Source organism: Podarcis filfolensis (assembly GCF_964270895.1).
Source record: "Podarcis filfolensis genome assembly, chromosome: 2".
Taxonomy (NCBI): domain Eukaryota; kingdom Metazoa; phylum Chordata; class Lepidosauria; order Squamata; family Lacertidae; genus Podarcis; species Podarcis filfolensis.
The window spans coordinates 24,483,255-24,540,363 of record NC_139605.1 but is presented as its reverse complement, the minus strand read 5'-3'; the positions used below and the strand labels follow the sequence as shown (position 1 = coordinate 24,540,363).

At 43.8% G+C, this 57,109-nt stretch overlaps 1 protein-coding gene across 1 annotated transcript; it reads left to right on the top strand.

Moving 5' to 3' along the window:
• The first annotated feature begins 10,534 nt into the window (after positions 1 to 10,534).
• On the top strand, positions 10,535 to 56,534 carry LOC310756766 (cadherin-related family member 3-like). Its single transcript, XM_083601474.1, has 17 exons — positions 10,535 to 10,699; positions 12,499 to 12,587; positions 18,275 to 18,375; positions 22,695 to 22,805; positions 23,689 to 23,885; positions 24,966 to 25,143; positions 27,208 to 27,370; positions 28,879 to 28,981; positions 30,156 to 30,254; positions 35,663 to 35,898; positions 46,444 to 46,615; positions 47,242 to 47,486; positions 51,409 to 51,608; positions 52,014 to 52,033; positions 52,166 to 52,197; positions 53,348 to 53,396; positions 54,125 to 56,534. The coding sequence occupies exons 5-17, from the start codon at positions 23,744 to 23,746 to the stop codon at positions 54,286 to 54,288; spliced, it is 1,803 nt and encodes a 600-aa protein (XP_083457600.1). The 5' UTR covers positions 10,535 to 10,699; positions 12,499 to 12,587; positions 18,275 to 18,375; positions 22,695 to 22,805; positions 23,689 to 23,743; the 3' UTR covers positions 54,289 to 56,534.
• Positions 56,535 to 57,109: the final 575 nt, after the last annotated feature.

Sequence of the window (57,109 nt, the reverse complement as noted above, 5' to 3'; positions counted from 1 at the left end):
AGAAGGAGAAGGAGGAAGACTGCAAATGTAGGGAGAGGTGAGCGGGTGGGTGAGGAAGGAATCCGCAGCAGAGAGGGGGTGAGGGATGGGCTGGGGTGCCCAGAACTGCCCTTCCAAAATGTTGGACGGTATGTTTTTCATCATGCGAAAGATCATATAAAATGTGGAAATCATGAGGTAAAGAAATGCTGTGAAAACAGAATGAAGCGCCACTGTTATTTCCTCCCAGAAGGAGAGTGCCTCTCACACGGGGGGGGGGGGGGAACACAACTTTAATAAAATACAGCGGTACCTCGGTTTTCAAACGTAATCCATTCTGGAAGACCATTTGACTTCCAAAGCGTTCGAAAACTGAAGCGTTTACTTAAGGAAAATTCAATACAGAAGCCACGTAGCACGTTTGACTTCTGAAAAGCATCCGAAAACCGAAGCAGTTACTTCCGGGTTTCGGCATTCGAAAACCGAAATGTCCGACTTCCAAGATGTTCAAAAACCAAGATCTCACTGTATATGCACAATCAATTACATGATGTGGTGCACACACATCATTTGAATGGTGATGGCCACCAACTGTGGGGGGGGTCCCACCCCCTCAGATATTTTATGGGGTGGCTTAAAGACCCCTTGGCCCCTAGTCATTGACTCCTATGCTCTCACACCCCCGTAGGGCCTCTCCCAGGGCTCCACCCAAAACATTTCTCCACTGTAGGAGAAACACAAGGTGGCTAGCAACCCCCAGGGGAAAGAAAAGGCAACTCTCTAAAGGCCTTTTGTTTCGGAGACGTTTCTGTGGCTCTTGCTTGCATAAGACACCATCTAAGATTTCCAAATCTCCAACCGTGCCTGAATTCAAGCAAAAGGAAGCTGTTCGCATTCTGGCCCACCTGGGTCCAAGTTTGTTTGCAGAGTGCCAAGACCTGTCATTCACCGGGCCTCCTTGAAACTGCCGCTGTTACGTTGGCAGCAAAAAAGGCAGCTCCCCGTTTTAAGTGGTAACCAGACTCTGCCGTTGGCTTAGAGAAAGAAAAACCAACAAGTTCGTACGGAAAACTTGGAAACAAACCCTGTCACTCAGAACACTTCATGTTAATGCTGTGGAAGAGCTTGGGTTGCCCTTACACTACAGGGTGTGCATCAAAGCAGAAGGCGTTGCTGTACGCGCATACAAATTAGTCAGTAGGCGACTCTGGAAGAAGAAGGAAAAGAGGGGGAGAGAAAATGTTTAAAATTTTTATTATTTTTCTTTGGCTGGAAACCACACAGGGTGAGTGCCTCTACTTCCAATGATACAAACCTGAATACATGGTCATAGTTATTTATTTCACTATATGAGATGACCGGTGCTTGTGTGTGTGTTTGTGTGTGTGTGTGTGTGTGTGAGAGAGAGAGAGAGAGAGAGAACTCACCAGTATGGAGTACCACAATGTCCTTTTTTTGCTGCCTCCGGCAGCCATTTTGTGCTGATAATCACAGCACTTATACCAAATGGGAGTACCAGCCCCTCATTTTTTATCCCCTCTCCCCCCAAAAGCACTGGAGATGGCTCCTCTTTACGGGGCAGAACCCCCATGAGCTAACTGGCAGGTCCCTCATGAGCTAACTCATTTTTCTAATCAACTGGCATTTCTTTTGCTGCCAGACCAACCACTCATACTCCCAAGAGGGACAGCTATTCAGGTTGCTAAAAATGGATGAGTGCTTTGGGGTTTGCAGAGCTAGCAGGAAGAGCCATCCTGGAGCCTTAGCTAGTGAGGAGCTAATTGCCAAAAATGGAATGAAATGTGATAATAAAAGGATTAAGGCTCAAATGGCATGTTGTTATATGAACTGCAGAGCTAGCATCTACACCTGGTTCCCCCTTCTCCCTTTTCTTACTGGGTGTGGGGGGAATTTTCACCAGGATTGGAGTGAATGGGCATTATTATTATCCCACCTTTCCTTCAAAGAGCTCAAGGTGCGGTATGTCATCCTCTCCGCCTCCCCATCTTATCCTCAGAACAACCTGAACTGTAGGGATTCATAGAATCAAAGAATTGTACGATTGGAAGGGACCACAAGGGCCAGCTAGTACAACCCCCTGCAATGCAGGAATCTTTTTGTCCAATATGGGATCCGAACCCACAACCCTGAGATTAAGAGTCTCCTTCTTTACCAAATCCCCATCTCCAAGGTATCCAGACTACAATTACATTCATTTCTTGTCCATGAGGACGCTTTGATTTGTTGTGTCCCAAACCTAGCTGAAATCTGGTTTTGCTTGATCTGCCCAATGGCTGGTTATGAGCACCATTCCAACAGCATCAGCATAGGTGAAATCTCTCTCTGCAAAAGCACTGCACTGGTACAGAGGGGGTGGAATATTAAGTTGGCTGAACTGCTATTGTAGTACTAGTGGGGGTGGGGGTGGTAGAGAAGTGGGTGGCGCTGTGGTCTAAACCACTGAGCCTCTTCCATTTGCCGATTGGAAGGTCAGCAGTTTGAATCTCCGCAACAGGGTGAGCTCCCGTTGCTCTGTTCCAGCTCCTGCCAACCTTAGCAGTTCAAAAGCACACCAGTGCAAGGAGATAAATAGGTACCGCTGCGACGGGAAGGTAAATGGCGTTTCCGTGTGTTCTGGTTTCCATCACAGTGTTCCATTGCACCAGAAGTGGTTTAGTCATGCTGGCCACATGACCCATTTGTCTGTGGACAAACTCCGGCTCCCTCGGCCTGAAAGCGAGATGAGTGCCACAATCCCATAGTCACCTTTGACTGGACTTAACCGTCCAGGGATCCTTTACTGGGTGTGTAGTAGTAGTAGTAGTATAGGTAAAGGTAAAGGGACCCCTGACCATTAGGTCCAGTCGTGACCGACTCTGGGGCTGCGGCGCTCATTTCGCTTTATTGGCCAAGGGAGCCAGCGTACAGCTTCCGGGTCATGTGACCAGCATGACTAAGCCGCTTCTGGCGAACCAGAGCAGCGCATGGAAACGCCGTTTACCTTCCTGCCAGAGCGGTACCTATTTATCTACTTGCACTTGGACATGCTTTTGAACTGCTAGGTTGGCAGGAGCAGGGACCGAGGAACAGGAGTTCACCCATTTGCGGGGATTCGAACCGCCAACCTTCTGATCGGCAAGCCCTAGGCTCTGTGGTTTAACCCACAGCGCCACCCACGTCCCTATAGTAGTATAGCACGTCCCTATTTTCGTGCAGAATGTTGGAGAGTATGTAATACAGTGCTTTCAATATTCAGCGAGTTCTTCACATACATTGTCCCTGCTCTCCTTAGAACAGCCTTGCAAGATAGGTCAGTATTATGATTAGAAACTGGCAACTTCCTCCCAGCTCACAGTGGATCGATTGGCTGAGAAAACAAGCTGAAGTATTTTACACTGAAATAGCTCTGCTTATTTGCCAAAGCCAAGCCAACTTTATGATGACGCACAGAGCTGTGTCCTCTAACTTCCAGAGTATAGGGCATGGCAAGCAAATACAGGGGCATTGCATGGGGAAGAAAGGGGGAGATTAGATGTCTCTCTCCCATGGTCAAAACACCATTCCCGAAGACCTCTGGGTATAGGGCAGTATATAAATTCAACTAATAATAATAATAATAATAATAATAATAATAATAATTGCTGCTGCTGTTGCTGTTGCTGCTGCTGGCCCCAGCTAGTAAACTTTGTTTAATTCATCTTTTTCTTGGATTTTAATGTAAACTGGAAAAGAATTCTGGAGCCTTGTAAATGCTCGGGTCTTCATAGGGCCCCTCCAGACTGGGTTGGGGTTGTTGGTTGTTGTTTTTTTTGCTTTTTTCTGTGGGTGTACTCTTCAACATGCCATTGACACTGTCTGTAATAGTGCACTAATGGTGAATTTATACTGGACTATCCACAAGGCATTTTGCTCTGTTAGTCGTTCTGCGATGCCACTGCATTATTGCCATCTAGAGGGGCACTCTTGCACTATAGCACATCAATAACGGGGCAAAAGCAGTGTTAGAATTCCTGCTCCGTGATTGCAGTCATGGGATTGTTGTCTATCCCATGACGGTATATGTTTTGACTCCACAGAGTGGGAAGTGACGGAGACAGGATGTTTGTGTTACTGTGTTCCATGAGGTGGGACTATTGTCCTTTGTTCTTTTTCTCTTCGCTGTCTGATGCTAGAGAGAGATGGAGCCATGTTGCAGTGCTCCATGTGTGTTTATATGTAAATAAAGTAGATTAGCCAAAATGCTGAGTTGCTGAGGTCTGTTACTCATGGTGTGCAACCTCTGCGGATCCCTAAGTGTGCCAGTGTCGGTTGGCACCGGTCGCTGTGATGTTCGGGCAGAAGAAAGCTTTTGAAGCTCTCGAACAATTGACCAGGAGGGAGAGAACTTGCCAGTTGGGCATGTGTTTCTACCAGGATCCTACTCAAGTGTAGGCTGAGCTCCTGACAAGCAGAACATTCATGAAAAGTTGCAGGATTCCAGCAGTGAATTACAGGGCATGCAGTGATTGGAAACAAAACAGTATTGGAACTTCCACAGGCACAAATGGTATTGAAAGCAGGATACCGGCCCTTACATCATCATGAGTACAAACCTTCATGAATGCACAATAAAATGGACACCTTGAACATTTCTTTGATGTGACCACCACGCGCCCACTGAAGTTTGTAGCTGGACCCAAGCCTGGATTTCTCAGTAGCCTGAATTCTGATCCCCATGGGTTATAGATGGGGGATGAGATTGAGAGACAGGGGCTTGCCTAAGATCACCTAGTGAATTCATTGTGGAGATGATATCTGAACCAGGCAAATCTCAACTCACACTGCAAACGTATCTACTCAGAATTAAGTCCCATTGAAGAAGTCCTTGCAAAAGGCAAGAGCCTGTTTTGCCCTGAAGCACTCTATGGCCACTGGTGGAGAGGACCAGTTAATATACAGCTGCCTGTAGGATTGTGAACTGGGACCGACTGCAGGTTGGCTGCTTTAAAACAACTCGTGTACAAATGTATGCAGTTTTAATCAATTAAAAGATGGATTAATTGGTTAAAGCTCGCAGGATCAATCAAGACTTCTTTAACTGGCTGATCCCCCTTTATCTATTTATGTACTTTTTAAAAGGAACATCTGGTTCAAATAGCTAAGGTGTGATGCAGGAAACCAGCTGCATACACACCAAACATTTAAAGCACATTTAAAGCTCATGACTTCTCCCAAAGACTCCATGAGGATAGCAGTTTGTTAAGGCTGCTGCAAATTGTAGCTCTGTGAGGGGCAAACTACAGTTCCCAGGATTCTTTGAGAGAAGTTACATGCCTTAAACTGTTTTAAATGTATGGTGTGTACACTTTAATCATAAACTCGCTTACCTGAGAGTAAGACCCACTGTAAACAGGATTTACTTCTGAGTGGACATGGTTATCATTGTGCTGCAACTGCCTTGTTTTGTTTGTTTCTAATAAAGTAATAAGTTTAATATTGGCAAACGGACTGCAATGCATTGAAAAACTGAAATAGGTTAAATGATGAAAAGTGTCAAAGTGGTGTATAACTTCTCTTTCAGGTCTCTCGTTACTCAGCGTAATGTCTGAAAGACCTTGGCCTTTGGCAGAAAACGCACCTGAGCATACGGTAGTAACCAACATCACCGTGGTTGTTCCTGACCACAGTTCTTCAGTTGGGGGACCAGCCATAGTTAATGCTCACCCAATAAAGCATCCCTTTGTCATTATTCCAAAGGGCACAGATCAATGGCAGGTGGGTATTTGTACTAAATGGATATAGTTAATTACATCTGATCAAAACCCCACATTGCCCACTGGAAATACTGTATACTCCTTTCATTTGTGGCAAGGGCCTGGAACTTCTTGGAAACTTCCATTCCCAGAGCTTATTTATTTACTTAAGATGTGAGGAGGAAGACGATGAAAGTGTAACAAGATCTGACAGAAGCCAAGGCTTACTGTTTGTCCATGTTATTTGTGATGCTCTATTATGTTTTAGAGGGGCAAATGGGACTCATCAACCCAGGAAGGTAGCCCATCTAGGGGAAGGAAAAGTCTGAAGGAAAAGGGCCTTCTCGGTAGTGGCACCCACCCTGTGGAACACCCTCCCGTCAGATGTCAAGGAAATAAACAACTATCTGGCTTTTAGAAGACATCTGAAGGCAGCCCTGTTAAGGGAAGTTTTTAATGTTTGATGTTTTATCGTGTTTTTAATATTCTGTTGGGAGTTGACCCAGAGTGGCTGGGAAACCCAGCCAGATGGGTGGGGTATTATTAATAATAATAATAATAATAATAATAATAATAATAATCCCAAATCTCCACTGCCTTGCGGCTATATTCATGGAAAGGCTTCGGGAGCAAACTCTGAGGAACAGTGCTTTCCCCCTGGGGGTACTCAAGGGTACACAGTACCAGCACCTTTGTTTTCTAGAAGAAAAGCACTTCTGAGGAACAATCAATACCTGCTACCTTGTGGAGTATCTTTGGGAGAAGAAAGGGTTAAGGAGTAAACCCCAGACAAATCTGGAGTCCCTAAGGCAACCGCCTAAGGATGGCACCTTGTATGCTTCCTTCCGGCAACTCCTGTAGCCACGCTAGTGCTAAATGTATTGTTCTGCTTTCCTTTGGGCCGAGAGGCCGAGAGGCCTTGTCATCCGGGCAGCCTAGGACCTCCATACACACTGCCCAGGTTTGCGCCCCAGGGAGGTCACTTCAGTGATGCTAACACAGCAAAAACGGCATGGGAGGCAGTAGTTATTATGTCTTATTATGATATTATTATTGATTGTTTGTAAGATGCTCTGAGATTCATTTGAATGAAAAACAGAATAGAAATACAATAAATCAATTTATGGTCAAATTATCTTTCAAGAGGAATGCTCAGTGCAGGGCTGGCCCCACCATTGTTGTTGTTGTTTAGCCGTGTCCTCGTGTCCGACTCTTTGTGACCCCATGGACCAGAGCACGCCAGGCACTCCTGTCTTCCACTGCCTCCCGCAGTTTGGTCAAACTCATGCTGGTAGCTTCGAGAACACTGTCCAACCATCTCATCCTCTGGCCCTACCATTAGATGGAGTGAATTGGCTGCCTCAGGTAGCAGATACTGAGGGGCAAGGAGTGGACAGAGCAATGTGTGCCACATGGCCTGCCCTGCACCAGGGCCAACCCAAGTCATTTTCCTGCTTGAGGCAAAGGACAAGATGGCTCACCCTTCCCCAATTCCAAATTTGGAAGCATACCAGACTGGCAGTCAAATACAACCTATAAGCCAGAAATGGAGAACCTTTTTCATCCCAAAGGGCAACCTTCCAGAACCTCTCAGGGGCAACTTTCCAGTGGATGCACATCAGTGGTGGGTGTGGATTAAAGTGATCATTGTTACCATGCGATTTTCTTCATGAATTAACCCATTCATTTGAGGGGGGGGGATTGTGATTAGTGGTTTATTTGCTAACTGATTCTTCTTCAACTAGTAATGTACGATGATCCGTTTGTATTTTTCATTGATTTTTTTCCCCTCATTCAGAAACCGCAAGCTGATTCCTCTACATGTGTTGACGAGTTGACAAACTCGACAGGTGTTTATTTGTTAGTTCATTTTAAAAATGGACTTGTCGCTTAAGGATGAATTTGTAAAGTAACAGTGGAGGAAAACAGTTGCAGTTTACCCTTGCTGCGGCTGTTGCTTTGTGTTATATATTTATTTTTCCCTGACATCTTTTATCATGTATCAGCGAGCAATTGTGCTTTCCTGTATTTTGCATTATCATATCATTACCCATTGTCGAGCTCCTCTCTCCTTGCTCGTTTTACTTTACAATTATTCCTTCCACCTAGCAGGGGGATCTGGGCAGTCAGTCAAATAAAACAACAGCGATTTCGCCAGGAAACAATAGTAAGGCAACAAAATGCACTGATTGCATAGGCACATCAGTTTGAAAAGAGGCACGGAACGCTCTGCTCTATAATCTGCCAATTGCTACCTGTCAGAGCACAATTAGCTGCAGAAAATAAGCCAGGAATGTGGGGTGGTAAGCCGAACTTGGGATGGTGTTTGTGTCTGTCTATTATTAATTTTTATGGCGGAACTAGCACTGAGCTCAAGTAGAAAAGAACCTTGATGTACCGGTCTATGCTGTTATGGTGCAGCTCCTGACTGTGTATCATCCTTTCATTACCTGCGCAGTGTCTCCCTAGACCCCCGAAAGCTTTCATGTTGAAGCATGGGCTTGCTGACTTCAACACTGCTTGACATTAGGTGGGCAATATCACCGTGGTTCTTTAGATGCCTTCCAAAATTTTTCTATTTTGGTAGTCCCATCCAGACATGTGATTTGGTTATGCATCTGTTCTTAAATCTGTTTCAGATGTTTAGATGTTTTCAGCAAATTTTGTATTTATTTTATTTGGAATTGTATTTCTGATTACAGATGCGTTCGCCATACCGGGCCCCTTTGGGAGGAAAAGGGTGGGAGATAAATTTAATAGATACAGGAAGGGAGGGAGGAAGGAAGGAAGGAAGGAAGGAAGAAAGGAAGGAAATTCCTCCAGCAAGGGTCAGCTACTGCGCACTGGGTATAAGAATGCAAGAATGAAATAAAACCTAATTTGACTACATCTAGTTTGGAGTTTACCCCGCAACGGGGTGAGCTTCCGTTGCTCGGTCCCAGCTCCTGCCCACCTAGCAGTTCGAAAGCACATCAAAGTGGAAGTAGATAAATAGGTACTGTTCCGGCGGGAAGGTAAACGGCATTTTCGTGCGCTGCTCTGGTTCGCCAGAAGCGGCTTAGTCATGCTGGCCACATTACCCGGAAAACTGTCTGCGGACAAACGTTGGCTCCCTCGGCCTGTAAAGCGAGATGAGTGCCACAGCCCCAGAGTCGTCCGCAACTGGACCTAACGGTCAGGGTTACCTGTACCTTAACCTTTAGTTTGGAGTTTGCAGGTGTTTGTGGATGGTAATCATAGAAAAAAGTGCAAGAAGCCTCAAAGCTTATATGCATTGCCTACCACTTGACCTCTTTCCCCATCACCAGTGCTGGATTTACGTATAAGCTAAACAAGCTATAGCTCAGGGCCCCACTCTTGTGGGGGGGGCAAAAAATTTAAAAGGGAAAAAACCTGGATGTACATTTCCAAAATATAAGATAAAAAAACAAATAGTGTTTTGTGTTGTGTAGGCTCCTATGATGTAAGTAATGGGCCTCGCCTGTTAGCCTGCTCCCTAAAATATCACATTTGCTCATTTCTATATATAGGGTGCCTACATTCTGCATGGACTGGTTGCAGGGCAACATGTGCAAATGGCTTTAGATACCTATTAGGTCCATAAATTACCACAAGCTGCTCTTACAGGTGGTTACCAAGCAGCATACAAAAATCAGAAGCCCAACTCACTATGTTACCCTGAGGACCGGAAGCACAGATGGCAACCCATCACTCCCTCCAGGACAGGCCCACCAATTCTTGCTTGCTTGATGCACTATTCCTCAAATCAAAGGGGCTGTAAATGGCACCCTTACCCATCACCCCCCCCTTTTTGTTGGTCATCCCCCTCCCCTTCTTCACGTTCTGCAACATAAAAAATAGTGACAATTTGTTGTTGACAAAGGACAGCTGGACATACAAAGGGCCCCATTACCTTCAGTAGCTTAGGGCCTCATCAAACCTAAATCCGGCCCTGCCCACCAGGCATCAGAAGTGCAGCCTCCATGTTGCTGCAGATTAAGGCACTGACAGACATATTACCTGACCATATACACACATTTAAAATAATGTAAAACATCTCTTGGGTTGCACCGGTTGCTGATGCTTCCAAAAAGGCAGTAAAGGACCTGTTTGTGCATGCATGGATAGTGGTGGTATAGAGTAGACGATGACTTCCTCAACCTCGGCCCTCCAGATGTTTTGAGACTACAATTCCCATCATCCCTGACCACTGGTCCTGCTAGCTAGGGAGTATGGGAGTTGTAGGCCAAAAACATCTGGAGGGCCAAGGTTGAGGAAGCCTGGAGTAGACTGTACAATTGGTAGAGCAGAGAAGAAAGTCTGGGCTCCAGGTTTTAGGTCATATAATGACAGGGAACCTGTGGCCCTCCTGTTGTTGGATCCAGCATCCCACGGCCCTGACCACTGGCTATGCTATCTGCAGCTAAGAGTTGGCATCCCAAAAACATATTGAGGGGTTCTCTATCACTGATACAATAGATCTCATTCCCAGAATCTCACCACACCTTTTTTTTTTTAACAGAAGATGCATCTCAGTGGTGCTTTCTTACAGAGGCACTAATGGGCATAGCCCCCTTGGTCACAGTGGGCGAGTTCATATGAATGCCTCTCAACAGTCTACAAATTAGGGCTCAGTATGACTCAGCTCTTGAGGCAGAGAAGACATAAGTGACAGCTGCTGAACTGCTAGCTTCACATCCATCTCAGTTTTGCTGAACAGGGTAAAATAAGAAAAATGCTACAAGCTGGAAATAGTAGTCTGTGTATTATTATTTTTATACTCACACTTAGTTTTCTGAATTTCTAACCTGTCCAGTTAATGACCACTGCATTACCCAAGTTGGATTTTGAAGTCACAAGTCTTTACACAATTCCCATCCTTGTGAGAGATGATAAGGGGAGTTCGGCTTCTCAGACCATCTTTGTCCAGATTGTTGATGTCAACGAACCACCTGTCTTCACTGGGCTTCTGACTCAGCCTAGCCAAGGTATGAAGCAACTACATTTTGATGGCATGATCAATGGCTGGTTTCAAAAGGTTCACACCCTCTGACCTGTCTTTGACCCCCTTCTGCCAATATGATCTGCTCGCATACAGATGAGGCTACTGTAATGTTCGTTATATGGGGATGCCTTTAAAGACAGACTGCAAACTTCAGCAGGTTCAAATGCAGCTGGTGGAGTCCTGATGGGTGTAAAGTTTCTATAGCACCTATATTATACAAGCTACACTGGATTCCATTGCATTTCCAGAACCAATTTAAGCTGCTAGTGTCATTCTTCAAAGCCCTAAACAGTTTGTGGCCAAACTGATGAACATCCTGCACCTCGACCATTTTGCCTGCGCATTAAGATCTCCCCCAGGGATCCTTTTGGTGTGTCTGGGGCCGAAATCTGTAGCATGGGTAACCACCAGAAAGAAGGCCTTTTCTGTGGTGGCACCACACCTTTGAAATACCCACCCAATGAAGCTACACCAGGTTGCCATATTCCCAAAAGTGAACAAAGTTTTTATTTTCTTCTTACTCAAAGTTGTTGAGCTTTTGGGGGAAAATAATATTATCTCCCCTTACCATACATACCATACATTTTGCCCAGTGGCCAAAAATCCACCTGGATGCCATTTTCCAGACATATGGCAGCCTTACGACCAGCAGGCTACATTTCAGGCTTTTCAGAAGGTCACAGGCCCATTTATTTTGATTGCCACTCCCTGTGTAATTTTTTGTCCCAGTCACTCAGTGGAAGTTGGAATTTTTCATTTCATTTCACACTTAATTTGTAAAGCTGAAGAAACAAAAAATGTACACCTTATACCAATCTAATCCAATACAACAATGTGATAATAAAACATAACTTTAAAATAAGCAACTAATATCAAATAAAGTAATATTCAACAATCCATTAGAATAGTAAAGAATATTAAATATCAGCATATGATATTTAATGGACGGCTGGAAACCTCTCCCCTCACAGTTCTTCCCATAAGCACAGCTCCTTTATGAGGACTCCTAGGGCTGGAGGATGGGGCACGTACAGTGGTACCTCTGGATACGAACAGGATCCATTCTGGAGCCCCGTTCGCATCCAGAAGCAAACGTAACTAGCGACGGCACGTCTGCGCACGTGTGCGTCGCTTTTTGCCGCTTCTGCGCATGCGCGTGACATCATTTTGAGCGTCTGCACATGCGCGAGCAGTGAAGCCCGGAAGTAACGCGCTCTGTTACTTCCGGGTTGCCACGGAGCACAACTCGAACATGCTCAACATGAAGCATATTCAACCCAAGGTATGACTGTATTATGTTATTGGAGTTCTGAATTGGCTTTCTCTTCCTGAGTATAGTAGTAGAGGGGAGGTCCAAGTCATGGGGTTGCTACAGAGAAGCAATCATAGCTCCACCTCAGGCAATGGTGTGTTTTGCATTGGCCCTGCCTTTCCTTTGTTCCAGGAAGAACTCTCCCAGACCTTGGTCCCTTTTGCAAATCTGTCCATGGAAGACAGACTCAGGGTCCAACCTTTGCTCCTAGGATGCCTTCTATCCATGTAGAATATCCCAAGCAGGGGTAGGAAACACTGTGTCCTCCAGATGTAACTGGACTCCAAATCCCATCAACCCTAGCTAGCATGGCCAATTCTGTTTTGATTGTTTCAGGATTTTAACATTGCCCAAGAGACAGTGTGAGGGGCAGAAATAGAAATAAATAAGCCCGTAAGTGGGAATTAAAGCTGCCAGATGATTAGATAATAATAACAAATGAATGATTCATCAACAATATTTATCTGCAGCTCCTGAAATTTATATCACAGAGGATACCCTGCAAAACACTGGAATTTTTAGAGTCACTGCCAGAGATCCTGAGGGAGCCCCTCTGAAGGTAATTCTCAATGACTCTTAGACTTCTATAGCTTAATCTACGGAAATAAGGTGGGGTCTCAAATTACTCCCCCCCCCATGTTCTTTAAATTAAATATAGGGGGAATGGACAAGGTTTGTTTGTCGTGTGTGACACAGACACAGAACTCTTGGCAATGTAGCACAGTGCTTAAGAATGTTGGTCTGGGACTGGGAAGACAACTCAACCATGGTCTTGGGCCAGTTGCTCTCCCTCTCTCCTTCTAACCTCCTTCACAGGATCAGTCGTATGCACTGACTTGAGCTTCTTTGAGGAGAGGTGGGTTATACACGTCTTAAATAAATAAATCCCACGGGCGCGTCAAAATTGCAGACATGAACAGTAGTGATGCATATGGTGGGTTGGAGACCATGCCCTCCTGACACGGGTGTCGCAGCTGCTTAGCTGGTTGGGACTGGGGCACTGTGGGGCAGAGTAGCAGCGAGGCACACAGGGTGCTGTTGTGCCCAGGTCCTGCTCACAGGTGTCCAGGGCTGTCTTTAGCATATGTGGTGCCGGGGTGCAAAAAAACTGCCCAGCATCTCCATTGGGGGGGGCAGGCAAAACTTGTTGAGCTTTTTTTTTTGCTCATTTGAGCAGCATGTGTGCACTGGGCAGGCCTCTCGATGGCCTGCCAATCCCAGGTGCCTCAGCGCCCGCAGCAGAAACTCCTGCAGCGCTCAGATGGGCTCTGCTCCACTCGGCAGCAGCTGTCGACTGGCTTGGCTCTTCAATCCCTGGACTCCAAATCTTGGCCCCAGACTCTCAGCCTGGCACCCCTGAGAGCCCAGCGCCCGGGTGCCCCACACCCCTAGTGCCTATGGGTAAGCCAGCCCTGCAGGTGTCCCAAGGGCATTGCAGGCCCACCAGGCATGAAGAAACGTCATTCCATTTTTCAAAAAACAGTTGCTTGTGTTTCTTGCTGCTCCTTAGGCCAACGCTCCCACAGAGAGAGAGGGAGAGGGAGAGACAGGGCTGAGCAACATACTGCAATAATTGGGTGGTTTAAAGTGCAGAATGGAACTGGCTGGCCAGGGGAAAGAGAAGACAACCTGCCCTGGCTCCTGACCTGAGATTTCGCCCCTTCCGCCACATTCTCCAAAAGAAGAATTTTAGGTTCTCCCCTAAAAATTTGGGCCACATATTGTGCCTTGGCAGCCCTGCATTTTGGGGCTACTTTACTAGGAGATTCATTTCAAAAATAAAATAAAATAATTAGTCATCTCCACGAGGAGTAATTATATAGCAAGGAACGATACTTTAGCAATACCTGTAATTAAGGAAGAGTTTGGATTTTAATTATAAACTGCCATCTTCTGTGGTTGATAATTCAGCTATGAAACAAACTTTAAACACAAGCAAGGCATTTTTCAAGGTATGGAACAGGCCATCAGCTTTATTTATGATTATAGCTTGTTCCCTTGGTTGTTTTCTTTTTAAAAAACAAAAAACCTTTGGGGAAATTCATGCTAAGTTTTTCAAATGCTAGGCTAGAATATATATATTATTAAAGAGTGTATGTAATGTATTTTTAAGAATACATTATTCAAAACTGGATGTTCCGCTAATGAGCACGACTCCCTCAGGTCTACTTTTGCTCTTGTTTTATGACATTATAGCACCAGTGGGAATAGTACAACTCCAGCCCAGATTGAATGTTGTTACCTTCTTCAGTGCAAAAAATAAAAATAAAGATATCCAGCCTCAGGTCATAGACCCATTCCCCTTGAACAAGCGGATCCCACATGATAGATCAGTCCTTGTGAAGTGGAATTTAGCATTGTCTTTGGGCAGCTGTGTTTTATTTCAGTGGTGTTGTTACTAGGAATGTCCATTTTGTTTTCTCCCAGTTTCTCATTTTTCAGTTCTTCACATTTCCACCTCAGTTTGAGAGCTATGTCAAGAAACAGAAATTTATTTTAAAACGAACAAACAATTTTAACAAGTGGGACCGGCAGCAAAAGGTTGCAGAGAAGTGTTCCTGTTCAATGTGCCAGCCAAATAGCCATGCCCTTTCAGAGGCTGCACCATTAGAGGGTTTCCCAATTCTATTTTTCAGTTCTGGCTTCTGGGGTTTGTTTCATTTTGTTTACTTGCCCCCCCTCAAGAGTTGTTTGCATTTCTGCAAACATCCCCAAGCATGCTGATACCTCCTGCTCGTTTCTCAGTGGCTCCATTTTGTGTTTGCTACTGGTGTAATTATCCAGTATAGCTAGTTGCATACTGTATATCAGAAGCACAGGCACCCTGTGGATTTGGGGGAGTTAAAATGTGCTGTTAAAGTGTGGATTTGTGGAGAAGGTGGCTTTTCCGAAGGATGCTGAAAAACAGAGGGTGCAAGAGCACGTTTTCCAAATGTAGGACGGTGTCAGGCTTCGAGGACTCAGCTTCCTCCGCCCCTTTGGCCGTAGACAAGCAGGACAAAGCAAAAAGAGTCACTTACCATTTAAAGAGTCTTTAATGATCACAGCAAAAGAACAAAGCAGCCATTCTCGGAATGGCGGTGTTCCCAGTTAAGGTTTCCACCCACTTCCCCCCTAGTCACTTCCGCGCCTTGCAACCTGATCTCGCAACCACCTTGCTTTCTGGGCTGCCACCTTATCTGCTCGTCGTGACCTTGGACTGGGCAGATGTAGACTTTCAAGCAAGAAAGAGAGTCAGTTAACTCTCTCTCTCTCTGTTATGTACTGAGTTGAATAGGATCCAAACTGCAGCAGTCTGATTGGTCCTTGAACAATAGGATCCAAATTGCAGTAGTCTGATTGGTCCTAGAACAATAGGATTCAGAATGCAGCAGTCTGATTGGTCCTAGAACAATGCAGCAGTATGATTGGTTGGCAGGAACCACCCAATCATGCTCCAGATATAAGTGAATCCACAACCTGATTGGCTTACAGTAGAATTCCAGAATTAGCCAATCATGTGCAGCCCATTGTGTAAATAATGTATATAAAGCAGATACTTTGAGGGGACTTTCATTCATTCCTCCTCGCCACTATGAGCTGAATAAAGAGCATGAAATCACTTTGCGACTCTGAGTATATTTCACTCTCCCAGTTCTTCTCCTAGCTGTTCACTCCTCAGTTCGTCCCAACTTTTGTCTTCAGAACTATGCCCCTCTGCAAACCACTGTTCCAAATCTATACTCTCCCACTGCTCCTGGGAAGATTCAGGATCCTGGTCAGGGGAAGGGGGGGCTCCCACAATTCTTCATCAGAGCAGTACTCCTCAGCCTGGTTTCTAACAAATGGTGATAAACCACACACACTGGCTTTGCCCAGCTCGAATAACAGGCATGGAGACATAGAAAGAATAGGAAAGTACTAGCCAGTGTTGTTTCCTGGTCTTGCTGCAACCATTTCTCCTGAACATTCATACCCTCCTTAAGACTCGATCCCGGAAATTTGAGAACTACTACAGCAGAACAAAGGTGGTGGTGGTGAGTTGTAAACCATGTCCTTGGGTTTTAAAGGCAAATTGGCCACCAGGCGGCGGACTAGTTCACAATGCTGCTGACCACAGCAGAAATGCCTTAGCTAATTTTTCTGTGGAGTTTCCATTTTCAGAGATGGAGCTGTGCGCCTTTAGTGCCTCAAATGTCAATGGCCTACTAATCCACTTTAAGAAGTATGTGCACATTATTATTTTTGTTTATGTCCCTGGATGACCTTATCAAATCCCACAGCGCTGAGATAAAGCACTGGTTGTATTCAGCCAAGCCCCACACAGAGTAGACCCATTGAAACCAATGCATTTCAGTGGTTCTACTTTAGGGAAAAGACTTGTGTTGACATTTAAGCACTTTCTGCCCAGGTCCTGTTTCCAACGGCCAAATCCCAGCTATGTCCGGGAAATTCCAGACATATGGCAAGATTAGGTGGTAATACTGTATCTAAAACATAATCCAGATAAATTTAAGCACTTTTAAATCTCACAGATTTCAGTGAGAGGTAATTAACATGTTTGCTCTCTCATTGAAACCATTTGGATTGAAATCACTTGGATTGAAAAGTTGCTTTCAATCCTTAATGTGTCCTTAATGACTTAAAAAAATCTCCAGAGAGCATCAGCCTGTCCATCTGCTGATAAGAAAGTCAAGCCAACTGCTCTAATACAGAGGCTATTTGTGTTCTCGCTTGCTGGCTGTGATGGTTCCAAAAACTCAAGCGGGAAACTTCCTTGTTCCTCCAGCTGACTTCCAGTCTTCCTGTTGCCTAGTAACCATGTGAGTCCTTTTGTAAACAGAAGTATATCAGACTGTAACAAGCCATCAGCCACACTTTGTTTGTGCAGGCGGTGGGGGGAGAAAGCTTTTGTGACATAACTTTTCTCTTTCACATTAAAATAAAGCCATTCCGTATGAATTTGCACAATGGTCTTAGGGGACAGCCGTTGGTCTTTGGCGATGGCATTGAAATAGTAGGCACAGGAGTGGCCCAAGCCATTTTGCTGCCTGAGGCGAAGGACAAGGCATTCCCCACTCAGTGCACAAAAACTGACTAGGCTGATAACTGAACCATCCTTAGGCACTGGTGATGGAACAAAGCTCCACCTCCACACCCTAGGGAAGGAATGTAGACTGCATGGCCCACATTTCTAGCCACTTTCTGCTCCTCAGAATTTTCTGCCTGAGGCAGCTACCTCACTTTGCCTCATGGAAGGGCTGGCCCTGAGTGGAAACCTGGTGGAAGGGAGAGAACCTGTGGGACATGGTTATTGTTATGTACTGAAGTTCTCACCCTGGGCCAGCAGGGGGATACTGTAGATAGTTTTCACTCAGGTCCACATATGCAAATAAGGGATTGAAAGCGACGTTCAGTGATTGGATAGTTACAGAAAGTTGCTACTGTTGCGTTGTACTGGAGCTCTATATAAGCAGGCTGGCTGAACCCTTCAGTTCAGTTCTGTTCTGGCCTGTGAATAAACAAGAGCTGTCTGAAGAATCGCTGTGTCGTCTGATATGTTCACTCACAACTTAACAGTTATCTCCAGCTATAAACTCTATAAGAAGGACAAGGAAGGGTATACCGGAAGTACTCTCTATGTCAAGAAGGAAGGTATTGAGTCCAGCAAGCCAGAGACTCCTCTCAAGGAGCAGACTCCTCCACAGAATCATTGCGGGTGATGGTGCTATTGTCCCCCTGATATAAATCAGAACTGGATCTTTAGGGAGTTTACAGAAGGATTTCTTCTTTTCTCCCCAGCAAGTCCTCCTGTGCCACATCCCACAGGCCCCCGTCTGCTACTCTCCAGAGAGGCTTATGGGAGCAGGGGAATAGAGGGGATGAGGAAATTTCCTTCAATGAACTTCCTTCATTTGACTTACTATAGGATTTAAATCAAAATCAGAAAGTAATAAAAACAGCTGGTGATAACCAAAAGCAAATTCAACCACCCTCCAGAAAGCCAGTCAGAAAATAATTGTTGCTTTATGAGTAACATTTGAAGTGAGAGGGGATAACGTTCAACAGATTTATATAGATTGTATAGAGATCTCTGCTACTCTTACTACTATCCTGTGGGTTCACTTGCATAGGGATGGACTGGGCATTCAAACACAGCAATACTTCTAATATATCAGATTATTCTTTGCTATCCTTGTTTTCCAACCTCCGACATTTTGCATGAACCGTAACATTTTAAAAATTGATGCCACCCTTTCCTACTAGTTCTCTATCGAGATCTCACCGAACCTCACAGTATTCAAGATTGATGGTGCAGGGACAATTTCTACGACAGAGACCTTCAGATCTGAACACAGGGAAAAGAGGTAAGCAGATATCTGTTTTGTAGTTTTATTTTGTTCAGAAGTGGAGAAAATCCCAATTGTTTTTCATTTAAAATTATTTCCCACACGTGGTTGCTTGTGGGGGGAACAAACACTGCAAGAGCATCTGGAGGAAGGAGGGAAGGAAGGAGGGAAGGAAGGAAGGAAGGAGGAAGGAAGGGAGGAAAGAAGGAAGGAAGGAAGGAAGGAAGGAAGGAAGGAAGGAAGGAAGGAAGGAAGGAAGGAAGGAAGGAAGACAGACAGCTTTTCCTGTGACATGAGGAAGGGCAGCACAAGTTGTGATTTTTCTTTATCCACATGCTGTTCCATTTTATTATTTGTGCATTATGCATTTTTCTGGACCATACAATGAATCACAGGGCAGTGCATTTGTTGTTGTTGTTTAGTCGTTCAGTCGTGTCCGACTCTTCATGACCCCATGGACCAGAGCACTCCAGGCACTCCTGTCTTCCACTGCCTCCCGCAGTTTGGTCAGACTCATGCTGGTAGCTTCGAGAACACTGTCCAACCATCTCGTCCTCTGTCGTCCCCTTCTCCTTGTGCCCTCAATCTTTCCCAACATCAGGGTCTTTTCCAGGGAGTCTTCTCTTCTCCTTCCAGTGAGCACTCAGGGCTGATTTCCTTCAGAATGGAGAGGTTTGATCTTCTTGCAGTCCATGGGACTCTCAAGAGTCTCCTCCAGCACCATAATTCAAAAGCATCAATTCTTTGGCGATCAGCCTTCTTTATGGTCCAGCTCTCACTTCCATACATCACTACTGGGAAAACCATAGCTTTAACTCTACGGACCTTTGTTGGCAAGGTGATGTCTCTGCTTTTGAAGATGCTGTCTAGGTTTGCCATCCTCCTTTCTCCCAAGGAGCAGGTGTCTTTTACCGTATTTTTCGCCCTATAGGACGCACTATAGGGAAATCTGTGTGCGTCCTATGGGGTGAATACAGGCTTTCGCTGAAGTTTGGAGAGCGAGAGGGGTCGGTGCGCACCGACCCCTCTCGCTCTCCAAGCTTCAGGAAGCTATCAGCAAGCCTGGGGAGCCCACGGGATATTCCGTAAGTTTTTGTATCCATTCTTCCTTTGCTGGGACTTCTGCTTCTTTCCACTTTGGGGTGAGTAGCATTCTTGCTGCTGTAGTAGCATACATAAATAAATTTCTATACAATTTAGGTAGTTCTGCCCCTATAATTCCCAAAAGAAAGGCTTCTGGTTGTTGTTGTTTTTTAAAAAAGTTATTTTGAACCTCCTTTTCAATTCATTGTATATCATAGCATTCCTGTGACTCATAAGGAGTAACATAACAACAGGTGTGTCAAATCATTACATCACCCACTTCCTGACCCTTTCAGTGTGGAAGTTCCACATCATGTGGTCATATCATGTGACATCGCCCCGCAGTTTAGTCAAGGACATAAATCAGGGGGAGTTGGGAAGGAAAACCAAGGGAACAAAAACATTTTGATTTTGATTTTTGCCCAAAGCTTAGAAGAACAGTTGATTCATGTGTATATGCAAAAATAAATTTAAATTAGGCATTTGAAAACGACAGGATGGAAAAAACCAGTATTGCTATTAATAGAGTTCTTGCTTATTGCAGGGTTTGTTTGTTTTCGTTCATAAGCTTAAAAGTCCTTCAGCTTTTAGCTCTGTATCTATCCTTCTGGTGGGATTCAGGATGTGCCTGAATTCAGAGGGGGGCGGAGGGAGTGTGGGATGTCTAATTAATTCTAACTGCCTCAATGCTGACCTCACCAGCCCTTGCAGGATGCAACAGGGTTATAGCTGTATGTTAATAAGGCTGAACTACATTAATTAGTCATTTCCCTCTACCTGCATATTAATACCGCCTGGTGTTGTTTAAAAATAGAAGGTGTGTCTTTTTTAATCAGAGCATTTCTTACTTGGGTGACTTGGAAATACATGAACATGTCTAGGGAAAGTATGCATAACTCCCCTCTTGCTCCCTCCTTTTTGTCAAGTGGAAGAGAGACCGTTACCCAAATGAGATCTGGAAAGCTCTTCATCATATTCCCAGAGAGACTGCAGAGCTTTCTGCTCAACCAGAGGGAACTTTCTGATCTAATTATTCACTTTCCAATTACAGGCACTCATTGTTTATCATTCTAGTTTTACTCCAGCAGGCTAAAGTGACAATTGAAGCCACCACTTGCTGTACCTTTCAAAGTTGAAACAAAATATTGCGAGAGACAAAATTTCTACTCTGGAGAGTTTTTCAATTACATGTGATTTAACTAGCTAAGACAGACAAAGAGAAGATAGAGAAATGGTACTATACAGAAGGAGTGGAAAGTTGCCCATGGACATATTCGGCTTTCTGTGTAGGTCATTTATTTAGAGGCTGTTTCTGCTGCATTTCTACAACACAATGCCCATGTTCAAACAGTTGTATCTTGGCTTATCTGGCTTATTATTAGTAAAGAGGATGAGATAATTTCATGGGACCTGATTCAATTATCTGGCCCTATTAGCAGAAGCCTGAGAAGGACTTATGCTAGCACAACTGGGCTCCCCTTGCTTCTCCCAGATGCTTAGAAAGCTGATTTGAGTTTTAACTTGCTTTAGTATTCTAGACTTTTGTAGGTCTAAAATGCACACATACAAAATGTGTATGTAGTTTTGTGATTTTTTTCTTTGTGATAATTTTATTGTTTAATCTCTTTTGTAAACTGTTTTGAGGTTTATTGTACAAACTGTTGGAGGAAAGCAAATACACTTCCTTCTCAAGAGGTCACAGTTTAATGATCTAGCCACTCTGCTTATGCTTGCCGTCTAAATTAACTCTAACCCTAAAAGCTGAGCCATTTTGTCTACTGTTCTCTCCAGATAATATGTCCTCTATTTCCTCTTTCCACTCATCCTGTAAATCGTTCCTGCATGAATAAAGCCTTTGAATTCCAGAAACTGTAAATGATTATTCCAATCTAATTCACCCAAACTGCAAAGTCTGCTGACACAATCAAGTGGTGTATAAATTTTATGAGTATGAATCTAACATATATAATACCAAACCTCAGCAGATGAAATAGTGGCAGGGAAAACTAAGCAGTACCAGCCAACCACAGATGATAGAAGCAGTAATCAGTAACTGAAAAAAACTATGCAAACCATCAAACAAAAGCTCTTAGGTAAAACAGAAAACCATCCCTTGGCCCCTGAAGAATATTGAATTCGAGATAGTAGGTAGAGTCGCAATCAGGAGAACATTCCTAGGGTAGAGTTACTCAGAAAGCTCCTTTCCTAGTGGCCACTTGCAGCACCTCTGAGTACAAGAACACAGGAAGTTGCCTTATACTGAGTCACACCATTGGTCCATCTCGTTCAGTATTATCTTCACTGACTGGCTACGGCTCTCCAGGTTTTCAGACAGTTACATTACCAGGCCTATCTGGAGATACTAGGGATTGAGCCTGGGACCTTCTGAATGAAATACAGCTGTTATGCCACTAAGTCATGGTCCTTTCCAAAGCAAAGGCAGGGACATAGGATGGTGGACCTTAAGCTGTTTGGCAGGTTTATATGGGAAGAAGCCTTCTGAGCACCTGGCACCAATTTTTATTATTTTTATTTCTTTCCTGCCCTTCACCATAAGGTCCCAGGGTGAGTTACAACAATGCAACAAGCAATTATGAAAAGTGGTAAAACCTTTAAAATTATAACATCCAATGAAAACTTACCACCCTGAATGGAACAGTATAAATTCATCAAAAGAGGTGGATCCCACAAAAACAAAGACCTTAAGAGTCTTCTGGCACCTTAAAGACCAACAAGCTTATTATGGCATGAACTTTCACGCAACACAGTCCATTTCATCAACTGCACGACTTCTGATCCTAAATTGGCAAGACAGACACATGGAGGGGGGAGGGAAAGAGCAGAGAATGCAGAAAATTGAGGCCAGAGGAAATGAAATGTAAAAAGAGCAGAAAGTGACAGCTACCTGAAAGCAAAATAGTTACAGTAACCAATTAACAGCGCAGCAGAGTGGCCAATTAACATGGTAGTGTTGGTGCTAATGCAAACAGCCTGGCATTAGTAAACTAATTAGCACATGTAGTGTGATTAAAACAAAACAAAACAGCACAGCAGCAATCTTGATGTAACCCACAGGTGACATAATTGAATTGCTTGATAAAGGTCAGTTACAGAGTGTCCTGGAAGATTGATAGGTGTTCCTATTACTTTCTGGATATCCCCATTTCTGATGTCAACGAATGGTGTTGGGGTTATTTGGGGTGGGGGGAGAGCAGGATATCACTGTGGTAGATAAATATATAATTTGCCTACAGCTATTCAGTAAAGGTGACTGTGGCTGATCCGGAAGGTCTCTCTGCGACTGGATATATCAACGTGTTTCTTGTGGAAGTGAAGCACAGTGGGGACGTCTTTCTTAATTGCACGTAAGCATCCAAGGTAGTGCTTGGTTCTATAGGGTGTGTATCTTGTGCTTGTGTATAATTGAAAGACTTTTTAAGAGACCCTTGATGGTGGAATAAAGTCTCTAGAGCTTCCTGTAGGAACATAGTAGGACTGTGGGGCTGGGCTTGGAATGTAGGAACAGCTATCCATTTTCTGCTGTCTCACCTGTAGGAACAGGTCTCATTTCCCCCACCCCACCCTAGTCCCAGTATGGCCTCTGCCAGTCCAAAAGGTTTTGCAGATTTCTGAGACGTTACTAAAACTACTACAGCCAAACTAGGGATAATAGTGGGGAAGATTTTATTATTATTATTACAGTTTCATTATGCTGCTTTCAAGATTGTTTAAAAAGGATAATGCACACAGGCACACACAGCTATCTTCCCTTCACAGCCATGGAAATAAAAGTTCCTTATTGTCATGTGTGGAAAACCATATCACATTTCTGCTTGGGAGAAGAGATTGTCTGAAACTCTGAAATAATAAGAATAATTTTAATTTTTTTGTACCGCACCCATCTTTCTCTCTCTCCCTCTCCCTCTCCCTCCCCCCCCCTCTCTCTCTCTCTCACACACACACACACAACAAAAATCCTTCAGTTATTGACCTGTCCCCACCTAAGCTCCTTAAATAAGTGAAGTGGTACCTGAGAGTAGGAACTATAGGCCTGAGAGTCCTCTATTTCATCCTCATCTTCCCACCGTCAATATGGGAATTATAAAGCTGCCACATCTTGGATAATTACTGTCATATCCACACTTGCTAAAGTGAAGACTGAGACTGTGCTGGCTCAGTTAAAAAGATAAGATCCGCTGCTGAGCTGCACATTGCAACTACTGTTTATAAGCTGTGTTGCCTTTCTAGTTTTTTCAGTATTGGGAAAGGCAGATTGACTCCTAGGACAGAAGACTCGGTTTCAATGGCTCTGGTGGACATTACTTTGGATGAAGAAATTCCCATTGGGATGACAGTTGGCAAGTGCCATGCTGTGGGAGAAGATCCAATGGATCCTATCACCTTCGTTCTCGATCCAAGCAATCCTTACTTCATGATTGACAAAGGTAAGCCATGACGGATGTGAATCCTGGCAAAACCCCACCCCTACCCTAAATCCTTTGTTTTTTATTACAACCACAGGAGAAGAGGATAGCTCACTGTCAGTCTACATATTTCTCCTGGAACAGATGTTTTAGACTACAATTCCCATCAGCCCAAGCCTACTGTGCTGGCTAAGACTGATGGGAACTGTAGTCCAAAATATCTGGAGGGCACGAGACTGGCAAAATCTAGCTTATGTGAAAAACAAAGGTAGCCAAGGTGTGTGGTGCATAAAGTAGAGAGGGATACCATTATTTCAGTGGGCAATGGCTTTAAGAGGACCAACCAAAATGTTGCAAAACATGAAGTTTGTATCTTCTACAAGGGGCAGCATAGCGCATGGAATATGCAAAGAGGCGCTTGGGATGTTACAGGGCAGGCACCAGGCATCAGCATCATACCTTAGGCAGCTGCTGATACCCCAGTTGGAGGCCCACTGCCTATCCCTGGAGCCTCCTAGTCCTGTTTCTGCTCTACTTCCTCTAATACCAGGTCAGACCATCATTCTATGGTAGCTAAATATTGTCAACACTGAACGGCAGCTGCATTACAGGGCTTCAGGTAGGACTTTTTCGAGCCTTAACCTGAGGCCTTTGGGATGCCAAGGATGTGTTGTACCATGGAGCTATGGTCTTTTACCATTGCTGGTGCCCATTTGCTTTCAGGCTTCCCTAGACATCTGGTTGGCCACGTTAAGAACAGGATGCTAGACTAGGTGGGCTTTGGGCTTGACACAGCAGGGCTCCCCTAATGTGCTTATAAGTTAAAATAGGAGTTTCTGAAAACTTAATGAATTCCAGCATAGAATACGCCAAGGAAATGTTAACTGGAAGAGAATTCTGCAACTGTGGGGCCACCACCAAGAAGGCCCCTCTCACGTGTTCATTAACGTAACCAATTTCAGTAGTGGGCACACAAGCAGAACATCAGGCGGAGGTCTTAGATTATGGGCAGGTTCATAGTTTAGTAAGAATTACTAAATGTTCCAGGCCAGGCCACAGATCATTATCATCATCATCATTATCCTAACAACTATTTTGCAGCTCGTGGTACTCTACTAATTGCATCTAGACTGGACATGGAAGAGGCTGGATTTATCAGTGCTCAGTCATTCACCGTTGTGGCTTGCAGCAGTACCTGGAGGTGTGCAGGCATTCCTGTGATAGTGAATGTACATGGAATCAATGACAATGTGCCATTCTGTCATCAGTATGTATACAGGTGAGCTAGTGAGTCAAGAAATGGCAGCAAATGGTTAGCTATGTTTTTCTCATAATATATTTTCCTTCACATAGATGTTCAAAAAATATAAAGAAGCTCATTGACAACAGTCGAACAAATGGGCCAAAGAAATACCCCATGCCAATGGAGCAAATGGAGCCCTGCCCCACCTTATTCAGTCTGCCCCCAGGCAGCCCCCACCTGCCTGCCATCTTTCTGACAAGCAGTTCAGTTGGTGACACTGCCTGTGAGGTTCCATTTCCTTAGTCTCAGGCTGCAAATGCACATTTTTCTTCTAGAACCAGTGGGGACTAAATTATTGCTTTGTCCTACCTAGTTCACACACGGTCTAGACCAGGCATAGGCAAACTCCGGCCCTCCAGATGTTTGGGACTACAATTCCCATCATCCCTAGCTAACAGGACTAGTTGTCAGGGAAGATGGGAAGTATAGTCCCAAACATCTGGAGGGCCGGAGATTGCCTTTGCCCGATCTACACTGATTGCACACACACACACACACACACACACACACACACACACAAACATACACACTGAAAAGCACTTGTCAAGCTAGTTCTGAAAATAAAAGCTCATTGCAGATTGATGCTGTATTACCTCACAGTGAGCCTATTTGAAAACAGATGCATGCTGTCTCAGCAATGGGTGTATGGCTGTGTGTCTATACCTAACCAACGATGACATGGGTGGGCATATACCATGATAGCAAGGGCAAGGTTTTAAAATGCATAATCTAATCAAGGGGAGGGTTTGCGCTGGTGCTGTGGGTTAAACCACAGAGCCTAGGACTTGCCGATCAGAAGGTTGGCGGTTTGAATCCCCGCGAAGGAGTGAGCTCCCATTGCTCGGTCCCTGCTCCTGCCAAACTAGCAGTTCGAAAGCACGTCAAAGTGCAAGTAGATAAATAGGTACCGCTCCGACGGGAAGGTAAACGGCGTTTCCGTGCACTGCTCTGGTTCGCCAGAAGCAATTTAGTCATGCTGGCCACATGACCCGGAAGCTGTATGCCGGCTCCCTCGGCCAATAAAGTGAGATGAGCGCCGCAATCCCAGAGTCGGTCACTACTGGACCTAATGGTCAGGGGTCCCTTTACCTTTACATCAAGTAACATCAACATACAAGGATGTGTGTTGAGAGAAACTGATTTTTCACTCTGCAAAATGGGAAGTGTTGCCCTTGTAGAACTCAGCAGGCAGGAGGATAGGGGCAAAACTAGAATTACTCGCCTCTGTCTGTCTGTCTCTGGCTCCACCTACTGTTGACCTTCCTAACCACCCTACAAGTCCCAATGGGCACCAGCCACAACTGGCCAGCACATACAGTGTTACCTCGGGTTAAGAACTTAATTCATTCTGGAGGTCCGTTCTTAACCTGAAACTGTTCTTAACCTGAGGTACCACTTTAGCTAATGGGGCCTCCTGCTGCCGCCGCACTGCCGCCACGCCGCCGCCATGCCGCCGCCGTGCTGCATGATTTCTGTTCTCATCCTGAAGCAAAGTTCTTAACCCGAGGTACTATTTCTGAGTTAGAGAGTCTGTAACCTGAAGCATCTGTAACCCGAGGTACCACTGTATTGTTTTAAGGAGACTTCAACCCACTTCCCTTTATCCTGAAAATTTGTGAGTAGCACTGTAGCACTTAAGAGAGAGGGAAATCTTATTGGAATCCCCCTAAAAATGTGAGGGAAAAGTAGTCAAGTTAAGTCTTTTCTTTCTATTGAATTGACTCTTACAAATATGTTTAAAAGAAGCATTCATGACAGTGCAGTTATAGGACTATAAAATAGGGTTCCATTATACTCCTGCCATGGTTGCACTTGAACTACTGGGTATAAAAAAATTCAGACAGATTATAGTCAGTATAAATTGCAGTGTGCCTTGTGAAGTTACACATCCAGATTCTCCCAGTCTGAGCACCTCGTGGAACGTTATCTTAAAATGATAGGCGCGATCATTAACGGCTTCTGATTTGATGGACATTTAGAGAAGAAAACTGAGGTCTCTGGTACAAGCATGTCACATTTTGATGACTTCCTTTTAATCAGATATACCAGCAGAGAAGTTATTGCAATTAATACAGTGGTTGCTAATGTCAAATGTCACGATACGGACAATCCCCCTGATGAACTCCATTATGAACCCAACAGTGGCCCGGTTGGCACTGGAAAGCTGTTTGAACAAGTTCCAGGTGCTAAAAATGCCATTCGGGTGAGTAAATGAAGATGTGGGAGAAGATAAGCCAAGGGCACAGGAGCTGAACAAGGGAGGATCCATCATAGCTCAGTGGAAGATTACCTGCTTCGCATGCAGAACATCCCAAGTTTGATCCCTGGTGTGTCTAGGTGAAAGAAGCCCATAGCAGGTCTGAAACTCTAGTCAGCCAGTCAGAACAGAATAAACCTTACTGGGCTAGAGGGACAATTAGTTTGACCTGATCTAAGGGAGCTCATGTATGCTAATAGACCTCCCAGGACAGTTGGGGAAAAGATTCCTTTAGTAAAATGCACAAACTTTAGTCTGGCAATGGTGGGGTTCTCCCCCCCTTTTTTGCAGCAGAATCAAGCCAATTTCTGGTCTTAGCTTACTATTTTTGAATATTTTGTTTTTAACAGTTTTTATTGGTAATTTTATTCTTTTTGTAAACCAGTTTGAAGTTTTATTACAATTTAGCATTATATAAATGTAATATTATAATAACATAATATAATTATATTATAATAATATAATATAATATAATATAATATAATATAATATAATATAATATAAGCATATTTTTTTAAGACGACATCTGAAGGCAGACCAGTATTGGAAAGTTTTTAACATTTAATGTTTTATTATGTTTTTATATTCTGCTGGAAGCCACCCAGAGTGTCTGGGGAAACCCAGCCAAGTGGGCAGGGTATAAATAATAAAATTATTATTTCTTATGTAGCAACAAGCCTGGGTTTGCCACTGAGTGGCAAGTGGGAGCTAAGCCATTCCTGGCTGTCCATCACTGTCCGATAATATGCATAGTTTGAGCCACTCTGGCCTTCTTTTGGAGAAAGGGTGTTGTGTAAGAATAAGATGATGATGATGATGATATTTGCATTCACCTTTTTATTTTTAAGCAAACTGGCCTGTAATTTCCAAGATCCCCCATGTTCCCCACCACCACCACGCTTTTTAAATAGCATTTCCTTGCCATTTTCTAGTTGTCAGGTATGGAAGCTGATCTTAGGGACAAATACATACTTTTGTTACTGGATCAGCAATTTCACATGAGTTCTCTGGGAACTCTCAGGTGGATGCCATCATGCCATCTGGACCTGGTGGTTTAGACCCTGCATTCCAATCAAATGATTCTCAAGGCAGTTTACAAGTAACAGCTTGTAATGATAACACAAACTCCCAAGCTCCCAAGATTCATACACGCACACACAGACAACCCAGCAGCCTTTCATCCTCCAGGTGATGGGTAGGACCAGCACATACATCTTTTCAGTTCTGCATTCCTACGGAAACTGGAGCCAAGTGTTCTTTCTAGCAGGGTGCACCAAATCGCAGTCCTCCAAGTGTGAAATTGCCCCTGGTTGAGTCTTATCCATAGCTGCATCTGCATTTCTAACAGGAAAAGTGAGATACATTTAACTGTTAATTTGAAATATGAACGAGCTTCAATCTGCCTTTGATATTATGCTGCATGGTTTAATTGTTCACTCTTGCTGTGTTGGAAGGTAACACAATATTTGGACTATGAAGACCCACGGAATCTTGCAGTTGGCAGCACCCATGAAATGACTCTCTCTGTTTTTGATGGTGCAAATCCGTCACACACAGGTGAGGATTTTAGTAAGAATCCAAGTGTTTCTTAGCATGCCATGCCTTTTGCTCTTCTGACCATGTCCTCCTTTGAGATTCTTGTGTGGGGAATCCATCTTTTCTCTATGTCTCCCCCCCCAACTTGCCCCAACTTTAGGTTTGGAACCTTTGTTGTTGTTGTTTAGTCGTGTCTGACTCTTCGTGACCCCATGGACCAGAGCACGCCAGGCACTCCTGTCTTCCACTGCCTCCCGCAGTTTGGTCAAAATCATGTTAGTAGCTTTGAGAACACTGTCCAACCATCTCGCCCTCTGTCGTCCCCTTCTCCTTGTGCCCTCCATCTTTCCCAACATCAGGGTCTTTTCCAGGGAGTCTTCTCTTCTCATGAGGTGGCCAAAGTATTGGAGTCTCAGCTTCAGGATTTGTCCTTCCAGTGAGCACTCAGGGCTGATTTCCTTCAGAATGGAGAGGTTTGATCTTCTTGCAGTCCATGGGACTCTCAAGAGTCTCCTCCAGCACCATAATTCAAAAACATCAATTCTTTGGCGATCAGCCTTCTTTATGGTCCAGCTCTCACTTCCATACATCACTACTTGGAAAACCATAGCTTTAACTATACAGACCTTTGTCAGCAAGGTGATGTCTCTGCTTTTTAAGATGCTGTCCAGGTTTGTCATTGCTTTTCTCCCAAGAAGCAGGCGTCTTTTAATTTTGTGACTGCTGTCACCATCTGCAGTGATCATGGAGCCCAAGAAAGTAAAATCTCTCACTAGGACCATGAAATAGTAAGTGGCACTTTTGAGGACCACTCTGCCTTGATTCTGGGAATGAAATACTGGCCATAGCTTAATATTTATTTATCATTACACCTGGATCCCATATTTTGTCCAAGGAGCTCAAAGTGGTATACATAGTTCTCCCTTCTCCATGTTATTCTTGCAACAACCCTTTGCAGCCCAGTGATTGGTTCATGATCTCCCAGCGAGTTTCGTGCTCCAGTTTGGATTGAATTATGGTATCCCAAGTCCTAGTCCAGCACTCTAACCAACACACTGGCTCCCTCTGACACAACGAAGACCTGGGCCTCTTGTTTCAGTTTACTCTCCTGTTGGTTGTTTTCCTATTTGCTGTCAGCTGGGTGAATTCTCAGGTTAATACTTGGAAAATGCTGGTCTGCTTGTTCTTTTATTAGTAACTGCTACGATAATTGTGGAAGTCTTACCTGTCAATGAATTTGGGCCGGCATTTAGTAAAGCAGATTATGCGTTTGTTGTTCCTGAAACAGCTGGAGGTACGTCACAATCTTTGATTGTTCCTTTTTAAAATTAAGTAAAATATATTAAGCGCTTTGCCTTATAAAAAAAGCTCAGAGAAGCATAGAATGATAATACTTTTTTAAAAAAAAATTCAAAGATACAACGAATAAAGCAAAACTTGAGCATAGCACGAGAGCTGCTGTACTAAACTTGAACCAGAAGCTCAAAATTAAGAGAAATTAAGTCATAACATGGCAATGATCATTATACTGTGATAATTGTAACACTGTAATTATAAAAATTGCAGTTCTTTGTGTTAGCGTGTATGGTTTATTTTATTATTATCTATTTCTTAAAAATTATACTCTTATTGTTTCTTGCTTATTATTAGTCGCCTTTGGAACATAAAATTACATTGAAGGCATGGAATAGAAATTATGGGAAGGAAGGAAGGAAAGAAAGAAGGAAGGAAGGAAGGTTGTCACCTGCTCTTAATTATCCATAATTATTCACACTTTTACTGGCCTTGACTTGAAATTTGAACTGGATACCGTTGTCATTAGGCATAGGAAGGCGTCCTATTTCTCCACCTAGCCCACCAATATTGTCAACTTTGACTGAAAGCTCTCCAAGGTCTCAGGCAAAGGTCTTTTCTTTCACCAGCTACTAAATTGTTGCTAGCTGGAGATGTGGGGGATCAAACATAGAGCCTTCTGTTTGCAGAGTTTGTGACCTGTGTACCACTGAGCTATAGCAATGGGCATTGACTTGAATCAGTTGAGGGAGGGTGGAAATCAGGTAGGTGAAAATAAAAAAATACAGGAACATCACGATGCTATAACTTCCTTTATAGCAGTGCCCATAAAAAGGCCAAAAGAACGAGCTGCATTTATTTATTCTTTTGCATTAGTACAAAATTGCCTTGTATGGGGTCTTGGTAACTATATAATTTGAACACAATACAGCAATCTGAAATATTTAAAGTAATTTTCTTTGATGAAGTTTGACATATACACGGATCCATTGCTGACAGCAAAAGAAAAAGGCACACACACACATGAAATTAGTTTCCTTTTAACCACCACCTCCCCATCTTGTTTAAAAAGATCTGAAACAGCTTCACGATAAACGGAAAAGCTCAATCACATTGTGCCGGAAGCCACGAGGGAAATGCAATTCGCTTACCGTAGTTTTTCAAGGAGAAAAGTTGGCAGCCTTTCAGGAGCCTGCATAATGGCTCTATTTTAAACTCGAGCTTGAGAAGTGCTCAGGTTAGCTTTTTATGCTTTATTGAAAGGTTAATTTCATACCCACGTAAAAGTATCGGCTTTCTATTATGTTTAACAGAGTTACAATGTGGAAATGAGAGAAACTCTTAGTACAGTGGTACCTCGGGCTAAGAACTTAATTCATTCCGGAGGTCCGTTCTTAACCTGAAACTGTTCTTAACCTGAAGCACCACTTTAGCTAATGGGGCCTCCTGCTGCCGCCACGCCGCAGGCAGCATCCTGAGGTAAAGTTCTTAACCCGAGGTACTATTTCTGGGTTAGCGGAGTCTGTAACCTGAAGCATCTGTAACCCGAGGTACCACCGTATGTACTTGTGTAATATAAGCTGCATTTTTAACCCACTGTAAAGGGAATTGGGGTTGCTCGTGCGTAAGGGGGCTGCTGCTCTAGGCAACGTTGTCTGGCTAAACCTTTCCCTGGCTGGACAGCCCTTTCTCCGTGGCTGTGTCAGTCACTGGCAGAATCCGTCAGTGGGTGTTTCCTGAACTTCTTCCAACATAAAAGCTGCTTGACGCCAAGTCTCTGCCTAGCCTCCCTGAGTGGAAGTCTTCTGCGCAGAGTGGGCGTGGCCAGCGGAGGTCCTGGGCTCTCCCCGCTGGCCTCTGTGGAAGAGTCTTGGAGCCATGTCTCCGAAGTCCTTCCCTGCTCCCCTTTCTTCCTGGTGTCACGCCAATTTCCTTCCCCAAAGGAAGTGCTCTCTCTCTCCCTGCTGGTCCCTTCTCCTGCATCGTTGGGGAGCCTTACCTCCACTCTGGGCTCCGATGGCAGTTCCCTGACACCCACTGTTGTGTTTTTTTGAGGGGAAGGGCTCAGTGGGAGAGCACCTGCTTGGCATGCAGAAGAGTAATTCGCCATCATCTCCAGGTAGAATGGGAAGAGGCCTCTGACTGAAGCCATGGACAGCTGCTGACAGTCAGTGTGTATACAGTACTCAATTAGGTGGACCCAGTGGCCTGATTCGGTATACAGTGGTACCTCGGGTTACATACGCTTCAGGTTACATACGCTTCAGGTTACAGACTCCGCTAACCCAGAAATAGTGCTTCAGGTTAAGAACTTTGCTTCAGGATGAGAACAGAAATTGTGCTCCGGCTGCGCGGCAGCAGTAGGAGGCCCCATTAGCTAAAGTGGTACCTCAGGTTAAGAGCAGTTTCAGGTTAAGAACGGACCTCCAGAACGAATTAAGTACTTAACCCGAGGTACCACTGTAAGGCATATTCCTATGCTACACACTTTGTTAGCAGAACCAAGGCCCGGTAGTGGACACCTTTTGTCTGACTGCAAAGGTTTCAGCTCAGGCTTCGTAGACATAAAAGGTAGTGGAAACATTTCTTTTTTCCTCCTCTTCTCCTTTGCCCACCCGTCACCCTTAAGTCCTGGTTCAGTTTACAATTAAAACACAATATTATAGGCAGTTTCAAACAACTTACTATTCTAGAAATTAGGTGGGTACTGAGGTGCACCTCTTTGACCTGGCTTTTTATGCTTGAAGTGTGTATTTGCTGAAAGCTATATAATAATAATAATAATAATAATAATAATAATAATAATAATAATAATTTATTTATACCCCACCCATCTGGCTGGGCTTCCCCTGCCACTCTGGGCAGCTTCCAGTAAAATATTAAAATACAATAATTCACCACTTCCTGGTTCCCTGTAACTTCGCTTCTCGCAGTGAGGGAACTGCCAGAAGGCCCTCGGCGCTGGATCTCAGTGGCCGGTCTGAGCGATGGTATACTGGGCCGAGGCTGTTTAGGGCTTTAAAGGTCAGCACCAACACTTTGAATTGTGCCTGGAAACATACTGGGAATTGTGCCCTTCACACATATGTAATGAAGGTGCCAGATGCATCTCTGTGGCGAATGAGTTCCACAACTAGGGGATTACTACAGAGAATACCCTCTCCCAGAGCTTCTGAGGCTAGTGAAACAACCAAAATGGCCCCCTCTGCTGATCTTAACACCTTAAGAATGAAGGAGGTGATCTTTTAAGTGTTGGGGGCCTAAGACATTTAGGAGTTGGAGCACTAATGTGAACCCTTGAATTGGGGCTGGAAATGAACTGCCAACTGGGGCAGCTGTTTTAAAACAGTTCACTAATAAACAGAACCACGTTAGCTAGTCACTACTTGGCATCTGCTTGCTGTGTTTACATGAACACCAGGCACGCTATTTCAGAAATCCCAAACGGTTTCAGGCTGGACTCATGTGGGTCTCGCCTATGGATCTCAGATTTTAATTGGTCAGCATCTCCTCCTGCCGTTGGTCTGGGCTTCTTTCAGCCTTATTATGTTCCATCGCTCTGAACATTTAAAATGACACCGCGGGAAAAGGACAACGGTGGCAGCAACTTACTGAGATCTGATGCAGATGCTGCAAAGAGGTGGAGACCTATGTATGTGTTATGTACTGAAGTTCTCACCCTGGGCCAGCAGGGGGATACTGTAGATAGTTATGCAAATGAAGGATCGAAAGTGACGTTCAGTGATTGGATAGTTTGTATGCAAATGAAGGATCGAAAGTGACGTTCAGTGATTGGATAGTTTTAAAAAATGGCAACAGTTACATTGTTCTGGAGCTCTATATAAGCAGGCTGACTGAGCTCCTCAGTTTAGTTCTGTTCCAGCTTACAAATAAAGAGCTGCTTTGGAAGAATGACTGTGTCGTCTGATATGTTCGCCCACAACTTAACAGTATGGGAGGTAGGATAGAAACCAGGGGCTGATACAAAACATTTTGCAGCTTGAAAGACAAGCTGGAATTCCTCCCCATTCCATGTACGAAAGCTGTTTCGGCTGACAACTGAATTGTACTTTAGCACTGCAGATGGGATAGCATCCTCCATGGCACCTGAGGAAGCAGAGCAGTTTAGGGAGGCCAGGACAGGTGACAAAGCATACGCAAATGTGTCCTTCAACAGAGGGTTTAGGAGGAAGAGCCTGAGAGCTGCTGGTCTGATGGTATGGCCAGAGCCAAATGCAACAGCCAAGGGTGGGGGGACAACTTAAGTCCATCTTTTACCCAAGCCATTGAATCTGAACCCACAGTTGCTTAATCCGACCTCAATTCCTGTTAGGGAATACAAATATTATCCTGGAAGTCCTTGTTTTGTGACATTTTAGGGCTATTTGTTAAGCAGTACACTATATGCGGCCTAGGACCCACGTACCTACAGGACCGCCTCTCCTGGTATGCCCCGCGGAGGACCTTAAGGTCCACATTTTGGAGGTCCCAAGTCGCAAGGTCATTAGATTGGTCTCAACTACGGCCAGGGCCTTTTCAGTACTGGCCCCGACTTGGTGGAACCCTCTGTCACAAGAGACTAGGGCCCTGTGGGACTTGACATCTTTCCGCAGGGCCTTGACATCTTTCCACCTGGCCTTTGGTTTGGACTCAGTCTGGCCCTTATGTTTCCCTCCCCTTACGGTCTTGATTTATCGGCTACTTTAAAATGAGGCTGCATTCTAAATTCCATTTTAACCTGTATTTTAAATTGGTTTTCTCTCTCTCTCTTTCCCCCCTATTATGTTTTTACTGTGATTTTATTGGTGTTAGCCGCCCTGAGCCCGGCTCTGGCTGTGGAGGGCCACAGCCCTAAATAATTTTTTATTATTATTATTATTATTATTATTATTATTATTATTATTATTATTAAAATTAACAGCACTGATGTGTGCAAGAGGTACAGCTGATCTCCATATTTAGCAACACATGGATCCTTCCTCTTCGCCCACCACTCACCTTTGAGTTCTCTCCTTTGCCTGTAAACAAAATGCCACGCAACTAGTTCAGGGGAAGATGCACCCCTAGAGTCTTTTGTAGAGAAAAGAAATCCAATTGGAGAAGAATTTAATGGTCAATTACGCCGCAGTCTCATCCCAACAGCGATAAATGCAGCTTATGCCTTGTACTCATTGTGAGGTAATTAAGGAGCTCCTGTTTGTGTCATTTTTGCCCTGTTATATGGCTAAATAAGAAGGGATTGCTAATAAGCCTTACAAAGGCAGCACAGTAATAGGCTCATTTTCTGAGCGCTCGGCTTTCACTGTTGAAAAAGGAGAGGGCTCCACTTAGTCACTACTACGTTAATTCCAGGTAAATGAAATCGAGTCTGAAAATTAGCACTTGTGAAACACCACTGTCTTCTTACAGCTCACTATAAAGTTGGACAAGTAACTGCCACAGATGAAGACTACCCATCAGACTGTGTGACCTATAGAATAGGCCATGGAGGCATTTTTTACCCCGTTGAGATATTCTGGTTGGATCCAGTGTCTGGAGTCATAGAACTGATAACAGAACCAGACTACGAATCTGTCCAGCAGTACAAACTGATCATTGAAGCTGTTGACTGTGATCTGTTTCATCCCAGAACTGCTAGTACTGTAGTAAGTCTGAGTTAACCATTTTTCTTATGAACATTATCCGGCCAGTTCTTTTAACTTTCCTTTCTATAGTAGCTGAATTATGGGCAATCGGTCCACTAGAATGGGAAAATCAAAGGCAGGCGGGTGTCATGCAAACCGTTTTATTTCATAGGGTACCTTTGTAAAGAAACTCTTGTGCCTTTGCCACACCATTTTAAGAACTCCAAAGGTAGGCCTCGCCTTTGTTTTCACTGCTTCTTCCAAGTCAAACCATCAACATGACCGAAGAGCAAAACTCTCATATCACATACCCCAAAGGAACTTATTTAATGGCTAGACATGTAGTGCTGCACAGTAAAAGTAGCATTTCTTTTAGAGAAGAAAGAAAGGTAAATTAAACTCTGGAAATCTCTGCCACAAAATATGGTAATGGCCACCAATTTAGATATCTTTTCAAGGCGGGATTGGATTGAGACTACAGTCTCAGGGCTCCCACAGGCATCTGTTGGCCACTGTGAGAACAGTATGCTGGACTTATGTTCTTATCACAAATTATGGGCTGTTGGAAAGAATTCAACATAAGGGGTGTTTTTTTATGTGGTAGCCCCATGCATCATGTGAAGCTGTCTTGAAAAGGAGGCAAGGAAGTCATGGATGAAGAATGATAATGTCAAAAAATGGAAGACCATCTGTTTTCTTTCCACAGGGCCTGTAAGACAAGAGTTGTTCCGCCTGGCCTTTGGCTTGGAATCAACTTGATCCCCTCCCCCTCTTTCCTTTTTCCTTTCTTCTTCTGTGATGAAACCCCTATTTGGGGACTTCCCTGGCTTTTTTCTGGCCCATGTAGGACCAGTCTGGATAGCTGGCCTTGGTGAAGATTTGACGTTTTCATCCCCCAAAAGTTTTTGATTGGAGTTTCTACTGAAATGAGGCTGCATTTTAATGTTGTATTTTAATCTTGTTTTTAAGTTGTATTTTAATCAATTGTTTTTATACCTGGTGTTAGCTGCCCTGAGCCCAATCTTGGCTGGGGAGGGCGGGGTATAAATAACATTTATTATTATTATTAATTAATTAATTAATTAATTAATTAATTAAAGGGTTGCAGAGGGTAGAGGCAGATGGGGGGCAAGGGAACAGATGAAACAACTAAGAGTAGTTGGAAGGAAGGATTACCTGGTGAGTGATATGGAGACAATTACACAAAGATCACTAGATCTTAACCACCAAAAAGCTCTTTGCAATAATCTGCGTCCTGCGAAGCAGAAGTAACCAGAAAACAACTTTCAGAAGAGCTCTAGCCCCATCTTGCCGGTAAAGGTGTCTGTCCCATGTGGATTAGTAGAGACGAGAAGGTGCCACCTTTCCAGTGGCGTAGCGTGGGGGGTGCAGGGGGGGCCGGCCGCACCGGGCGCAACATCTGGGGCTTAGGGTTAGGGGGCGCAAATCCACGGGTTAGGGGGCGCAAATCCACGGGTTAGGGGGTACAAATTACTTGCCTTGCCCCGGGTGCTGACAACCCACGCTACGCCACTGCACCTTTCTTTCTTTTTTTTTAAAAAAATCATTTTTATTGATTTTCCAATAAAAAACATCCAATTAATATATCCAATCATAATACTCTAATTAAAATAAAAAACTAAAATGTTGTTGTTTAGTCGTTTAGTCGTGTCCGACTCTTCGTGACCCCATGGACCAGAGCACGCCAGGCACTTCTGTCTTCCACTGCCTCCCGCAGTTTAGTCAGACTCATGTTTGTAGCTTCGAAGACACTATCCAACCATCTCGTCCTCTGTCGTCCCCTTCTCCTTGTGCCCTCCATCTTTCCCAACATCAGGGTCTTTTCCAGGGAGTCTTCTCTTCTCATGAGGTGGCCAAAGTATTGGAGCCTCAGCTTCACGATCTGTCCTTCCAGTGAGCACTCAGGGCTGATTTCCTTAAGAATGGATAGGTTTGATCTTCTTGCAGTCCATGGGACTCTCAAGAGTCTCCTCCAGCACCATAATTCAAAAGCATCAATTCTTCGACGATCAGCCTTCTTTATGGTCCAGCTCTCACTTCCATACATCACTACTGGGAAAACCATAGCTTTTACTATACGGACCTTTGTTGGCAAGGTGATGTCTCTACTTTTTAAGATGCTGTCTAGGTTGGTCATTGCTTTCCTCCCAAGAAGCAGACGTCTCTTAATTTCGTGGCTGCTGTCACCATCTGCAGTGATCATGGAACCCAAGAAAGTAAAATCTCTCACTGCCTCCATTTCTTCTCCTTCTATTTGCCAGGAGGTGATGGGACCAGTGGCCATGATCTTCGTTTTTTTGATGTTGAGCTTCAGACCATATTTTGCGCTCTCCTCTTTTACCCTCAATAAAAGGTTCTTTAATTCCTCCTCACTTTCTGCCATCAAGGTTGTGTCATCTGCATATCTGAGGTTGTTGATATTTCTTCCAGCAATCTTAATTCCGGCTAGGGATTCATCCAGCCCAGCCTTTCGCATGATGAATTCTGCATATAAGTTAAATAACCAGGGAGACAATATACAGCCTTGTCGTACTCCTTTCCCAATTTTGAACCAATCAGTTGTTCCATATCCAGTTCTAACTGTAGCTTCTTGTCCCACATAGAGATTTCTCAGGAGACAGATGAGGTGATCAGGCACTCCCATTTCTTTAAGAACTTGCCATAGTTTGCTGTGGTCAACACAGTCAAAGGCTTTTGCATAGTCAATGAAGCAGAAGTAGATGTCTTTCTGGAACTCTCTGGCTTTCTCCATAATCCAGCGCATGTTTGCAATTTGGTCTCTGGTTCCTCTGCCTCTTCTAAATCCAGCTTGCACTTCTGGGAGTTCTCGGTCCACATACTGCTTGAGCCTTCCTTGTAGAATTTTAAGCATAACCTTGCTAGCGTGTGAAATGAGTGCAATTGTGCGGTAGTTGGAGCATTCTTTAGCACTGCCCTTCTTTGGGATTGGGATGTAGACTGATCTTCTCGAATCCTCTGGCCACTGCTGAGTTTTCCAAACTTGCTGGCATATTGAGTGTAGCACCTTAACAGCATCATCTTTTAAAATTTTAAATAGTTCAGCTGGAATACCATCACTTCCACTGGCCTTGTTATTTGCAGTGCTTTCTAAGGCCCATTTGACTTCACTCTCCAGGATGTCTGGCTCAAGGTCAGCAACCCCACTACCTGGGGTGTACGAGGCATCCATTTCTTTCTGGTATAATTCCTCTGTGTATTCTTGCCACCTCTTCTTGATGTCTTCTGCTTCTGTTAGGTCCTTACCACTTTTGTCCTTTATTATGGCAATCTTTGAACGAAATGTTCCTTTCATATCTCCAATTTTCTTGAACAGATCTCTGGTTCTTCCCATTCTGTTGTTTTCCTCTATTTCTTTGCATTGCTCGTTTAAGAAGGCCTTCTTGTCTCTCCTTGCTATTTTTTGGAAATCTGCATTCAATTTCCTGTATCTTTCTCTATCTCCCTCGCATTTTGCTTGCCTTCTCTCCCCCGCTATTTGTAAGGCCTCATTGGACAGCCACTTTGCTTTCTTGCATTTCCTTTTCATTGGGATGGTTTTCGTTGCTGCCTCCTGTATAATGTTGCGAGCCTCCATCCATAGTTCTTCAGGCACTCTGTCCACCAAATCTAAATCCTTAAACCTGTTCCTCACTTCCACTGTGTATTCATAAGGGATTTGATTTAGATTGTATCTTACCGGCCCAGTGGTTTTTCCTACTTTCTTCAGTTTAAGCTTGAATTTTGCTATAAGAAGCTGATGATCCGAGCCACAGTCAGCTCCAGGTCTTGTTTTTGCTGACTGTATTGAGCTTCTCCATCTTTGGCTGCAGAGAATATAATCAATCTGATTTCGATGCTGCCCATCTGGTGATGTCCATGTGTAGAGTCATCTCTTGTGTTGTTGGAAAAGCGTGTTTGTGATGACCAGCTTGTTCTCTTGACAGAACTCTATTAGCCTTTGCCCTGCTTCATTTTGCTCTCCAAGGCCAAACTTGCCCGTTGTTCCTTTTATCTCTTGATTCCCTACTTTAGCATTCCAATCCCCTATAATGAGAAGAACATCCTTCTTTGGTGTCGCTTCTATAAGGTGTTGTAAGTCTTCATAGAATTGGTCAATTTCAGTTTCTTCAGCACCAGTAGTTGGTGCATAAACTTGGATTACTGTTATGTTAAAAGGTCTGCCTTGGATTCGTATCGAGATCATTCTATCATTTTTGAGATTGCATCCCAGTACAGCTTTCGCCACTCTTTTGTTGACTATGAGGGCCACTCCATTTCTTTTCCGGGTTTCTTGCCCACAGTAGTAGATATGATGGTCATCCGAACTGAATTCACCCATTCCTGTCCATTTTAGTTCACTGATGCCCAGGATGTCAATATTTATTCTTGCCATCTCATTTTTGACCACATCCAACTTACCCAGGTTCATGGTTCTTACATTCCAGGTTCCTATGCAATATTTTTCTTTACAGCATTGGACTTTCCTTTCGCTTCCAGGCATATCTGCAACTGAACGTCCTTTCGGCTTTAGCCCAGCCGCTTCATCAGCTCTGGATCTACTTGTACTTGTCCTCCGCTCTTCCCCAGTAGCATGGTGGACGCCTTCCGACCTGAGGGGCTCATCTTCCAGCGTCATAACTTTTATATGCCTGTTGTCTTTGTCCATGGAGTTTTCTTGGCAGGGATACTGGAGTGGCTTGCCGGTTCCTCCTCCAGGTGGATCACGTTTGGTCAAAACTCTCCACTATGACCTGTTCATCTTGGGTGCCCTGCTCGGCATAGTTCATAGCTTCTCTGAGTTCTTCAAGCCCCTTCGCCACGGCAAGGCAGTGATCCATGAAGGGGGGGGGGGGAAACTAAAATAAAACAGACCAAATTATAGTCCAAATTATAATTCTTAATTTTTCGGAGCTCCCCACGGTCTGGATCTCTGAAGCATATCTCCACATCTCAGTTCTGCCTCTCCTTGCTGTTTCCATATTTTCCACATCTCGATTTTGATGCTTTATAATTCTCCGTCCCTAGGTCCACAATTCTCAATCATGTACTTTCATCCGTCGAGTACAGCTTTATTAGTATATATTTTTCCAACTGTCTTTTTATCAGTGTAGTTTCCTCTGACTCCATTCCAATCCGGGATGTTGTCCAAGTCTGTTATCTGAAGTTTAATGGCACAGGAACTCCCAATCTTTAATTGTCCAAACCTTCCTTTATAGCTTTATTGAATCAGTACCTTCCAAATTAAATTGTTAGGCAAAACTGTTTGCAATATTACAATGTAGATAAACTGTATTCCATAAATATCACTCATTTGGCGATCAATCAGCCTTTGGAGACCGCACTCTCCCCCCTCCGGGCCCTAGAGGGGGGCCTGCTAGACACCACTTAGCCGAGAAGGGGCCACCTTTCAAAAGCACCCTGTGGCTGTGTGCCAAGCATCAAGTCAGACCAGGAAAGCTCTGAACTCTGGAAATACGAAAAGTTCCATTTTGGGCTAGGGTTCTCAGTGGGTCTTGAGGAAAGAGACATATTGGAATCGACACCCCAAATTACAGCATACTTTATATACTGGGCCATGAGGGGCTTCAGTATAAAAACACGAGTATATCAGAAATGAGCAAAGACCTCCCCTTCCTCATCTAGAGAGGAAGGTGTGGCTCTATATGCCAGTCCCCCTTTCTGTCATGCAAAGTCATGACGGTTAGCATTGGATGTCCTGGTCACAGCTGGGGTCAGCTGGAGCTGCTGGCTGTTGCAACGGATGCACCGCAAGCAAGCGGCTCATCTGTTGAGCATGTCTCTGTACGACTGTTCTGTTCCTAGCTGCTGGGAACATTTTAATTAACACCTACAAGCATAGGATTACTGTAACACAGAAAGCTCATTCATTGATTATAAATTACAAGCTTGCAGCACTTTCTTCTGTAACACTAGGGTGTAATAATGATAGGTACAACAGAATATATATTTTCAAGAGGGGGGGACATGTGGAACACATAACAGCAGATCATGCCTAAGCCAAAGAATCTGTTCTCGTTGGTTTTCCATTTCTCCCTGTAATAATAATAATAATAATAATAATAATAATAATAATAATAATAATAATAATACAGATGCACTGCTCCTGCGATCATCACAAAGTAGTTAGATTTGTTACTTAAATTTAATGACCTGATTTTGGTGATTTGGATTAATCCCACAGAAGTCAAGGAGGCTAAAATCAGCATAGGGAAAGAGCAGAACAGGTTGCATAAATCCAAGAAAACAATTGCTTGCAGTGGGACACATTAAGCCAGCTACTACTATAGTGGCCCAACAAAGCTGAAATGAATGATGTCGCAGACTGCCCAAAAGAGGTGTGTCAAGTACCTAGCAAGCCAGAATACATGGCTTGCTGGGCCTCTTTTGGCTTGGCAGGGTACAAAAACTAAAGAAGTATTTTACTCAGTGGGGAAAGAAAGTGTCTTAGAAGCTTTTACAGTGGTACCTCGGGTTACATACGCTTCAGGTTACATACGCTTCAGGTTACAGACTCCACTAACCCAGAAATAGTACCTTGGGTTAAGATTGCTTCAGGGTGAGAACAGAAATCGTGCTCCAGCGGCACGGCTGCAGCAGGAGGCCCCATTAGCTAAAATGGTGCTTCAGGTTAAGAACAGTTTCAGGTTAAGAACGGACCTCTGGAACGAATTAAGTACTTAACCCGAGGTACCACTGTACTCTCCTTACCTACACAAATATATCTTTTTTTTCTGGTGGAGAGGCAACAGTGATTAAAGTACACGGACTTAGGCTGCAATTAGTCTGCTCCAACAGGAGATGAAGCTGTAACCTGTCGTGTAAAATGCCTCTTGCTGTTTCTCTGTCCTTCTTTGATCAGAGCAGCTTCTTCTCTGACTTCTGGAGAGCAGGTTTCTGCTTAAGCAATGCCCTGTTGCTTGTGGACTTTTGTTGCAGTGAGTTAAAAATGATTTGAAAAATTCTGCTGCACTTATTTTCTCAGCAGCAGTAGCACTTTGCTAACACTCTCTGTCTCCTACATGCTGCTACAAAGCAGATAAGCTAATTACAGGTGTCATGGGTCCTGAGGGCAAATGGAGTTCAGTCAGCCAAGCAGAGACCTGGCCCTAGGGTGATCTAGAAGTGCAGAGGCGAAGCGACCAGAATAGGTGTCAAATACAGGTGCTCAGTTAACACCAAAACTTCACCTTGGGACAAATGTATACGTCTATGCTGCATTTTCAAAAATTAACAGCCCCTCCCCAAGTGTAATGTATCAGAGGAATGCAAGAAGCTGATATATACCAGCTTAGACCTTTCATCCATATGGCACACCCTCCAACAGTTCTCTGATGAAAATAGGAATGTCCTATACAACAACAACAACTTTTATACTGAAGGAATGGGTTTCCAAAACCCAAAACTGACTGTGCAGGCAGTTTGAAACTGCACCAAAATCCCTATTTTTCCTTAGCTAAAATCCATTAACTTGAGCTCTGAGCTCAATGCATAAACAAAAGCCCGGCTGTATAGACAAGTGCTCAGAGCCCTCTCCTTTATCAGTTGTGACAGCAACTATGGCCTTCACGGTACCAGTAGTAGAACAGAACAGAGAGAAGACATGTCTGTGCTTTATCTTACGTCCTGGACACACTCTGACACACATAAACCCAAGTCCGGGAACAAATGCCAGAGCGTGTTCCCGGAGATGATTACCTCTTCCTCCCAGATAAGAGTAGGAAGAGGAAGATCATTTTATGGTCAGAAGTACAGGAAGGAAACCCTTTTATGGTTAAGAATGCCAGAGCAAGAACATATGTGATGTCAACCTGCGTATATAGGCTGACGTGGTTGGAAGGAGAGAGAGGGTGCCTGGAGGATAATATATACTGCATGAAACTTGTCATTTCTTTGGACTTGCTGTGGACTCACCACGCAAGTGCCTTCTGCTATCCAGAGAGCAGAATAAACTCTTCCTTTGAACCAACTCGGTGTCATTTGACTTCCTTCCTCCTGTCCCGGAGCAACGCAGACCCAATTGGTGAACTCCAATAAGGCTACAATACTGGCCCATCTGACTGGGTTGCCCCAGCCACTCTGGGCGGCTTCCAACATATATAAAAACATAATAAAACATTAAACATTTTAAAACTTCTCTATACTGGGCTGCCTTCAGATGGCTTGGGGGGTTGGATAACGCCATACCCTCTAACATTTCTCCGATTAAAATAGGGATGTCCTAAGGAGAAGCGGGACATTCTGGGGTCAAATCAGAAACTGGGATGGCTTCTGCTCATCGGGGGCTGTCCCTGGAAAATAGGGACACTTGGAGGGTCTGATATGGATCCCTGTGCTGTCTACTCAGCCTGGCTCTCTGGAATCTCAGGGAGAAACTCTTTTCCATCACTTGGACTGGGAAGGGTCCCTGAAATACCTCTTTGGCTGTGTCTCCTTGTCCACAGTGGCTCTGGAATATTAAATGTGTTGGATGAATGCATCCAATCTGTGAGAGAAGCAGCATGCTCCTGTCCCCTGAATCTCCCATATTATGCATTGATAAGGACTGCTGTTTTCTGCACCTGTAGACTTGCTAGTGAGTGCCTATTACCGGTAGGTTGTACAGAGAGCTTTCCTCATCCTTTAGCCCACAGGGGCTCATTATGCAACCGGATCTCAGATCTTCAGGGTTTCCAAGTCAGAAGATTCCGTTTCAGACTGGCTTGAGCTCCAGCATCTTTCATTTTAAGCCTGGAATAATTATAATTACGTAAAAAAGAAAGAAAGAAAGATAATCATAAAAACTGCTAAGAGCCATGCCTTACTATTTCAAATGCTATTGTCTCCTCGCAAAAGTAGATCAAGGAAGAGTGCTGGTACTTTCGGTTTTCCTTTGCTTGCAAACAACTGGAAAATGCCGTTACTGCTGTTCAGTCCCCACACCTGCAGGGGAAAAGCTTCCTCAAGCAATTCTCTTTGAGAATTATTAAAGCAGTTTTCCCGAGGTGAAGGCAAGCCAGTGACTATATTTCACCTGGCTGCTTAACAAAGGCATTATGCCTCTGAACCCCAGTTGATGGGGGCAAAAATGCAGCTGAGCTCATGTCCAGCTTTCAGGCTTCCTGGTAGCCACTGGGAGAACAGGATGCTGGACTAGATTGGTCCAGAAGACTCTTCTCGTGCATCTTAATTTTCTAGTGTGCTTCTGTGTGTTGCCCGGGGGGGGGGGGCATTGTTACAGTGTTTCTCATCCAAATGCTGTTCTGAGACATGAGCTTACTGAGATTACTCATGAATGTTTCAGGTGGGAAGCCATTCATCATCTCCAAGGCAAGTAACCCTTAGGCTGAGTCTGGCATTTCCAGCTTGCTTGGTGTTTTGATCTTTTCTGTGTAAATGAACATTGACGATTCCCCTGCCTCCCACCCTTTGGTTTATAATATGTGAGTAGAACCTGCAACAGAATGGAGGTGCAGAACACCAAACCTCACCACTGCCTCCCTCTTCCCATCCCCAGTAAACAGCAGCAGCATGGGTGATGGAAGGTATTATTATTATTATTATTATTATTATTATTATTATTATTACTACAATATCTATATATTTAATTAATAATTATAATTTATAGGGACGTGGGTAGTGCTGTGGTCTAAAGCACAGAGCCTAGGGCTTGCCGATCGGAAGGTTGGCAATTCAAATCCCCACGACGGGGTGAGCTCCCGTTGCTCGGTCCCTGCTCCTGCCAACCTAGCAGTTCGAAAGCACGTCAAAGTGCAAGTTGATAAATAGGTACTGCTTCAGTGGGAAGGTAAACGGCGTTTCTGTGCACTGCTCTGGTTCGCCAGAAGCGGCTTAGTCATGCTGGCCACATGACCCGGAAGCTGTCTGCGGACAAACACCGACTCCCTTAGAGCGAGATGAGCGCGCAACCCCAGAGTCGTCCGTGACTGGACCTAACAGTCAGGGGCACCTTTACCTTTTTAAATATCTATGCTGTCATTCATCCGAGGACCACAGTGTGGTTTACAATATAAAAAACACAAAAACACAAACCATACTCACAAACAAAAGCAATACCCCCCAGTTTAAAAGGCCATAGATTGTTTAATTAGCCAAAGATCTGGGAGAAGAGGAATGTTTTTGCCTGGTGCCAAGAGATATGTAATGAAGGCACCAGGCGAGCCTCCCTGGGGAGAGCATTCCACAAGTGGGGAGCCACCACAGAAAAGGCCCCATCCTCATGTGGCCACCCTCTGGACCGCTCGTGGAGGGCCTCAGGCATTGATTGCAGGGTCTGGGTTGGTTCATATGGAGAGAGGCATTACAGTGAGCCCCACTTCTGCTACTGCCTTGACAGACTCATCCTTCATGAATCGTCTCATTCCCTTTTATCTCCTCTGAGCCTCCTCTGCTATGTCTTGTGACAGTCTTTCTTCCAGGGCGTTAGATCCTGTTAGCAACAGTAGATGAGCCATGCCCCCTTCAGCACTCTTCTGTGGGCCCCTTTTGTCTATGATTCTCTTGATTTGCTGTTGTTTCTTTTAATAGGTGACGATAGATATCAGAGAAGAGAATGATGAAGCCCCCGTATGCACACCCCTTACCTATAGAGCAACAGTGCTTGACAGCACCTCCCCAGGAACAAATATAAACAGCTTTCGGCTTACCTGCCACGATAGAGACTCTGCTGATACTTCAATGCGGTTTGAGATTGTTTCCGGTAAAAGTTCTCGCATCACGAAATGTCTCCTTATGGTTTTTGATGTGGAACAACACTTTCCAAACCTCGTTGGGCTTAGCTAGGGTTGCAGTCTCCACCCTAACCACCAAACGGAGAGGCTCTGTGCTTTGAAGAGTTGTGCAAGAGTAATGCAGGAATGCAATAAGTGGAACCTTTTCTGGCATGGATATGTGCTGGTGGGAGAAGAAACATCATTTGTTGATTTCTGGGTTATGGATGGTTAAGGGCATAGGTTCTCGGGCTTCATAAACTCATGGCTTTCCTCAAAGAATCCTGGAAACTGTAGTTCGGCCTTCACAGAGTTTGTACCTTTGTTTGACTTCTGCTTTTCAAATGTGCATCTTTTATGAATATTCATTTTAAAAGGAACCATTATTATCATCATTCTTAAAATCAATGCTTTACTGAATTTTGCGTATTTCAAAAGAGAAAGCACGTATATACAGACAAAAGAAAATAATTAAAAGGTACCGTTATTGCCATTGGTGATACCACTAAAAGTGCATTCGTTGTAAGCCTTTTTGTATAAAAATACACCCGAGATAAGATAAAATTTAGAGGCATTTAGAGGCATTCTAATCTCTCTTTCTGTTCTTCACACAAAGGAAATGGTGGTAACCATTTTGGTTTTGACCCAATTCGAGGGTCCAGTTCACCGCGACTGATTGTGAAAAGCCCTTTCGACTTTGAAGATAGAATGGATATGCAGACCCAGTATCATCTTGTGGTTCACATTATAGATGACAACTTGCACAATAACTCTGTCTCCAAAGCTATGACAGGAACAGTCCTGATAGATGTTTCTGTGGTTAGAACCAGGACTCCTCCTCCAACAACGCCATATTTTGATGTAAGTAGTACTTTGCGTTTAGCAAAGACCAATTGAAACAAACAGGTGACCAGTGGGAAAAATGCAACCCATTGGTGAGAAACCTATGGCTGTCTCGTCTTCTTTGGCAACCACTCACAGCCGAGTAAGATTGTCTTCCATAAGCACAGTTTTAACAGTGAGTCCGTAAGTGACTGTGGAGGCCAGTTCTGGATCCACATGTCCTTCCACAGTGGGGAGATAGGTTTCCGGTGGGATGTTGATCACGGTGAGGGTTTGCCAAATGTGCCTGCCTCTTAGCACGTTTCTCCCTTGCATCCTGAGTTTGTGTGTCTTCAAAGCCCATGACATCTTTGGTAAAGGCTGTTCTTCAACTGGAGCACTTGCAGGCCAGTGTTTATACTACATTTTTAATTTTTTTTTTGCCTTGAGACAGTTTTTAAACCTCTTTTGTTGACCACCAGCGTTATGCTTTTCATTTCTAAGTTCAGAATAGAGTAGTTTGCTTTGGAAGATGATAATCAGACATCTGAACAACATGATCAATCCAACAGAGTTGATGTTGAAGAATTGTTGCTTTGACACTGGTGATCTTTGCTTCTTCCAGTACACTGGCATTAGTTCGCCTGTCTTCCCAAGTGATATGTATTTTTTTCCGGAGACACCTTTGATGGAATTTTTTGAGTAGTTGGAGATGGTGTTTATAAGTGGTACATGTTTCACAAACATACAGTATCATCCAACTCAATGGTGTAACGTTGGAAAGTGTCTATACTTCTCCTGCCTGGGCAGTTATCTTTCCTAGGGGCCAATATTGATGCCAAAATCCAACATTGCCTGTGAGTGCAGCTTTCTCCCGATTGAAGTGCAGAGTGCTTGAGGACCGGGACATTTGCAAGGAAACCAAAATGCTTGCTTACAAAGCTATTGTACTACCAGCCTGTGACTGTACAAATACTGTTAGACTACAAAATCCCCTCATTCCTGACCACTGGCCCTGCTGGCTGGGGCTTATAGGAGCTGTAGTTCAAGAACATCTGTGGAGTCATAGGTTCCTCATCCTTATTTTAGAGTAAGGGTTAATTGCAAGTGGCCCCTGAACATTGCAACTCAACTAACTTTCCCAGGACTCAGCTACACTCAGTCAGTTATATCGTTGTAACTCCATTGTAAAGATGTGGCACCAGATGGCGCTGTAGAGCACAAAATTTGTCTATGCGATTCCACATAGGGTTTTTTCTTTTGCTATAACAATCTAATTTATGACTTAATTATAGCATTCCCACCCCCATGTGTAGATCCAGCCCCAAGTTCAGTGTATTAAAATGAATGGCCATGACTAACTCAGGTCCATTAATTTCAATGGGTCTACTCTGAGTAAAAACTACTCAAATCCAACCCCCTGCCTTCCCATAGTACTTTGCTTTGAATTACTGATATTCTAAGAAATCCAAAAAAGAAAGGGCCTGGGTCTCATTGTTCAGAAGACTGAATTAGTTACAGAAGATGCAGTTAACAAACTTTCTTTCCCTGGGGTGGGGGGCTGCATAGGGGAGTGAAGGATATGTTTGTTTTAAAGATAACAAGTCAAACTCTTTCTGCTTTTGCAATCCCCGCCTGGCAAGTGCAGGTGTGGGGAACAACTCAAATTGACTCTTCCCTCTTATTAAAAGTCAGGAGGCTGTTCAGAGCCACTCAATATCCTGGCTGTCAGCCACACTTGCGGCTTTGTTCAGCGAATGCAACAGAGAGCCCACAGCAAGATGACTATAGCGGAGATGGAGGGGGACACTTTTGCCACAGCGTCGGCCTCAGACAGGCTGCCAAATCTCATGAAAGGACAGCCTTGAATACTTCTGTTTATTTGGTTGCTAACTTGAGCATAAAATTAAAAAGGAATGTATTCCTTAATTGGTTAAAAGCAGAATGTAGAAATCCCAGAGGGGGATTAGCTGCAGAATGGCCAAATTGGAAGTAACCTCCTTGAGTTTTCAGCCCTTTGGGAGTTGTCAATTTTAGCAGTGTTTGACACAATGGCTTTGAACAAACTTTGTTAAAGCTCTTTATCAAACAACATTCAGGACTAGTGATGTTGGTACTATGCTTGAATTCCAAGAGGACTCCCCCAACCCACCTGCCCACCTGAAATCATTTAGCAGCTGCCCAGACTTTCAATCTGGTCCCCTGACTCAACCTTTCCCCCAATATTCCTTTTTGTGGCCTTGCTAGCTATGTCACAATAGGAAGGCACAACTCTTATAGCTGCACAGAAATGTTAGGTACACCCCCCTCTGCCTATCTATAAAGGCTAGGGATGGAGGAGAAAGCGCATCCAGCTTCTATGCAAACCTGGCTAATTCACATTTCCTGAACCGATACATGAACCAAAAGGCAGCTATCTTTCAGCATTTGTGCTTCTCCAAATATTGCAGCACAGCCCTCCACCCAGAAAATGCAAAGATAAATGTTTACATTTTGAAAAGCGCAGACAAAAAAATGTGTATATTAGTCAAAATAACACAAAAATATCATTGTACTAGGGGAAATCGGGCACAAAAATGTGTTTTCCTGTAAACTTAAAAATAATAATTTTGAAGTGATGAAGGAATGGGGGCAAACTCAATTTAAGATTTGAAGGAGGGGAAAATGAGATATTGGAAGAAGCCAAAAATGACAGATCCATCCATCCCTTGTGAAGGCTGTGCTAGGCCAGTGGACTGGGAGGAGTTTGATCATGCAATCAGTAAGTGCTCTTCATTCTGTATCCCTTCTCTGTAGGCTTGGGATATGAGCAGGGGGAGCGAGGCGGAAAAAAATAAATCTGTACAGCATAATAATAATAATAATAATAATAAGAATAATAATAAATAAGAATAATAATATAATTTATTATTTATGCCCCACACATCTGGCTGGGTTTTCCCAGCCACTCTGGGCGGCTACCAACCAAATATTAAAAACACAATACAGCATTAAGCATTAAAAACTTCCCTAAACAGGGCTGCCTTTAGATGTCTTTTAAAAGTAAGATAGTTGTTTGTTTCCTTGACATCTGATGGGAGGGCATTCCACAGGGCAGGCCCCAGTACCGAGAAGGGCCTCTGTCTGGTTCCCTGTAACCTCACTTCTCACAGGCTGAATGATGGGGGTAGAGATGCTTCTTCACATATACAGGACCAAGGCCATTTAGGGCTTTAAAAGTCAGCACCAACACTTTGAATTGTGCATCAACAACAATGCCTTCGTTTCTGCAGTGTCTTTATATACACATTTTATTGCATGTTCCTCATGACTTGAAATCCCATTCTTGATGTAGATTATCCTATTTAAACACTCCTGACATGTCATTTTTGTGTTCTGAATAGTTTCCCACCCCCAGGCACATTCTTTTAGTTAGTCTTAATCACACTCCCCCAGTGCCATCCTACAGTGTGTTGTGTTGTTGTTGAGATTTAGCTTGGATTTCCCATGCACTGCATCAAAACTAAAATGGTTTCAGAGATTCCTCCCTCTCTCTCTCTCTCTCTCTCTCTCTCTCTCTCTCTCTCTCCCCTCTCCCTCTCCCTCTCCCTCTCCCTCTCCCTCCCTCTCCCTCTCCCTCTCCCTCTCCCTCTCCCTCTCCCTCCCTCTCCCTCTCCCTCTCCAGTGAGAGCCAGTGTGATGTAGTGGTTAAGCCAGTGTGGTGTAGTGGTTAAGAGCGGTAGACTCGTAATCTGGTGAACTGGGTTCGCGTCCCCGCTCCTCCACATGCAGCTGCTGCACCTTGGGCCAGTCACACTTCTTTGAAGTCTCTCAGCCCCACTCACCTCACAGAGTCTTTGTTGTGGGGGAGGAAGGGAAAGGAGAATGTTAGCTGCTTTGAGACTCCCTAGGGCAGTGATAAAGCGGGATATCAAATCCAAACTCTTATTCTTCTTCTCCCTCTCCCTCCCTCCCCATACAGCCAAAGAAAGGTCTGACTATTGTATACACATCAGTCAACACATTCCGTTCTGATAATTGGTATGTCCCGTTCATCTTCACACTGGTGCCAATTATGGCTGTTGGATTGCTTGCTTGGTCGTGTTTTCTGATATGGAGATATGGCGGGTGTAAGGAAGCATGTCTGAAACAGCGGACCAAAGCTCCCAGGGAAATAAAAAGGTATGTCTTTTGACATAATGGCCAGAATCCAAAGAATGAAAATCTGTTGAAACCTGTGAAGGACAGGAAGATTGTGCATACAATTAGAGTTGGGATTCCTTTGTGGCAGTTCTGTTTTCTATGGGAGGCTTGGGTGGCGGCGAGGAGCGTGGGAGGGGATGTCTTTAATACCAGTCTCATAGCATCTCTTGTTGTGCTACCATTTCCCACCTCAGACAGACTTCCACAAGCCAATCTGGTAAGTTGATTCAAGGACCTGAACTTTCAGCCGCCAGTGAAAATAAATGCTGGGCCACATTTTAATCCACCTGCTGCAAGCATCTGTGAGAATTGATGCCTTATGGTCTATATGCATGGAACTAAAAGTATTATGTCTGACTTCTATTAAATGTCTTTCTGTTACAGAATAAAGAAATATAGTTTAGGTAAGTCCTTCTGTGGAACTATAAATACTGTTGCTATAATGTTTGTTTTGTTATATCCATATAATGGATAATGTGTGTCTGTGTTCATTGATTTTATTCCCATAAGTAAAATGCCTTTTATTGTTGATGCAGGAACCCAGAAAGAAAACATGGAAGTGATAACAGTAAGTAATATTGTGACACTGGCTGAAAAATGACACAACCGGTAAAGAATTTTATTATGAAAGTTCACAATAATTAAATAAGTATACCCATTTTTGCTATGAGGTCAAAGTAAGTCCAATCAAATTTGACTATGGGGTGTGGCACTCATCTCAGCTTTCAGGCCGAGTGAGCTGGCATTTGTCTGCAGACAGCTTTTCTGGGTCATGTGGCCAGCACGACTAAGCCGCTTCTGGCGTATGAGACAGCATGATGAGTGCCGGACCATACAGAAATGCCATGTACATTTCCGCCTCAGCGCTACCTATTTATCTACTTGCACTGGTGTGCTTTCGAACTGCTAGGTTGGCAGGATCTGGGACAGAGCGACGCGAGCTCACCCCATTGCACGGATTCGCACTGCTGACCTAAAGATCAGCAAGCCCAAGAGGGTCGATGGTTTAGATCACAGCGCCACCCGTGTCCCAGTAAAGAAAATATATATACAGTGGTACCTCGGGTTACATACGCTTCAGGTTACATATGCTTCAGGTTACAGGCTCCGCTAACCCAGAAATATTACCTTGGGTTAAAAACTTTGCTTCAGGATGAGAACAGGATGGTTTCATAAAGTGGCGCCGCGGCGGCGGGAGGCCCCATTAGCTAAAATGGTGCTTCAGGTTAAGAACAGTTTCAGGTTAAGAACAGACCTCTGGAATGAATTAAGTACTTAACCCGAGGTACCATTGTAGAGAGAGTCATCACTTCCATTAAAGCAAACATGGAAAGTCTGCATCAGCCCCAGGCAGCATGGCCAATGGTTGGCTATTATGAGAGTTGTAGTAAAACAACATCTGAGGAGCTAAATAAGCAACTATTCCCCCTCCCTTTGACTTCCCCATCCAAAAATCTGGTATCCGGCTGTTGCAAATCAGCGGTGGGTGTGTCCAGCATCTTCCTCCAGGGATGGTCCAGCATCTCTCCTCTTCCTTCAGTGGAAATCAGCATCAAGGCAAAGAAAGATGATGTTAGTAAAACTTTTAACTGCTTTGCAGTTGGTCTGGCTACTGCTTCTCTCCTGCTGGTGGTGGTGAGGTGCTGATGTTAATGGAAACCGAATCATTTATTAATTACGATGTTTATGAAACTTGACTGCTTTTGTTTTCACTTCAGGAAACCTCCACTTATGAAACTGTGTTCAATGGAGAAGCCAAAGATCCAGGTAATATATCCTCCCTAGGAGGAATGTGGGGAGCGTTCACGCGACACACCGACACACTAGCGTGTCGCGACACACAGTTTGGAAAGCTCTGATATAAGGAAACACACTAACACAGAGAAATCCAGCCTGTAAAGCAAATCTGTTTCCTTTTCAGGAGCTCAATTGTACCAATCTGGTCAGTATTTAGGGAGTAAGATGATTTTCAGCAATCATTTGCACGTGCCTTCTATGGGTTGTATGGAAATACCTTTCACAAAATCCTTTGGCAGTAGATGGTGCCACCAGGCCTCCTGGACCTCACCTATTCATTTGTTTCCTTCAGTACTTCTTATTCAACAACTACTGCCTATGATGACTGTGTTCTTTTTCCACTCCGAATACCACTTACTGGGAATTACAAAGGAAGGACCCTGCTTGTGGGCTTCCCATAAATAGCTCAGACAATAGAGCATGGGACTCTTAATCTGAGGGTCATGAGTTTGAGCCCCACGTTGTTCAAAGGTTTCCTGCATTGCAAGGGGTTGGACTGGATAACCCTCCAACTCTAGGTTTCTATGATTTGGTTGGCCAATGTGAGAGAACTGGATGCTGGACTACATGGGCCTTTGGTTTCATAAAGCAAGGCACTTCTGATATTCTTCATCAATATAAAGAAATGAAACTAGCTTTGCATTCATTCTAGTCACAGGTAATAATGCAACGTTACCCCATTTTTTCTTCTTCCTTAGTTACAGGAAATCTCTATCAGTATAACAGCAAGTCAGGAGCAAGAAAGTGGAAGGTCCCTCAAGAACCCATCAGAAACAATCTGGATCTCACAAGCATATCTTCGGTGTCTCAGAGTCTCTCTCCTGAAAAGAACATGCCAATGAAATTCCCTAAAGATCCATAACTTCTTCAGCCTTTAAAGCCAATCATTTAATCATAACCGATCTATTTCTCTACTAGTCTTCAGCGGGAAGATGTATTTAGTATCAAGGAGTGGGGTTCAGATGGAGTTTTGAATATAGATGAAAAGAAACGTTTTCAGAATGAAGCCATGTTTGTTTTTGAAGGCTGTTGAGACATGGGCTCTCTCCTTGGTATGACACGATACAATATCGTTGTATCACCCTGCATCCCTAAGCAGCTGCCGAAAGTAGAGCGAAGCCAGGGAAGCCCACAATACAAGGACACCATGTCATGAGTTTTGTATTATGAAATTATGGTAGGGAACATTTTTAAGCCTGAGGTCCACATTCACTCATGGGCAACTTTCCAGGGGGCAGATCCAGAGGCAAAAGTGGTCAGGGCAACATATTACACATCTGTCTCCTCTACCTAGGCAAACAAGAGGCATTATCAGAGTGCAAGGACTCATTCTGGGCAGGCAAAAAACACTCAAACAGAACGTAGGGCTATGTAGGATCTGGTACCACCCCATTTCTAGTTCATTCATATAGTGCTAAACCCTGATTTAGTATTATGTGCAGTCACAGCCAACATCTAGATCTGGCATGAATTTGACTAAGGATGCACATAGTCCAATAGCTCTCCAATATCTCTGCTACCTGATATCCTTTTTCTGGGGATGTTAGAAGTTTATACAACTCCAGCATGTGATCTACCATTGAGCTAAAGCCATTTTCCAGATGAAAGGCAATTTCTTGATTGTACTACTACTCCTGGTTTTTGTATATCTAATTAGAATCCATGAAACTTTGAAAAGGGCCTACATTTTGCTATGATTTCCCTGAGCATCTGAGTGCTTTATAAATCAACAATGTCTAATCAAATAACTCTGATATGAAAATGGCATTTAATCATTTTTTAAAAAGAAAATTTGATCAATTGCTTTCTTTGTATTGAGGTTTATTAAAAAGAGGAAAAAGAGGAATGGGGAAAACCAATTCCCTTAGAAGTTTAATTTACTTATTACCTATTGATCTGGAGGCCTCTATAGGTTGGATATTGGAGCTGTAAGCAAATGTTTTGACTACATCTCCATAGTGACAACAGTGACAGCAATCAATTCTAGGGGCCCCTATCTTGGGTCATCAATAATGTTGGTTTAAACCATTAACACTTTGCAATTTTTTTTGTTTAAAATCTGGACACACTGAAAAGATTGTCAGGATGAAATATCAGGATGCTTGTTGCTGCTCTGAAATATCAACTATGTTTCCTTAGCTAGATAAATTTTTCACATCGGCTCAAACTTTTTCATGGGCTCTAAATTCATCTTGAAATTTGACTGAGGAAGCAATGCTGATCAAAACTAGAGCTGGCGGAAAAGAGTGATTTAACAAAAAAAATATCATGGAACTGAGTCATTACAGAAGGAATAGTTTCATGGAATCACCCGCCCCCAACCATTTTGTTTCACCAATTCATTCCACTGATTCATCAGTATATTTTCTGGGGAGCAACTGCCATTGAACTCAATGGGGTGACATGCTGCTGTTGTTTTTTGTTTTTAAAAAGATGGCTAATAGCAGTAGATGGCCCTGAATCCTATTTGGACCATGGTGAAATGAAGTTTTTTTAAACTTAGCTGGAAACCACACGAAGAGTTTTGATGCGTTTCTTATCTTTGCTACAATTCCTAGTCCACCACCTTCCCCTCTGATCATGTGCTTTTATTAGGACACTTGGATCCCTGACAAAAGGAATGAAATTAAAAAGAAGAAATTGGATGCCAAAATTTGCAAGGGGGTATATTTCTCTTCTTATTTTCCAGCACAGGTTGCTGATGATTTCTCTAGGTGGCTCCATTTAATTTGTTTATCTATATCACATTGTGCTGGTTAAATGAAAACTAAAACCTGTTTGGATCGAGCAGGGGGATCCTGATTGGTATCACATACCAAGGCACTTCAAAATCTGGTTTCTGTGCATATCCAGGAAGTTTGGAATTATTAAATTTGCACCTACTGTCTCTTCCCATCACTGAAAAAGACAATATGTGAAGAAGGTAGAGAAACAAGTTAGCAGAATGCACGTGCATTTTTTTCGGAATTTTGCAGCAAATTCACAGGAGCCCATCAATACCACCCTCTGATTTCCTGGGCTTCCTTGAAATGCAATTGTTTTTGGATGAGTGACTCTCAATGCATCTCATTAGTTAAGGCTGTCCAATAAACGAGGCCTTAATATTCATGGAGTTTGTGACAGGCACTCATCATTGCCATCCTCGTGCCTGGGACGTGATGGGCAGCCACACTGGGGAAATCTATATGCAGCTACAGAAAGAGACTAATTTCACTTATTGATTGGTTATGCCAGGTGACTTGCTAGAGGTTAATTTGACAAAGGAAAATAATTTGCACAGCCCTCAGCTTGGGCACATTTCTTTGTTTGCAAGAGATGAAACAATGAATTGCCAGTAAATGAACAGGATCCCTTCCCCTACTCCCATTGGCCTGGTGCTGGGAAGCCTCCACCACGGTGCTTAGTGGTCCAGGTTGAGGCCAGTTACAGTTGTTGTAGCACTTCCTTGCTTTCCCTCCATTGGAAGGAGCCCTTGGCCATACTCATAAGGAAGTACCATAAGGGCCAAGGCCATTTCTGAAAGGAGGCCAAAGTCTCCCCTGCCCCAGTGGAAAATCTCATTTGGCAGTACTATATGTTGGGTTTGGCTAGTGACAAATTTGTCAGGGCTGCAATGGTCGACTGGAAGGCAGGGGTGCATCTGTAATATTCGGTCAGTGAAACCTTCCTGTTTTGAACCCAAT

Coding starts and splice junctions, on each gene's coding strand:
- LOC310756766 (XM_083601474.1), top strand. CDS start 23,744: ATGGCTCTGGTGGACATTACTTTGGATGAAGAAATTCCCATTGGGATG. Junction 23,886..24,965: donor TTACTTCATGATTGACAAAG/GTAAGCCATGAC, acceptor ACTATTTTGCAG/CTCGTGGTACTCTACTAATT. Junction 52,034..52,165: donor AATAAAGAAATATAGTTTAG/GTAAGTCCTTCT, acceptor TTGTTGATGCAG/GAACCCAGAAAGAAAACATG.